At 32.8% G+C, this 72089-nt stretch overlaps 3 protein-coding genes and 3 pseudogenes across 5 annotated transcripts; 3 read left to right on the top strand and 3 right to left on the bottom strand.

Annotated features, from left to right (window-relative positions):
- Positions 1 to 2946: 2946 nt before the first annotated feature.
- Positions 2947 to 4819, bottom strand: LOC112999336 (ATP-dependent DNA helicase PIF1-like; annotated as a pseudogene).
- Positions 4820 to 35084: 30265 nt separating this feature from the next.
- Positions 35085 to 42949, top strand: LOC100810446 (carbon catabolite repressor protein 4 homolog 6). Its single transcript, XM_003545452.4, has 15 exons — positions 35085 to 35235; positions 35328 to 35709; positions 36300 to 36466; positions 37080 to 37145; positions 37339 to 37391; positions 38021 to 38102; positions 38235 to 38266; positions 39701 to 39782; positions 39911 to 40003; positions 40092 to 40124; positions 40213 to 40304; positions 40387 to 41521; positions 41710 to 41795; positions 42057 to 42141; positions 42527 to 42949. Exons 1-15 carry the CDS (start codon positions 35149 to 35151, stop codon positions 42608 to 42610), a joined length of 2559 nt encoding a protein of 852 aa, XP_003545500.1. The 5' UTR covers positions 35085 to 35148; the 3' UTR covers positions 42611 to 42949.
- A 1246-nt stretch (positions 42950 to 44195) lies between these two features.
- On the bottom strand, positions 44196 to 46653 carry LOC100500629 (uncharacterized). Of its 3 annotated transcripts, XM_006595458.4 has the most exons (3): positions 46580 to 46653; positions 46335 to 46493; positions 44320 to 44831 (listed from the first exon to the last, which is right to left on the bottom strand). In XM_006595458.4, exons 2-3 carry the CDS (start codon positions 46422 to 46424, stop codon positions 44535 to 44537), a joined length of 387 nt encoding a protein of 128 aa, XP_006595521.1. In that variant the 5' UTR covers positions 46425 to 46493; positions 46580 to 46653; the 3' UTR covers positions 44320 to 44534. The 3 variants fall into 3 exon arrangements, with proteins under 3 accessions (NP_001237054.1, XP_006595521.1, XP_006595522.1); NM_001250125.2 differs by lacking the exon at positions 46580 to 46653 and having other exon boundaries at positions 44196 to 44831; positions 46335 to 46520; XM_006595459.4 differs by lacking the exons at positions 46335 to 46493; positions 46580 to 46653 and adding an exon at positions 45888 to 46310.
- A 2899-nt stretch (positions 46654 to 49552) lies between these two features.
- On the bottom strand, positions 49553 to 53687 carry LOC102668754 (uncharacterized). Its single transcript, XM_006596644.1, has 3 exons — positions 52533 to 53687; positions 51936 to 52015; positions 49553 to 49877 (listed from the first exon to the last, which is right to left on the bottom strand). Exons 1-3 carry the CDS (start codon positions 53685 to 53687, stop codon positions 49553 to 49555), a joined length of 1560 nt encoding a protein of 519 aa, XP_006596707.1.
- Positions 53688 to 59539: 5852 nt separating this feature from the next.
- Positions 59540 to 60774, top strand: LOC100809913 (peroxidase 20-like; annotated as a pseudogene).
- A 283-nt stretch (positions 60775 to 61057) lies between these two features.
- LOC100809380 (probable boron transporter 6) overlaps positions 61058 to 72089 on the top strand; it is a 16443-nt pseudogene continuing 5411 nt past the window's right edge.

Here is a 72089-nt window from a genome sequence, read left to right as displayed (position 1 = left end):
TAATAGAAACAGCAGTGTGTATGAGAACGAAATCAGACAAAGCTGACACATGTTTTTAGTATTTCAGTGCAAAGGAAACCGAAAAAGGTAAAGACACAATGAATGGCAATAGCATACAAATAGAAGGTTTAATCCTGCGGCTACACTTTTGATCAAAACAGTTTTACTAATTGCAACCATTTATTTGAAACAAAAATTCGAACCATTATATTATTATGGAATAATATAATCTAACTTAAATGTTCATTTGATTTCATCATTTAATCTAATTTAGAAGCCAATATTGACCTATCTCTGTTTTCGTTTAAATACTAACAATATTGACCTATCGCTTCAACGTAGTTCGCAAAATCAATATAAAAATCAAATGACAAACAAAGCGCTGAGAAAAATTAACGGAACATAAATATTTGTAATATTGAAGCGAGCAAATTGTCTAGTGGTGGTAGCAGGAAACATAAAATATTAAACTTTTTATAAAAAAAAAGATGAATATAAAAAAACTTAATCATCAAAGTCGTGGTCGGTGTTGCTGTTGTTCCATTCGATGGCTTTCCTTATGAGCAGCTCCCATGCATGGTCATGAAAACGGTAGTAAAATACTACCTCATCTCCGGGTCTTAAATATTTTTCATGAATCAAGTTGAACCATGGTTGTGTAATGACAGGGATGTCATGGTGGATGGTGAGTGGCCATTTGGTGGATTTTGAAAGTCCGTGGTGGATGGTAATACTTTTTTTGGAGCCATACACAAATTTGGAAGCCGCTGTAGGAAGTGTTTGTATCATCAAAAGAAAGAATGGTTAAACAAATTGATGAGGAAACCACAAAGTATGATAGACTGAAAAAAGTGTAGTATAACGCACTAAAGGTAGGTTCTGCTGTAGCATATCATCTGTGATATCAATAGTAAAGATGTATCTCCTTCTATAAATGATGGGTTTTAGGCTAGAGTGGTGGTGTGCAGGTCCGTCAATATGAACGGTGAAAGTGGTGTTTTTGTCATCGGTGACCAAACGTAGAATCACGCTTTCGTGGAGGTTGTGTGCCCTTCTAAAATCATTCAAGCCATCAGCAAAAAAGCATTTAGTACCGAGTGTTCTTACCCTAATGAAATGTATCTCGCCATCGTAGTGGAATAAAACGTATTTGGGGTAGTTGCGCAGCCATTGCCTGTGATAGGCGAAAGGAACTTGGAGAAGGTTCTGCAGGCAAAGAAAGTAAGGCGAGGCAGTTGAAAAAAATGGAAATGCAGTTAAGTAGAAAACGTTTTTTTATGTGAAATGTTACCTTTTGAACTCTGAAAGGTACGGTGAATCTTATGTTGTCCATTGGATCGCGTGGGAACTATACGAATAATGTGAAAATATTAAGTAACCAAAGGAATAGAGGAAACAGATATAAGAAAGATGAAAATGAGAAGAAGAAGAAATAAATTACAATAGTGGAGCGTGATGCGGAAGTGGCCATAAGAATGCAAAGAAGATGAATAGGGAGTCTAGTTTGGTTTGGCAAGATGCGAAGAGGATGAATACGAAGTGCAGTATAGGTATATATATATGTATAGAAGTGTTGTAAGTGTTGGTGGTGTTATATCGATATAATGACTGATTTAATTAACAAATTAAATGGTGACTCTTGGATGCAAAGAAGATGAATAGGGAGTTTAGTTTGGTTTGGCAGAATGCGAAGAAGATGAAGAGGATGTGTACTATACGTAGATATATGTGTATAGAAGTGTTGTAAGTGGCGGTGGTGTTATATCGATATAATGATTGATTTAATTAAGAAATTAAATTAAATGGTGACTCTTTGTTGTTGAACGATGCAAAAAAGAGTTGTGAAGAGTCACAACCCTATACAGCGCTGACATCTCTCGATAATGATTACATCTGATGTAGTATAGGGAGATACAACTGCAGTAATTGTCTTAGTGCATTTATTACGATAGTGCCTTAGTGGTGTAAGTCTTATGTGGGATGGGAAAGCGGATTTTTTTTTGTAAACAAAGTGGAAGTTTAGAAGGCAATCTGATAGCAGAGTAAGCGGGGATATGAAGCGTGTAGGAAGCGTGTACGTATCGAGAAAAGTAAGGGTTGAGCAGCAGTTGTGCAGTGTATTTATTAGGAATACGGATTCGTTGGTGTAATTTTAATTTGACAGTGAATATAAGTTGAATTTATTTGTAGAGTAAGTGGATGTTCAAAAGGTTATGGAATAGGACTGAAAGCATGAATACAAACTGTGGATGGATGGTCCAGCACCCCAGGGACTTCAAAAACATTTTCATTAAATTAAATCATATGATATCATTCATATTCATCATATCATATCATATCATATTAAATATTAAAGGATTGAAGTTGGATTTATTTGTAGACTAAGTGGAAGTGTAAAAATCAATCGTATAGGAGTGTAAGCACGAATACAAAATGTGCAGGGGTGGTCCAGGTAGTTGGAAAACATTTTCGTTAAATCACATTAAATAGAAAAGGATTTCAATTTAATTAACCATAATATGGATTTATACGTGTATTTCATAAATTATTGTATGATTTGTAGTTATATAAATAAATTACCATGAAATAAGCAATTTGATATTGACCATGTAATATAAATTTTTCAGATAACATTTGCAGCATTAAATAAATTTGTTGAAGTTGGATTGAATTCCCCGAAGTCAGTATAGGAATTTTGGAATGCAACAACATACATGGTATATGTGTTATATGTCAAACTGAACAAAAGGAGTAAAATAGAATATAATGTAGAATTAAATAAATTAGTTGAAGTTTCATTGAATTCCCCGAAGTGACTATAACAATTTTGGAATGCAACAACATACATAGTGCATGTGTTATATGTCAGACTGAATAAAACAAACAAACAGAAAGGTGTAATTAATGCGACAGCATAATTGTATTGTATGATGGAAGGATACCTTTTTATAAATTGGCAAAGACTTCGTTGTAAACAACATTAGTGGTAATATTTTTTGGATTACCATCATTGTCATGTATGAGAATATGAAGTCCATCTTTTCTTTTGACCCTTGAGAGTGCAACATATAGTTGGCCATGACTAAAAACTGGGTGTGGCAAATACAGTCCTATGTGGTGTAATGATTGTCCCTGAAATTTGTTTATAGTCATAGCATAAGAAACTATGAATGGAAACTACCTCCTTATAAGTTTGAATGGCCATGGAGATTCAGAAGGAGACATATTTATTCTGGGTATGTATGTCCTATTTCCTGAATTAGACCCAGTAATTACTTCAGCCTCAATCACATTAGATCCGAGTTTGGTGATAATGAGCCTAGTTCCATTGCACAGGCCATCAGTCTGGTCGAGATTTCGTAATAGCATGATTGGAGTTCCAACCTTAAGTTTTAATTTATGATTAGGTATACCTGATGTTTGCAATGAATATAGGAATTTAGGTGGCAATAATGCAAAAGCAGGGTTGAGCAATTCATCTTATTTATCAATACTATCTGCGCTGCAATACTCTTTTTCATGATTGGGTATAAGTGATAGGACATAATCATTTATTTTGTCAACAATTTCTTTTTTAGAGGCAAGAACAGCTCTTTTTTGCAAGTAATATGTGTCACTGTAGTTATCTATCAAGCTGGGATAGGTGGCTTCAACAATAGCATGGATAGGATCATCATAATTTTTTTATGAGAAAGTCATCTGGAATAGTGATTTCTGAAAATCCGTCATTATATTGTCCAATTTTTCCATCTCCTATGTCAAGTAGCCAATGTGAAAATTGTTTGATTTCTTCATTGTTGGGTTGTTGGGGAGCATTTGATAGCAATCTCATGTTTTTTATAAGTTTAAGAATTTGGCAATGGTCCCAAATGTATGATGCATTTATAGTTGCATGGACGATGTCTGAGCGATTACCTTTTGGAACAATTGGCAAGATCTGTTTGAAATCTCCCCCAAAAACCATAATTTTCCCTCCAAAAGGCAGATTGTTTTGCATGATGTCTTTAAGACTTTTATCTAGTGCCTCAAATGCAAATTTGTGACACATTGGAGCTTTATCCCAGACTATTAGTTTTGTAACCTTTAATAATTCAGCTAACTCACTGCCTTGATGAATATTGCATGTTGAATTTTCTGTTGCAGGGACTGGTATAGCAAATTTGGAATGTGCAATCCGACCACCAGGCAATAGTAATGAAGCAATTGTACAAACAATTCCACCATTGGAGCGTATACCAGATGATAAGGTTGTCCAAACAAATGTTTTGCCAGTTCCACCATATCCATAGAGAAAGTAAACTGCAGCTGATTGAGTGTTAACCACAGACATAATGGTATTGACAATAGTTTTTTGCTCATCTGTAATTATATATTCACACATTAACAAATAGTAATATATACTATTGTGATTAAGGAGTTCCTATATCAAATGTGTCATAATTTGTGAGTACCTGTCAGCAATTGGTATGCCGTGTAGTATTGTTCTGCTAACATTTCTTTGTCATATGCCATTTCATTATGGATCAGATTATTATGATGTTGGTTTGGTGCATATCCTATTGGGTATGGCATGGATGGAAAATCTCGCAAGCTTCTTATGTTCACTTGTAGCATATTCTCAATCTCAGTTAAGCATAAATGAATTGTTTCCTTTTCAGCAAGGCGAATACCTGTGATTAGCAAAATAATAAACATAATGATTATGAGTAAACAATATTTATTTAGAATATATAAAATCACCTTGTTTTCTATGATTGAATATGATATCATCTGCCATCCATTGCCATGTCTGTTGCCAAACATATTCTGATTTGTCCATGGTGTTCATAAATAAAAGCTTGACAAATAATTTTCTTAGGTAGTGTGCAGTACCCCAATTATTAGCTTCCTGTAAAGCACTAATAAATTCTTGACCACTACCTAGGAAGCCTTTTGCAAAACATGCTTCCCTAAATGTAGGATATACCAGACCGTTGACTGTTCTAATGTCACTGTAAGACTGTGCACCTTTGGCAGTGGATAGCATCATTCTAAGGTAAAACAGTTCACCAGCTGAAGGTGGGACCCATATGAGTCTGCCTATTGCATTCCCTTGTTTTCTTGGTTGCCAGCATCTTTTGCGGGTGACATAAACAAATCTTGAGATATATTGATGATATGTAAGATCCCATCCATAAGAATATATTTTGTTAGAATGCATCCAAGCTGTGAACATGGATTCTTTTATTGTGTTTTTTGATTGGACTTCACCTATTTGTTGATCATCTGTCCAGTAAACATGTTGTTGATTTTCAAGGTGGAAATATAGCCGCTCCACTGCCGGGGAACGCGCATGCATTGGGAATGCAAAAATTTTCCAACATGCTTCTGGGGGAGATACATATCTATTGATTCAAGCAGCACACATATATTGTTGAAGATAGAATCAGATGTTGCTAAGTTTAAGTTAAACATATAACATCAAATAAATTAATTTATGTTAAATGATTTCGTTAATCAAATCAGGTGAGAATAAAAGGATACCTGCAATCAAGATATTGCTTAATTTCATCTTGATTTCCAAGAGAAGCTGTGATACGGTCAGAACCTTTGTTGATGTATTTGAACAGATATTTAATGGATGTACTTTGATTACACCATTCCATGTTTAAGTGTGTTTTATACTTTAATAAGAGTTGTGGATTGTATGGTACAACAAATATGTTATCTAGTTCAATTCCATTTTTCATGACTGTACGACCATCATTTCTTCTCCTATAAACTGGGAATCCATCCTGGTCAACAATTGTTGCTCCATGGAATTTTTTTGGAAACATCTAATGCACTTTCCATTGACCTTACATGGTGATTTTTTATTTGCAAACCCACATGGTCCATGCATCATATGGTTGGACACAATTTCAAATAATTGTGCCTAGCTCTGTTTGTCAGGTATTTCTGCTGAAATCATTTGATCAATATCATGTGGGTTTGGTAACTTGTTTGAAGGGTGCAGAAAAATTAAAATGTGGGCATGTGGCAATCCTCTTTTTTGCCACTCAATTGTATAAATATTTGTAATAAACTTACATCAATGATATTATAAACATTAACTTAGAAAGTAGGGAAAAAGTCAGAATTTTTTTACTTACATCCAATAATGTTGCCAAAGATATTGCCATGTTTTAAGTCATTCATTAATTGATTGAGTTTTATTTTGAAAACTCGTGTGATAATATCAGGGCAATTATTGGGGGTCAGATTGGATTGTGTGATCTTGCGTTGTATTTTTGGCCATGTTGGATTACATGTCATTGTTAAGAATAAGTCTGGAAATCCAAGATGTCCACAAATTGCCATACCATCAAAATACAGTTGCTCCATATATCTTTGATCACCAACAAAACTACTTGGCAGTATGATTCTCTTTCCTCTTTCCCTACCAAGTGTTTTAGGATGATCATTAGAGCCAGTTAAATTGATGTATTTGTCAACCCTGAGTTGTTGTTGATATTGTCTGACATAGTTTATTTTTTGAGACTCAATCATACAATATCCATCAACAATCCATTGCTGAAATAATCTTCTGGAATGAAGTATAGTCTGTGCTTCATCAGTTCTTGACTGTAGGCGGTAAGCAAAATATTCGCGCAATGTGACTTGTTTCCTCTTTGCAGCATGTATATTGGCATGATCTTTGTGAGGTATATTTAGTCTGTAACCATCTTCTCCTTTTGGGTATAAAAGTGGATATTGCAAAGGCAAATATGCAGGATGAAGTTCATGTATTCTCTTCAGAAGTCCAGACTATTTTTCTATTATAATATCTCTTTTATCAGCTGAGTGTTCACCACCAACAATCAAGGCAGCAACTTCAGTGGTAGTTGGTAAGTTATACAACCTTCCGTCTGTTTGTCTTTGACTAATGAGTTTCATCTTCAGGTCTGGAACTGCAGCAGAATGCAATTTGTCCCTTGCCATTCGAAACTTTTGAGCATAGTGATTGTGATGATCAAGCATGTCTTTGATTGCAATGATAATCTGTTCATCAAGCATATCATGCATCCTGTAAATAAAAAATTAGCCAGAACAGCATACACAACTATTTGAATATGTAATTTTTTACATGTGTGACATAAGTATGAATACTAACGGGTTTTGCGAAAGTCTGTTGATGACCTCATTGTCTGTATCATAAATATATAGCTATGCAAACTTAGGTGGGTTATTAGGCATAGGGAGGAGGCTTCCAATAAGATGATGTGTTTGTCCATGTATACGGAAAGTTGGAGGTCCTTTTCCAGTGTTATAGGATTTGTCAAATTTGATACCGGGAGATGTAAAGGCAAACATTAGATTATATATTCGTATGTACTACTGGAAATTCTTAGCTTTAGGATCCTGGTTATTGAAAAGTAAGTGATTTAATGGATGGGGTGGTTCATGCAACAGAGGTAATTGTATTTTTCCATCAGAACAACATAATGAAAACCTTGGTTTGTTTGTTTGTTTGTCTTTATTTATCCTCTCATCATACCACATCATAGCCTTACAATGTGGGCATTCCCATACAGGATCTCCGATATCAATGTAAGTACCACCTATAAATAAGGTATGAATGATAATTAAATATATCAAACACATTTGAATAAATTTTATAGTTGGAAGATCAAACCTGTATTTTGGTATGCAGATGAGGCAAATAGAAAGGTTTGTTCATCATAATCATCAAGATCATCTATTGTTGGGTCATTCAATGAGTATTTTATGCATATTGATATGGTATAACACACATCAGCCGAAAATATTTGATTTATTTATTTGATCATCAAAGAAACAGAATATAAAAAAATATAAATGATGGATAAATACCTATATCAATGTTTTCCTGTGTCATATTGACATCATCATCACTGGAATCTGAGCTTTCATAGCCGACAAATTGATCATGCTGTGTAGTGTCAGTTGGTCTCTGATATTCATCTGGATAATAAACAGCCAATTTGGCATTCTATATATAAGTTGACTATAGAACAAAATCTGAAAAGAATGTAATAATAAATAAAATGTGTGCATGTAGATATTTGATAATAGCTTAAGAATAAAAATTACCTCTGTGAATGTCTAACTGTGTTATATTGGAATAAGCATTACTGGCTTGGAATGTGGATGTAGAAGCAGTTGTTATATTTTTTTGATTGTCATAAGATGACATCAAATTTCTCTGGATGGAAGAAACATTGACTGCATGTCTTTTTGAGCATCGTTCAGAATCATCCATAGATAAAGTCCCGTGCAATGGTGGTGTAGATTGGAAGCTTATAGCAAGGTTATTATTATGGTTAATAGTTGGACTACATTGTGAGATACACTACAAGTTGTCTATAACAATAGTTTTTGTAAGTATAATATAATATTAATGTGATGATATGAAGAATAATAATAATCTATAAATGAATTGCAAATTACAAATTACAAATCTGTATTAAGTATCACCATTAGTAACTGAACGTTGTCTTTTTCGTTCTTGCAAAATAGTTTTCCTACGCTTCCTTCGTTCAGCATATATGTCCATGAGTAATTGATTTCTGCAACAACTACCTTATAATTGCCAAACAACAGGAAAATCAAATGTTGAAACTGAGTTAAATAAGTTGTTGTAGTAGGTTGACTTTAAAATGATACCAACATTATAGTTATTTGCATTTGCTTCACCGAGTAAAGGGATATGTATTTGCAATAGAAAAAGCAGAATAGAATAAAACAATAGAAAAATTTGTATTCAGACGCATTAAATTTCATATTCAATGGTTTAGTGCAGCACGAATGATTTGCTGCTCTAAAATGTTAGGTTTGCAAATTATCTGTCATGTGAATATTTATGATCATCGTTTTTCTTATTGAAGTTGTAAACATGTAATTTTTGATGAGGGAGGAAACAAAATGTTGGAAAATAAATGGGGCATTGCCAGATGAATCAGAAGTAAGAAAAGTTTTTTAACAATTGTTTGCATAGCATTAATATTGATATTGATATTGATATTGATTGATGGACATCAATGGGGAATTGACAAAGGCCGTCGAATGAGGGAAATAAGTTGGTGGAGTTGGTGAATCCAGCTAACCCATGAAGCTTAGTCAGTGTTGTCGGTAAACGTGTATCTATGTGTGTTCCGTTAAATGCATCGAGGCATTGAGTGTGGCATTCCAAAAAATAGCCGCCTATAAAACATAGAACAATGATACTATATATTTTCATAGCTGCACACATTAAATGCATTTGCAGATAATGAGGTCAGTAACAAAATAATAATAATTGTAAAGTATTAAAAAAATCAGTGCATTGAATATTGTATATATGAATAATAGTATATAAATAATAATAAATTATGGATGTCTGGCATACGCTAAGCATGGGTTAAATTTTTTTAAAATTATTATTATCATTATTATTATTATTATTATTATTATTATTATTATTATTATTATTATTATTATTATTATTATTATTATTATAATATAATTAGTATAATTTATTATTTATTATAATTATTAAAATAGTAATAATAATAATAATAATAGTAATACTAATTGAATTAAAATTTAAAACCATATTCCAGTGTAATATGGCAACATATTTGAAAGCAAAAAACAAACCCTGCCATATGCTTGAAAAAGGAACGAAACACTCTTATAAGTGTTATTCCTGGCCTGTTATATATAATTTTATATAAAAACATAAATAAATATGAATATAAGAATAAATAAATTAAACCATTAAATGACATAAGTTAAATTTTTTTGTTTCATGTTTAAAATCTTAAAATTAATTGATTGATTGTAAGAATTTAAAGTTGATTGTTCCTCATAGATGTTTAAAAACTAATTGATAAAATACAATAGCAGTTTATTGCATGAAACCAAGTATTTTGTTTGTCATACAATCAAACTTGACTTAGTAATATGCAAATAAAGCAAACCCAATCGATTTATATGCTACGGTATCGCAATTTGAATAGTTAATTGATATAGCTATATGTTATTCATTTAATTAATAATTGTGAAATTGTCATGGTATTCACGATGGTAAAGAGTATAACACGGATGAATACCAATGAAAAGTTAAAGTTTAATAAAAAAATTATCATATATCATATATATTCGATATTTGATTGTTTATACATCATTTGCTATGAAATGATGGTGGACTGCACAAAATATATAGTCATATCTACTTAGTGAGCAGATTCAATATGATCAAATTGATGTTAAACAAAACATAGAAGCTGAAGCCACAAGATTGTCAAAGTCCCAATTACTCAGCCTTGATATGTTTGTTAGTTGATAACTGATACTGTGCATGCTCATCAGAATCAAAATCAGAACTGGTTTGCTGACAACTAATCCTTTTGGTTGGAGTTAAACAGGTAGAATTTCCAGGATCGTAATCAGAAGACTGTGACAACGATGGCTGTGAACACATTTACCAATATATATATTAAGAACAATATCATAAGTAAATATTTGACATGATGCAATATTGAAACAAAAGACCCACCGTGGGAACAAAAATTGGTGGTGAACTTTCTGGCTCAACAGTTATTCCTTTTCCCTTACTTAATTGTTCCTGCATGAAAAATATTAACACAGGAGAAACACCATTTATTGTTGTTAACCTTATAATGTGATAAACTTATTTAGTTATTACCTTCAACCCAAGGGTGACTATCAATGATTGAATATGATGGAGTTCTTCACTCACATCCAACACAGATGATTGGCGTAATTGTGAACGAAACTTAAATCTGACAGCCCAAGTTTTCAATAGGATTTCATCAACACACGTTGGAAATACCTTAATATCATCCCCAGCCTAGACAGGTGAAATAAATGGTATCAATGACAAATCACAGAATCATTATTTAACCTATGGTTCAATTGTGTAAAAGATACCGCTATCAACTCATCTCGACATTCTCCAGCAGTTTTACCAAACAGCTTGATACATGTTGCATCCCAGAGAAGGAAGTTTCCTTTGTCCCCATTATGCTCCATCCTAACATTTAATTTATACCTTGACATCCATAGAAATTTCAAGGAAATTTGCTAAAACAGCAAAGCGTGTAAATAAATAATTAGTACAAAAAATTATCATGGCTAATCGTGGAACTGTATCGACCACACTGGTATGGCAAGAACGGCAAGCTGAGCCACCTTTTGATGGATCAAATGTCGTTGTACAATTAGGACAATTGTCATAACTCCATGGAGCATCAATAATGATTTCGTCAATTGTTCCAACAGTTAAGCAGTAACAATCCTATAACACGGTGAATAATAGATGAGGAAACAAACATGTGGTAGAGGCCATATTAACAAAAGCATTGTTCAACTATTAACCTGTCTGAGATTGTTGATTTGACCTATACTGACCACTTGAGCATTCTGCAGAAATTTTTCCACCACATTACTCTGGCTAGATTGGGACTGAGAACCATCTTTATCATTGATCATCCCACCAGAATAAAATGGCACAGATAAACTGAATGGATAACAATATAAAAAATTAGAGTTCAACCATTAAAGCGTATAAAAAATGTAAAGGAACTAAAAAGCATAAACGCTGTAGTATACCAATACTGTTAAAATGCAAATTTAATGACAAACCTTTGACAAAATTCATGTATCTCTGTAATATCAGTGTTGACATACAATTTAGATCCAAATTTGATATTTTGCACGCTTAAGGGATACTTGTCTGGAATGATATCCATCAATATCATCAACAACATACATATTTATTACCCAGAGTAAATCAATCTATATAATAAAGACTAACCAACACCAGACACACCTGTAGCATCCTTGATTTTACCTAAGGTCAACATAACAACCAATGGTTCCTGAAGCAGAAGGTTTTTGTCAATAGCATCATGTAGCTGAATAGCATAGTCCTCCCAAACAATTATTAGAATGTCACAGTTACTATGACCAAACAATCATAATCACTATGTTAGTTGTTGCTAACCCATTCATCATATCATATATCATCATATATCATATATCATCATATAAAATAATAAGGACATGTATATGTAAAATTAGTAGATTTGAATACCTGTTATCCCTGAGTCTGATTGTCATCTTGTGAGGGGGATTAACTGTCTTAACATCGATCAGATTAACAATGACACCAACAATATCTTGTCATACATGGTCAGGCAAGACAAGTGTTAGTCTGACACAAAGATGCATATAAAATTGTTGGCTAAACAAAAAACTAAACAAACAGACCCACTAAAGTATGGCGTGGTGCGAGGCCAGAGATTATATCAGTAAAAGGAGTTATGAGATAAACATTAGAAGGAATTTCTGGACGGTGAATTTCCTTGACAGATGTAGTTTTTAGGAAATAAACCAAATATGGAGTTGGGCTGACTCTGTATTCAGATTGGTTGTCAACAATCCTCAGGTTCTGAATCAAATACAAAGAACCACATTATAACTTGTCCCGCAATTCAGTGAAGAGTTCTTGCCATAGAGTAGCTCCAATTTTTGAACCCTGAAACACTTAAATCATAAAATGAAGTGACATGACATACAATACAAATTAGTAATAACAACAATCAGAAAGAACAAAACAATAATTGTTTGGTCCATCAACACCATCTCAATTGTTTGTTTACTATTTTGCTTTCGAGCTTGCCAAAGATCAGTGATACGCACAGCTATTTTCCATGTTCCTTTTCTGGTGTGTAACTCAGATATCAGATTTTCTTTGCGAGACATCACTACAACACAGATAATCAAGACCATTGCGAATCACAAAAAGAGAGACTAATACAAAGAAAATAGGAATCACATTCAATAGGAACAAATAGTTGGGACAATACCAACATTAAAAACCTTTTTGTAATTGCAAAAAACCCCGCCAAACAGAAATGCATAACTCAAAATGTGGTAAGAACAAAACAACAGCAGACATTAGCAAACCTTTTTGGTTTTGCAAACATCAGCAAACAGGAGCAATCCGGCAAAAAAAGTTGGACGAAAATAAAAACCTGCATATAACAGAAGAAAATAGCAACACACGTCAGTAAAGCCCAACAAAAAAGTAAAGGGTAACAGGGAAAAAAATGGACAAAAACAGAGGAAATAAAAAAAACAAATACAAAAGTAATAAAAGATTTTAACACAGCAATGAAAACGGACAGAAACACAATAACCATACACAAACCTGGAAAAAGAAGAATCAAATGACAGCTTCACTGCTGGATATAGAAGAAGTCAAACAGTACTAATCAAAATGAGAATGACAATGAGACAAAGGTTACATTTATTTTTAGTCCAAAGAAAAAACCAAAATGAGACAACATTTGTTTTCAGTCCAAAACAATATACAACCAAATACAACGAAACTAAATGACAATAAAAATGAGACAAAGCTCAAGTATATATTTTTTTTCAGTACAAAGCAAATATACACAAAAAAAACCCAACTACAAAGGCAAAGCTTTAAACATGAAGGAAAATGAAGAGTCCAAAACAATACACATAAAAAACAAACACAAAGGTAAATGTTTTTTAAGACATGCATGCAAACGAACATAAAGGCCAAAACGAACATATGCATGCAAACCTGTTTAAAAAAAACAAAATAGAAACAGTTGTAGGCATCAAAACGAACAGAAAGGCATAAACAGTAGCAATGTAAATCAGAATCAGGCAAAGCTCATGCATGTTCTCAACACTTTAGTCCAAAGGAAACTAAAAAAGCTAAACTGACAATGAACACATAACCGAAAAAAAAAAAGAAGCAAATGCAACACAAACCAAAAGTTCAGAAAGCAAACACAAAGAAGAGAAATAGTGAACGGAGTGAGCACAGAAAATGCGAAAAGAAGAAATGGGAAAAAAATGGAAAGCAAAAAAGGGAAGAAGCAAAAAGGGACAGGACGGACGAACATAAACAAAGAGACAGTACACGTGCACTGAAGTGAGCAATCAACAGGACAGATGGCAACACACAGGAATGAGGAAAGAAGAAGCATTAAACACGGCAATGAGCAAAAGATGAGCAAAAGAAGGCCTACAATTGGACAGGTGTCAACAGGACATAGAATGAGACAGTAGACAGTGTCAACAGGACAGAGAAAAAGTAGTCAGAACCTGTTTGTATAATTATATAGATATATGAGAATTTTCGTGATACCTTCACAAATTAAATAAAGGCCTGTGATTGCCATGCTGCATTTTTTAATTTTCAAATAACACATGATATCTTTTTTTTCTTTAGGCACACATGATATCTAATAAGTGGAAATCTCGTGTCACGAAAATGGTGTAAAACAAGCAAATTTTCCAACATTTCAGGAAATCCTGAAGTTTAGATTCAAAATACAACGGTATGGTTCTTGGTGTGCTTTAGAAAACTACTACATAGGACCCGTACGATTGACGGATAAATTTGAAAGATTTTTTTAAAACAATTATATAAAAAAAATTATATTAACAGTTTTATTGATTTTTTAAATTATTGAAAAAATCTATATATAACTTAAGATATTTGAATGTAAATAATTTGAAATACAACAATAAAATTAATTTTGATAATATTGTTCTCTTAAAATCAAAGAAGTTTGCATAAACAAATGAACTACAAAACAAAACCCAAACTATTTTTTTTTATCAAAATATCTCAGATTATTCCATTATAATCACTTTTATAAAGATCAATTATTTGCATCCTATATAAAAAAAAACTTATTGAAAATAAAATTAAGTAAATGAATGAAAGAAATATAAATTTAATAATACATACTTAAATGAATAAAAGTCGGTAAAATATTATGTTCACAATATTTGTGTTAAATTTGACCAGATATCACATTCAATAAAACAATTTTTATACAATGAAAGTTAGTAATTATGAATTTAATTATTTAATTATAATTATTTTTAATTTCAATTAAACATTTATAAAATCTTTTAAAAGTTCATAACAATTTTTAAATAATTAAAGTCATTTAATTTGAAATTACTAATTTACACACAAATATTCTTAGTTATAAAAATGTATTTATAGCATTTTAAAAATTTTAAGAAAGCATTTATAATAATTTTTAGATGATTGGAATTATTACTTTAAATTCTAATCATTCTCAATTTCAAGTAACATGTCATAACATTTTATAAAATTTTGAATTTAAACAAAGATTTTTATGATCATTATCAATAATTAAAGTATGTAAATTTAAAATTAATAATCTAACCAGTAATATTTTAAATTTAAAGAAACTATTTATAAAAAATTAAATGATTAAAAATATTAAATTTAATTATTTAATCTTAATTATTTTTAGTTTCAAGAGGGATTTATTCAAAAATTAAATTTTAGAAAAAAAATTTATTAAGTTTCAAATAATTAAAGTTAATAAATATAAAATTACCAATTTAATCACTACTATTTTCAGTTTCTATATGTAAAAAATTAAATCTTACTTTAGATTATATCTTAGAATGCATATAAGAACTTTCTTTTTTATACTAAAATAAATAATGAAAAAAATAATTTTATTATTTAAAAAATAAATAATGTAACTACACAATAAATTAAAAACTTATAAAAAAATTAGCAAAATATATTTTTAAATTCTCTCCTTTCTTTATCTTATATTTAACTATCCTTATTATTAGCACAATCACAACTCACAAGCAAGTTAATGTGTGTTTCATTCCTTTCCGATGCACGGGTAAATTATATGTAGGATTATATTTAACTATTACCTTTAATTAATATTTATTGTGCAACTAATTAATACTTTTAATTTATTTTACATCATTTTCCTAATTTACTTAATTTATATCTATTTTTACATCATAAAATGTTATACTTGATTTGAAATTTATTCCCCCTTTATATATAATTTATTTTACATCATCATAGAAATTAATTAAATATATTTACATGATTTTATATATATTATGTTGGATTACTCTTTTTTCTGTCAATTATGAAATTCAAATAATAATAGTAATTAAATTATTTTCATGTTTATTAAATTACTTTATGATAATATTTGGTCAAATATCTTGCACCAAATATTTTTTAAAATTTATTTGTTTCCATTTAATATCATTATTTTAGGTGTGATTGCAACAATCTTTAAAATTTGAATTACTTTTAATTTATATGTTAAATCAAATATAAAGATTAAAAAAACTATAATCAAAACTAAAAATTATAATCATAAGCATTTATATAATATTATAATAATAATAAATTAAATTATAGAAGAATTTATATAATTTAAAATTTTGTGTTTGGTTTCTTTATACATAGTTATCATAATGCACATTTAGTTTTTGTTACTATTTTTACTTACATAAATGATATATATCAATACAACTGACATGAATGAAAATATTATCCTTCCTTTTAACACCTGTGCTAACAAACACACTTAGTAACTTTTTTTATATATATAATATACTAATACTAATAGTACATATGAATTTGATTATTTAATTTCAAATATTCTTAATTTCAATTAAACATTTATAACATATTTTAAAATTTTATAAAAAAATTTAAATAATTAAAGTCATTTAATTTGAAATTACTAATTTATACACAACTATTCTTAGTTTTGAAAATGTATTTATAGTATTTTAAAAATTTTCAGAAAGGCTTTATAATTTTTTTAGATGATTGGAATTATTAATTTAAATTCTAACTATTCTCAATTTCAAGTAACCTGTCATAAAATTTTATAAAATTTCAAATTTAAACAAATTATTTTTATGATCATTATAAATAATTAAAGTAATTAAATTTAAAATTATTAATTTAACCCATAATATTTTAAATTTAAAGAAAATATTTATAAAAAAATTTAAATTTAAATAATTAAAAAATACTAAATTCCATTTAGTTATATAATCTAATTATTTTTAGTTTCAAGAGGGATTTATTAAAAATTTAATATTTTAGAAAAGCATTTCTAAAGTTTCCAATAATTAAAGTTAATAAATATAAAATTACTAATTTAATGGCAACTATTGTCAGTTTTTATATATAATAAATTAAATCTTACTGTTGATTGTACAAATATATTTTCAAATTTTCTCCTTTTTTTAATCTTATAATTAACTATCATTATTATTAGCACAATCACAATCAAGTAAATTTGTGTGTATCCGGTACGATGATGCACTGGTAAATTATGTATAGGATTATATTTAACTATTACCTTTAATTAATATTTATTTTTCAACTAGTTAATACTTTTAATTTATTTTACATCATTTTCCTAATTTGCCTAATCTATATCTGTTATGGTGTAAGACAAGACGATTTAGTTTGAGCAACATAAGAGAGAAGTGAGAGACAGAGAGAGGTGAAAGAGGGAAAAAAGTGAGTGAGAGAGAGAGACAGAGAGAATGAATTTCAGAGTATTTGTGGTGTCGAATTATGTTTAGAAGCCCCAATCTGAAGGGTTATGTAGTATACATATAAGATCGGCTTGCCACTAAGGCATTTATTGCTGAAGTCGATTTTGTGGCCGGTTTATGATCTTTGAGTCGTCATTGTCATGATTATGTTTTTATGACATGTGTCCGTGGCACATGTAGTTGATATTTAATCAACAGTAGTTGTCCCTGAGTCCATATTGTCTCGAATAGACAATATTGGCTTGCTACATGGTACTTTTGTGCATGTGTGACTATTGGATGTCTTCTCATTAAATATCTATCAGAAACCTACCATTTAGGCGAGACTTGTTAAGTAATGGTCCTTTGACTGTTTTGAATTTTGAAATATTGTAATCGTTGTTTCGTGCTAGTGCCCCTTCATTTATTTTGTTCACTTCATTCTGTCATAACAGACTCTTTGTTGCGTGTTTGTTTGGGACTTTAATCTTCATAAGAAACTATTGCAACTTCTATACTCATTAAGTTCCTTCTCATTTTGACACTTCGAGGTGTGTATTACTTTTTCCTTTTTGATTTTCCCCTTTTTTTCTTCCTTTACTTTGTTGTTGTTGTTCTCCTTATTTCGGGGGTGTCCGGGGTTTAGTTTTATTTTGAAGATGTCTTCTTGAAAGTCTAATTCAAGGGGATTGTTTGGGCGTGGCTCTCATGGTAGTTCCACTAACCCTAGGAATATATCCACTGGCGGTAAAGGTAGTGATGCTTAGATTATTAGAGATGACAAGTACGTGGTGGGAAAAAGGGACTGAGTTGTGCCCTCGAAGATGGTTGAATCCTCGTGAGGCAACAATCACTCCTTTATCCAATACAGATTCTCGGTCTCAAGCCCAAGTTGGTGGTGTCAGGAAATATATTTCCTGTAAAGAGTACCCTTTGACAGAGGAACCCAACGACGAAGTTATTCTGCTTTCTTGAGTAAAACTTTGTTGTTCTTACCTAAAATCTTTAGGGCAACCTTATTCATATGAGGATGTTTTAGAGTTTGCTAAGGCTTCCTTATTGTATCCCTAGTATATGAAAAACGATGAGGGTTCATCTTTTATAATCCCTCCCAAGCCCTTGAATAAATTGTCTACTTTAGACAAATTTTGTCGAGTCTCTCATGCTGCCATAGAGAGGACCAGTCAATTTCTCAAATCCATTGGTTTTAAGGGAAGCAAGATAAATCGTATTGAAGTTGTTAGGGTGGGGAGACAAATTATTGGTTTGGATGGCTATGGGATTGGTTCTAACAACGAATCTGGTCCCTCTTTTATTTGTGACAGGGATATGGCCTCCAAACTAGAACTCCATGAGGCACCCAATTTAGAAGATGTTTAGTATGTTGACAAACAGGTCTGTGGTATCTGTTCTAATTTGACTCCCCCGGTCCTTGCTATGTTTACTCCTCAATTTCCACTCATGTGGGATAATAATGTTGGTGGGTGCCATATAGAATGGCCTGACATTGATGGTCAAATATGCTCTCAAGGTAGAATAAAGGATGTAGGTATGCCTTCTACCTCTGAGGAAAAAAGAGAAATGGGTTAAGCATACAAGGATTTCTTACCATTTATGCTAACTATTTTGATAGAGCCAGTTTGTGGCTCCCCCTTAGCGATTTTCTAATTGAAGTCCTAAAGCACCTTAGAATTTTTCATTTCCAACTTCATCCAAATGGTTGGGGTTTTATTCTTGCTTTTGAGAGATTGTGCGCCCATCATAACTTTTCCCATTGACCAACATATTCCTTTACTTCTTCTCTCCTTAGCATGGCAAGAGGTCTATTAGCAATAGTTATCCCTGCCTTTTGGTTAAGGGTCGTAAGGACATGTCAATCCTCAAAGCCTTTGAAGAAACATTCAGAGATTTAAAAGAGAAGTATTTCTAGCTACAACCTTTAAAAGATTGTTGGGACGACTTATTTGTCCCTAACAAAAGTGGGAATGGTGACCAATTTAAACCTTGTTTCAAACTTTATTGGTCATCCACCCATTAAAATAGACTAGCCAGTTCTAATGGGAAGGAATAAAAAGTGTTATCTCTAGAAGAACTTTCTTTTGCAAATTCTATTGTTGAATTAGTTAACAAAATTGGAGATTCCATCCCTTCCAAATCTATTTTGCAAACTGTTGATGAAGATCCAAGTCATGTTTAGGTGTCTTTATTGTTTGTTTTATTTTCTTTTCTTTGATCAAAGTCAAATTAATACTGGCAATCTTTTTCCTTACTTGTAGAATCGATCATGGGTAAATCATCGGAGAAGCCCATCTCCTCTGTCGCTCTTCTTGCTGCCAACAATAGTGACAAGAAAAAGATGCTTTCGAGGAACAATTTTGAGCCGACCAACAAAGGTAAAAGTTCCACCACTGAAGCTCTCTCTAAGTCTTCACACAATCATCTTTAGCTTCCCTCAAAGAAGTTGAAAGTTGTCGACCTTAAAGATGATTCAAGACCAACCAGGACTTGCTTGGTCCCAACTAACAAGCTTAGTGGTCCTCCTATGTGGATGTCTTCTGGCTTAGAGATTGACTGTATCATTATGTCGGAAGATTGGGAAGCTTTCTAAAAGAAGGGTCTTGCTGAGTTAGATTTTGTTATGTCGACTCTGGTTGAAGTGAAGGGGTATTTGACTCATGTTGCGCTGGGTTATAAAGATTTTATGAGATTAAAGCATTCCTTTGGCGATGCTAACCCTTTGGTGCTGCTTGAGGAGAAAAATGCCACTTTGAAGTGTTAGATTTCATCTTAAAACCAATTGGCATTAAGTGAAGTTACCCAACAGATATATAAGCCGCACTCCAAGGATTGAGGCAGCCGATGTGGGACTTGGGTATTTCCCAATACACCCCCTTCACGTCCAGCACTTATTGGGTTTGGTGCGTGAACCACAAATGGTGGGTACTCGTCGCAGCGGAAGTGAAGACGAGGTCCCAAGGTCAGAACCTGCTCTGATACCATGTTAGATTTCATCTTAAAACCAATTGACATTAAGTGAAGTTGCCCAACAGATATATAAGCTGCACTCCAAGGATTGAGGCAGCCGATGTGGGACTTGGGTATTTCCCAATACACCCCCTTCACGCCCAGCACTTATTGGGCTTGGTGCGTGAACCACAAATGGTGGGTGCTTGTCGCAGCGGAAGCGAATGAGAGGTCCCAGGGTTAGAGTCCGCTTTGATACCATGTTAGATTTCATCTTAAAATCAATTGGCATTAAGTGAAGTTGTCCAACAGGTATATAAGCTGCACTCCAAGGATTGAGGCAGCCGATGTGGGACTTAGGTATTTTCCCAATATGAAGAAGGCATATGAGGATGTTGCCAAGTTATCTGAAGAGTATAACTAGCTGAAAATTGGTGCCGATGAGTTGGAAGCTTATGCACAGGGAGTGTTAGATTTCATCTTAAAACCAATTGGCATTAAGTGAAGTTGCCCAACAGGTATATAAGCTGCACTCCAAGGATTGAGGCAGCCGATGTGGGACTTAGGTATTTTCCCAATACACCCCCTTCACGCCCAGCACTTATTGGGCTTGGTGCGTGAACCACAAATGGTGGGTGCTTGTCGCAGCGGAAGCGAATGAGAGGTCCCAGGGTTAGAGCCTGCTCTGATACCATGTTAGATTTCATCTTAAAACCAATTGGCATTAAGTGAAGTTGCCCAACAGGTATATAAGCTGCACTCCAAGGATTGAGGCAGCCGATGTGGGACTTGGGTATTTTCCCAATAGGGAGAATGGGAAGAAAATATTTTTCTTAAGGATGAAAACACCCATCTTAAACAAGAGACTGATTAGTTGGCTTAAAAACTTGTTGAAGTTGAGTCGACCACAGATGAATGGGAAGAAAATTTCAAAAAGGTTGCCAGGGACTCTTTTAACATTGCTCTAAGGCAAGTTGAATATTTCCATCCCAAGGTTGGTATTAATAAATCTCTTTGTAATCTTATTTGTGAAATTTCTAACGGAGATTTCTGCATATGGATCGATGGTGCGCTTGTTCCTACTCGTCCTGGGCTCCTGGCATTATGAATCAAGATTTTGTGTTTTAGGAGACTGAATACTCAAGGACTCCTGATGACGTAATGGTTGATGATTTTAGCCAGACTCCAAAAACTAACGCCGATCGTGAAACATCTTGAAGGATCAATATGTCGGTTTTGCTTGTATTGAGATAGTACTATCTTATCCCTTTTTGAACACTTTCTCGCTTTTGGATACTTTGGTTTTATTTCATGTCCTTTGAGCATCTACATCTTTAACTATTTCCATGGAAACTAATTTCCATGCACCGCTTTTTTTTCACTATACCTTTATTTGATAACGTTTACTACCATTCTCTGGGCCTTTTGACCAAAAGAGGGCAATTTTATTTGGAAGTTACCAAATGGGGGTGGTTTTTTTAATTAATTCCCAAATGGAGGTAAGTCGTAGGATCCCCACGACTTTGACGTAAGAAATCATAAAAAATTTCAGGACTTCTACTTTTTTTTATTTATTTTTATTGAAGTCGTAAAATTTTTTTACTTTTGCAATGTTATTTTTTTCAATTGAACAATGTAAGTTGGAAATTTCCAACGACTCTAAAGTCATGCAATGTTATTTTTTTAAAAAAAATTAACTGAATAATGTCTGCTTCAAATATTTTTATTATTATTTTTTATATTTATCAATTAAGTAAACTAATAATTTCGTTTGATTTGATGATATTATTCATTAATTTCATTTAATAAAATTATTTTAATATTAAGAATAAAAAATAATTTACAAATAAAAATAGTTGTTAAAATGAAAACAACATAATACATTAATATAAATTGAACAATACAAATTAATCACAAACATAAAATAAAAAAAGTAGACACAATATTAAGTGTCAACTTGCTTATATGGATAATTATTGCGATCATGTTATTCAATTTTACACAATGAACATTTCTTAGGCTTAATTAGAATTGGTTTGTCCATTTCATTATGTATACGATTAGTGACTGACCTTCCTGACGTATCGTCTCATCGTTCGAAGGATCAGACATAAAATATGGACCTGAATATTGAGGTTCTTTTTTCGCTTCTAAGGAAATGAAACTAATACTGATAAACTTTGTAGATGTCGTGAAATTAAAAAGAAATTATATATAACATTGCACGACTTTAGAGTCTTGGAAATTTTTGACTTTATATTATTTAGTTAATGTTTTTTTTTAAATAATATTGCAAAAGTCATGAAGTTTTCTACAACTTCACTAAAAAAAAAAATTAAAAAGTAGAAGTTGTGAAATTTTTTACGACTTCTTATGTCAAAGTTGTGGGGATCTCTAAGACTTTTAACTCTATTTTCTTCTAATTGGTTTTTCATTATTCTTAGTATCAAAGTTGGTTGCATCTTTTGCCTGTAAAAGGTTGTTGCTCACTTTGTTATTTATTTTAATTTCTATTGGCCTTTTTCTTCATTTGCTATCCAAAATATCTTAAACTTTGTTTTGAACTTTTCTTTGTTCTAAATGGTTGAAGGTATTTTGATAACTGATGGAGTTTATGAGTCTCTTTGAAGGAATGTTGCTTTTAATCTTTGACTGATCTCTTATGTTGTTCTCGATTCTTAGTCATTTAGGAACATTAAGGTCGACATCTTTGAACTCCACTTTCATGATCTCGTTCAATATTCTTCCTCATGAAGCGTTTAGGGGCGTAAAATAGTCATAACTTTTAATTTTGACTTTATAAGTTGCCTTTTCGTCTAACTTAGGTGGCTTATCCTTTTTTCTATGCTATCACTTTTTGCGCATTTTGATTTCTGGCCAACTTTAGCTTCTTTGCTTCCAAGTCATTTTCATAATTGATGTATTTTTTTTCTCATGTGTTAGGAACTCATACAAAGTACCTGGTTAAGTTTTTGAGAGAGATATAAAAAAAGATCATTCCCTCACACCATCCTTTGCCAGCATCAACACTACACCGAGTTTGTATGTTACCCACAGATCTTGCTTCCTTGTTGAACCGTGAAATGTATTCTTTCAACGACTCATCAGGTCCTTGCCGTATTAATCTCACATCGACCACTGTTTTTGGCCTCTCTTTGTTGGTTGCAAAGCTAGATCTAAATTTCTCCCTCAAATTAAGCCATAGGTTGATGGATCTCAGTGGCAAAGACTGAAACCACTTCAATGTGATAGACTTTAGTGATAGTGGAAACATGTGACACATTATCACAACAGAAGCTCCCTTGTACGACAGCACATACTCAACGTCAATAAATGATCATTTGGATCAGTAGATCCATTATACAAATCCATCATCAATAGTTATCATAGCTATATCGGAACCTGAATTTCTATTACGCGTTTGGAGAATGACATATTGAAGGGAATGATTTCGTTAGAATCCACTTCTTCCTCTGTCTCCATGATGACAGTGATCAGAGACTCTTCATTCCTGGACTTCAGTGGAATTTGCGATTTCTGCTTGCTCATTTTATTCTCACTACACTTTTTCTTTGCCTTCGAATCTCATTCGTCTTCCATTGGTTTCAAATGTTCATTTTGTGCATCTTCTTTTCATGTTTGCAAATCTGTGATCAATTTTTGTTGCTCCTAGAGCACTGTCTTTTGTTGTTTGAGCATTTCCGTCAACTCAGTCTATTGCACGTTTATAAACATTGTGTTCTCTTCCATTGTTGGAGAGGCCATGGCTTTAGTCACTAGAGAAGAGTGTGTCGCTGTTGTTGAAGCTTTTTTTTTCTTTGCATGCTCACCATAACAAAGATCCACTAACGATGGATCCTTTTATCCTAGAGAATCAATGTTTCCCATAGATGGGGGCATTGTTACGGTGTGGGACACAAAATGCAATTTGGTTCGAGCAGCATAAGAGAGATTGAGGTAAATAGAAAGAAATGAGAGAAAGAAGTGAGAAAGGGAGAGAAGTGAGAGAGAATGAGTTTCAGAGTATTCGTGGTGTCGAATTATGTTCAAAAGCCTCCTTAAATATGCTTACAGAATACATATTTATAGTGTTTGTCTCCATGACATTATTGTACGCGTGGCTTGTTATAGAAATTTTGCATTAAGCACCCTATCTGAAGGGTTATGTCAAATACATATAAAGTTGGCTTGCCACTAAGACATTTATTGTTTAAGTCGGTCCTTTGATCTTGTGGTCGGCTTATGATCTTTGAGTCATCCTTCTCGTGATTATATTTTTTTGTCACATGTATGTGACATGTGAAGTTGATTTTTACCATGGAACAATATCCGTTTTTACATCATAAAATGAGACTTGATTTGCAATTTTACTCCCCCTTTGTATATAATTTATTTTACATCATTATAGAAATAAATTAAAGATATTTACATGGTTTTTTATATATATTACGTTGGATTACTCTTTTTTCTGCCAATTATGAAATTCAAACAATAATAGTTATTAATTTATTTTCATATTTATTAAATTACTTTATGATAATATTTGGAGAAATATCTTGCACCAGATATTTTTTAAAATTTATTTTCTTCCATTTAATTAAATAATTAATTTACTTGAGATTCCAGCAATCTTTTAAATTTGAATTATTTTTAAATTATAATTTAAATCAAATATAAAGATTAAAAAATATATAATCAAAACTATAAATTCTAATCATAAGATTTTATATAATATAATAATAAATTAAATGATTAAATCTAATTTAAATTTTTGTGTTTGGTTTCTTTATATAATTATCATAAATGCACATTTAATTTTTGTTACTATTTTTATTTACATAAATGATATATATCAATATAATTTACATGAATTGAAAATATTTTCCTTCTTTTTTTCGTAATTTTAAACTTTGAAAAAAAATTGGTTCATCCTTTTACCATAATGTGACAACTTTGTTTGATACAATATATTTGATTGGTTTAGGCAAAAACATCTACTTCAAAGTTTTAAAAATAAGTAGCATTTGCATGACAAAAACTTTTCTCCAAATGGTTTATAATTTGACAAAGAGATCATATATATTAGGTATTTATGGTAAATAATATCTTTAAAATTTAGTTTTTAGTTTAATCAAACTCAATAACATCATGCAATTCTTTTAGCAAACTTCACCTAGTAAGATAAGATTTTTAATATTGTTGTATTCAATTATGTTTCACATTTTTTTTGTTTTGGTTCATTATGTTTTAAAAGTTTCATTCTAGTCTTTTATGTTTTTGAAACGTATCATTTTAGTCCTTTTTCAATTTTTCGTTTGAAACATTCTTCTGTTAACATTTAAATTTTAAAACTACCAATGTATCATAATGGTAGTTAAAAATTGCCATAATATTTAGAATTAACTATCTTATTATAAATATAATTATTTAAACATTATTGCAATTTTTAACCCCATAAATTTTTTATTAAATGTTTAAAAATGATTGTTCATCCTTAAGATTCAATCTTCATTCCACAAATCAAGAGATGTAGTTTACAAATAGCCAAGCTAAAACACAGTGGATTTTATCTGCATATGAACCCCATACTCCATGTTAATAGAAGTTTACTTTTCCCATCGAAGTTTGAAAAGCTTGAAACTTATACCAAGATTTAATTATATATTTGACGAGCACAAAATTGGTTTGAATCATGACTCACCTGACAAATTAAACAAGCAATCTCAGAACAATAACAATATATTCATCACAAAAACAAGCAACAATAAAACCCCAAATCCCATATCCAAATAAAAAACCCAAATAAACACTGCGTCCACCAAATTGACATAGAAGACCTTCACCATTGTGTCCATCAATGGCACCAGGCCCACTGCAAGCTCTCGCTTTGGCATCAACGATGACAACATTCTTGGGAACCTGAGTTGTTGGGTTCGACAACTTATGTGATGGTGGTGGGGAGTGAAACAACGTCATTTTTGGAGGCAGCGGTGTAGCATTGGGATGGTGAGGGTGCACGATGAGTACCATAGAAAAAGAGATTGTCTCTATGGTGGCTCAACAACTTTGACACCATAAATGGAGAAAGAGGAAGATGTTAGTGTGAAGGAGGCTGTGAGGTGGAAGGTATTAGGGTAGGGTGGAGGGTGTTAGAAGGAGAGGGGGGGGGGGGGAGGAGAGGGTTTTGGAAGATTAGGATTAGCATGTAGGTTGAGGATAAAGGTTTGTGTTATATAAAATAAAATTAAAATTAAGATTGTGGTGATTTTTAGCTACCATTAAATTAAACTAACTATTTTAAAATACAAAAGAACAAAAACACTAATGTTTCTAATGGAAAATGAAAGAAAGAACCAAAATGATACCTTTCAAAAATATAAAGGAGCAAAATAAAACTTTTAAAACTTAATATACTAAAATGAAACAAGTGCAAAACATAATGGATGAAACTCAATAATATCCTTAAAATTTAGTCTTTAGTTTAATCAAACTCAATAACATTTTGCAATTCTTTTAGCAAACTTCACCTAGTAAGATAAGATTTTTAATATTGTTGTATTCAATTATTGAACTTAGATATTTTGGCTGTTATGAGTTTCATACTCCCAATCCTACATTGATAACTGGGAAAAGTACGCAAATGTTCCCTTGGAGTTATCTTCTCAAATTTATGATGAGGGGAAGATTTTCAAAATTTACATTCCAATCCCATTCAATAAACCGATATTTATCTTTGTTCTTAGACTAGTGGTAGCCAAACATAAAAGATGCCATACATTTCATCAAATTACATCTATGTTGTATCTTTGTTGACTAGCTGTTAACCGTGAAATTTGTGTTTGTTTTCATTAACAAACATAATCCCATAGGTATATTCGAGGAAAGGGATAATTCTTCCTTTGGAAGCCTTTTATCCTCCTAGTAGGTCCTTCATCATGGGGTCTATGTGTTAAACTTCTATCAATATCAAAGACCAATTATTGGAACAAATTATAAATACAAGAGTGATGAGTTTTAATAATATTGACTCCAATGATAATCTTAACAGTATTTTGATAATTGTTATAATAGAAATTTCGATAATAATAAGAATTAGTGTTTGGAATAGTAAAAGTTTTGAGAAGAAATGGAGATTGGAAAAAGTAAAGGGTTTAGAGGAAAATAAAAACTCGAATTGAAATGTTGGTTGAAAACATTGTTCTAACCCGTCAATCCGTAAACGTCATGTGAACTTGTGAGCGTCACATGGACTTAAGAGGATATGAGGGTGTTACATGTTCCAACCTTATTACAACATAAATTCTATATTTATAGGGTACAAATTATAACTACCCCTAAACGCTATAGACTCCACTTAATTTTCACCGTCGATGACTTTGGTCTTTGATCTCTATTATTGATGGCTTTGTCTTCAATTTTCACCATCGATGACTTTGATCTTCAATCTCTACCATTGATAGTTTTGTCTTCAATCCTCACTGTTGATGGTTTTGATCTTTGTCTTTTGATAATCATTCAAATACCAATCTTTGATAAAATCCAAAAATGATAGTGTTAACAAAATCCCCCCAATATTTTTATTTTGAGTGAAGTAGAAAAAGATAAATACTAATCGAGTAGACTAAATTCAACATTAGTATTAAATTTTGAATCTCTATAGTTGTTTTTTTATTAGAATTAATCAAACTTTTCGAGATATGCATCTTTGATTCTTTCCACTATAATTAATTGGAATTGCATACCGAAAACCACCTATCAAAGAATTTGATCATTTTATATTTTTCTATTCAACTTTGATATACTGATAGAAATTAAAAGCCATGTTGGTTGTTCTTGATCTTTCGATTAGAAACACTTTGGCCAATATTCGATAATCATTTCCTTTTCAATCCAAAATTCAAACTTCCATAGCCTTTATCACTTAATGGCATATTATTGATTTTTATTTATCTTTTTTTTTCTTCGGTTATACCCCCCTATTATCATCACTAACAAGTGTAAACTAACTTGCTACAGGGGCATAACCTTTGGTCTTCAAATCAAACATATTGGATTGGCATATTTTATCAAACAATATTGACACACAAATTTAGATTTCATTCCATGCCAATTATGGTTTCACCGAAAGTATAAATGGCATTTCATTCTTTTTCTTCTTTTTAGTGCCATTAATAAATTTTGAATAGACAATTATAACTTCTACAATTCAAAAACTGCCATTTTGTTTTTTTAGATGTCTCTTATGGAAAAGTGCAAGAAAATGCTAACTGATTTTAGAGTATAACAACAATAATTGTTAATAAACCGTTGCACTTTAATTTTTTTATTTTGAAACATCTTTTTTTTCCAGATTTCTTTATAAGTCTTGATTTTAAAATAACCATTTTTATTAAACCATTCAAACTCAAGTCATGTCCAATTATATTTCAATGACTTGTAATCCATTGATCACCGGTGTTTTCAATATTTTTTTGTGAATGGTGATTGATAAATAATCATCGGTCATTAAAAGAAAAGTAAAGTATTGTATATGGCCTCTATTAATATCAAAAGCATGAATAGATCTACCCTTCGTAGGCCTTCAATTTAATCATATTGACCATTAAGAATGTAGATAGATGGGATTTCAAATGTAACAATGTTGGCCAATAACTAATGGCCATAACAAAAAATTTAACACATACTATCCATTTTCTGGACCCCTCTACCTAGTGCGCCATTTTGTTAACCGTGATATCTGCACTTGTTTTCTTTAACAAACATAATCCCATGGGTATATTTGAGAAAGTGGAAAATTCTTCCTTTGGAGACCTTTTATCCTCCTGGTAAGCCCTTCGTCATGGGTCTATGTGTTAAACTTCTATCAATATCAAAGATAAATCATTGGAACAAATTATAAATGAAAGAGTGATGAGTTTCAATAATATTGACTCCAATGATAATCCTAATAGTATTTTGATGATAGTTCTAATAGAAATTTTGATAATAACTTCGATAATAATAAGAAGTAAGGATTGGAATAGTAAATTTTTTTAGAAGAAATAGAGATTGGAAAAAGTAAAGGATTTAGAGGAAAATAAAAATTGGAATTGAAATGTTGGTTGAAAACATTGTCCTAATCCATCAATCTGTAAACGTCGCATGGACTTATGAGTGTCGCATGGACTTATGAGTGTCGCATGAACTTAAGAGGATATGAGGATGTTACATGTTCCAACCCTTATTACAATATACAAGTTTTAAATTTACAGAGACAAATTATAACTACCCCTAACCACTACAAATTTCCACTAAATCTTCACCGTTAATGACTTTAGTCTTTGATCTCTACTATTGATGGCTTTGTCTTCAATTTTACTGTCGATGACTTTGGTCTTCGTTATCTACCATTGATAGTTTTGTCTTCAATCTTCACCATCGAGATGGCTTTGATCTTCGTCTTTCGATAATCATCCAAATACCAATTTTTGATATAATTGAAAAAGGGCAATGTTAACACCAACCATATTTACTTTTTTCTTTTTTTAAAAAAAAAATTCAATTTCTAGCTATTCCTTACCCACGCATGACATGTTTGTTGAGTTGCATGGTTCTTTCTTAGAAACACTTAAACAACAAATAATAGTTGTATCTCTAGCTCTTCATGCTATTGGACCCTTTGTCTTACCAAGTTCAATGGTGCTTGACTTCATTTTTGTCGACAGAAGGAAAGATTTGAAATTCAATTCTTGAATCATGGTTGAAGGGATAAAGTTTAGTTACTTTGAAAAGGGAGAATAATAGACATTTGTAGGCATAATCTTCATATTCATCAGAAAACAGAAACAAATCCAATAATTTGAATTTTGCCTTTGCTTAACATTACAAATTTTCCACAAAACAGACCTCCACTAAGACTTGTTGCATTTCGATGGATGAGGAAAATCACAATTGGTTGCCACTAAAAACCTCAACCAAATGTTCACTCACACTATATTGGAATCTCAATACCTTGCTTAATCATCTAGAAATCTTTGGTTTAAGGAGTTCAATGTTGTTGTCTTCCCATAGTGAAGTCCTTTTCAAAACAAATGACATTAACATAATAGAGTATATTTTGGGTCAAAATACATAGAGATTAATCTTCCAAAAAATTTGGTCACCAAATTACTCCCTAGTAGTTTGGATGAAGTGTTTTATAATGTCAAAGATTTTGAAATGCACAACAATTGAATTTTTATTCAAGCAATCATATGTGTAAGTTATTAAACTTTACAGGGATTTCCATTGGGATTCAGTGTTGTATCAACATCCCAGATTTTAATTATGACAAACTATTAGCAATGCAAATTGACAGGATTGTGGGTTTAAGTGCTGACTAACATTTTGCTTAAATGTTTTAGTGTTAAATGTCTTAAGCAACAAATATGTTCATTCATGCTGAAGTGCTTAGAATGATGCTCAGAAAGGTTGTTTTCAAACAATTGGAAAGAGTTGAGAACCTAAAAGATTTCTTGAAGCCCATCTGCTTGATGAAGAATGTTGCCATCTGAGTATTTGATTTTTTCGCAAAGCAATGAACAAATAGAGTGAAGTTACAAGTATTTGACTCTGAAGAGCATCCAAAATTAGAATGAAGATGTACCAGAGTCTACATCAGAATGATGAAGTATTTGACTCTGAAGAATTGAACTTCAAAATGAAGTTTAGAATGATTCAAATTGCAACTCAAGGAAAAATTCATGACTTCCATATGATGCCTGTAATATCACAAGAATGGGGATTGAATTGTGATTTTTACTAAATTTAAAACCTTTTTCTAAAACAACAAAGTTATCATCTGATGAGACTTAAGAAAAACTAACAATAAATTTTCGCATGAAAGATCAAAAAATAGTTTCAAATCTATGTAAAAAAAATAGAGTTTTTCAAAAAGCAAAGACCAAATCTAAACCCTAGGTTAGTTCAAATAATGGAAGAGAAAATAAACATAATAAGATGCAAAGTATTTATATTGATTTGTCTCAACCACCAAGACTATGTCTAGTTCTTTACAAATCATCAAGTTTCACTAACTTCAGCAAGTTAAAAGTATTTATCAATGTCACTTTTGGCTCTTTAACTCAACCTTTACACCAAGCTTGTTATGACTAGTATTCTTTGTCCTTCCAAGCCATTGTTGGCTCTAACACAAATCAGAAGATTTGTTAGTTTGATTGCATAATGACTAACACTCTATCGTTTTATAGACGGATAAACAAATTCAACACTTAATCTTTTCTCTAAAGATGAACAAAGTTTTTTTAGAGCTTTTTTAAACTTTACAAGAATTTACATAGAGAGATTTTTGCGTAAAGAATGAAATAATGAGTGTAACACCTCAAATTTTAGACCGAAAATATAGCTTAAAGACACTTTGATTTAATTTATTTAGAATATGCGTCTTTTTTTTTTCAACTGTTACTTATAAATAATAAAAACATCTTCCTATATTTTTTAAAAACAAAACGCGTTAGATGAAAAATGCTATATATTTACATTTAATTAAAATAAATGCAAATGTATAGTAATTCAGTTTCCATACATAAATAAAATAAAACCTGTAGTGTCATGGGGAAATACAGATATTACCCATAATAGTGTGATAATAAATAAAATATATTTTTACATCCCTGTTACAACATATCTGTGGAGAAAATATCTCTCAAAATACATCAAAGCAGTAAAGAAAACCAGGACCAAAGTAGACCACTTATCACACTAAAAGTACATAACTAACTAAGACACATTCTCGGAAGAATTGTCACTCTCCTCCTTAGATGTTTGCTCCAACTGCCTTAGTAATTTCTAGTACTCCTCGATCTCCTTGGACAACATGCCTTAATGGTCCACTAGGTATACTTATTGCATGTTGTATAAGAGAATATTGCCCCGCTCATCGTACTTCTCTAGAGTCAATAGGAATTCCAAAGCAGAACGTGACTCTTCCAATCCGAGATAAAATCAAGTATCTTCATAGAGAATGTCTATGCAACAAAGCTCTTCTTCTAATGGAAATTGAGGAATTTCAGAGCTTGGCTTCATTTATTCTTTATAACATTCGATAGATCCTAGGAGAATGTCTCTACAAAATAGATCTTAGACACAAAGTGTTAAATGAAGTCTTAAATGTAAACTTTAATGTCGTATCAGATCATGATTCCATCTTGCTACCATCTGAAACATCAATTGTAGACTTTGCAGAACATGTTTTGATAACGCATAAGACATAACTTTTAACCTTTGTATTTGTTTACATTTAATCAAAATAATTAAGGGTCTTGATTTGTCTTAAGACATAAATATATTTTGACCTAACAATGCCACAAATATAATAAAGGGCACAACAAAAGATTGAAGTTGACAACACTTCACTTTCCACATATTGTCACACACACTAAGGGTATATTAGAAAATGAATGGTAATTGCATTTGAAGATGCAAACCTATTGAAAGTTGAAGTTGTCCATGCGAAGTACTGATGAAAAGCATCATAATAGAAGACTGAAGAAATTGCACAATCTGACCTTGGGCAGTACACTAACACACCAATAATTGTACCTTTACTCAATATCTATGAAGCAAACTTCTTCAGAATGCTTTGGTGCTATGAAGATGCGTTAAGATTAATGAAGTTGTGTTGCTTCAAAAAGGCATATAAGTTGAACTTCATCAAAAGAATCTATACAATTATGAATTTTTTTCTCAACAAACATCAAAATGACTATTTTGATGATACTTTGGAATGCTCATTAGAAAAGTTCCTTAAAATTACTACATTAGAATGGTTCTGCAAGCTATCATTTCATGACAACTATCATGACTATTTACTTGCTCCAGAAGCCTATCAGTTGAGTGGGCTTCACTTCAATGGTCATCTTTGGAGCTATAAATGGATTTTCAAGGGGCATCTTGAGGACAAGTTGAAGCATTCCAACAAGAGAAACTCATGCTTAATCTTTGTGTGAGAAATTTATATTTTCTGCTTCAACCCTCTATATTGAGAGTGACTCACTTTTGTATTAAGCTTGTAATTTGTAATAGATGCTAGATAGAAGTGAGAGACTATATTTCTTGCGTGGAAACCCTCTGTGAGGTGAAAATCTATGTCCGTGCACTTTAAAACACAAAAACCCCTTTGTTGTTGTAAGTCAAACAATGGTTGTCAAGGTTAAAATCCAGTAGTGTTGTTGGTCTAATTGAGGCTAGGTTGAAAGTCTAATAGAAGTATTAGCAGGTTGTTGAAATTCAGTGGTTGGTTGTGTTTGTGAAATCTCATCTTAAAGGGCGAGGACTAGGCGTAGCTCAAGCTTGGGCTGAACCAGTATAAAAATCAATGTGCACTCTTTTTTCTTTCTCCTATTTGCACTATTTTTGAACAAATTTGTTTACTAGTTTTGTTAATCTTTAAAACAGAAAAAACTTTCACAATACACAAAAAACTGAACTAAGTTTATCAAAATCTTTTCAAATAAACAACCTTTTTGAAACAAGAGCTCTGAGTAGAGAATTTTTTTTCTCCAAAATTGCTTGCATCTTTGTTCTAAACTCAGAATAGTTCTTCATTTTCTAGGATTTTAAAATTTTGTAAAACTCCAATTCAACCCCCCTTCTTGAGGTGTTTTTGTCACTTCATTCAAAACGTAGGTATTGGGTTCGACCAAATAGAACAAAAAGCTAAGGAATTAGTAGCTAGCCTATTTAGGAAAATTGTTTTCTTTTTTTATCGGCCTATTTAGGAGATCCGTGACTTGGAAATGGAAGTACACTTGTTTGGAGGATAATGACTATATGGGGTGCTAGACATGGTGGTTCTAGCAGTGCTAATGAGGCAATGCGGAAATGGAGATAAAGGGACTCAACTTGGGTTAATGCTGTGACAGGCTAACAACAACAAAGAAAAAGGGATGGAGAGATTTTATTGAATAACAATCAGAATCCCGTTGAAAATTACATTGTTCTCTTCAAATGCATTATCTAAATACAATGTTAAAGATTTTTTTATCATCATTTTAGTCCTATATAAGGACCTATGTGGTAATATAATGCCCTAGATCTCTAAGGGACTAATTTGGTGACATTAAATCTTTGAAGGAATAGTTTTAGTGACAATCTTTGGAAGACTAATATGATGATCTAAATGTGTTTGGACAGAGCAATTTAGACTCATAATTCATTTTTTTTATAAAGAAAATCATTTATGATAAGAAATCTTATTAGATTTTTGTGAATTGAATATTATTAGATTGATTTGATTTTAGTTTAATGAATCCATTTAAAATTGAATTGGGTGACCAGTTTGAAGTTGTGGACCCGATCAAATCCCAATTCGACCTGCTTATAATTAAAATTACTAATATAAAAATCTTAAACTAAGTAAACCTTATTCTTAAGGTAATATATTACTTATCTTTAGATACATTATTTGAGTTTATCTTTTTCTACTTATTTTAAGATAATAATATTATTTTATAAATGATATTGTGAATACGTACTAATATTTTTTTTATGTTTATCATATGAATAATACAATGTTTTATAAATATTGATTTTTAAAATATCATTGTTATTCTTTCAAAAATATTCTTAGTATTTTTGAGTTTGAGATTTTTTTTTAATTTTTTCTTAACACTTAAAAGATGTATTATCTTAAGATAAATAAGCCATGCCCACGCGTCACCTTCGGGCGTGCATGAACGCGCCAGCTCATTTACTCGCGCACACTTTCACTCTCCCTTCTCTGTTTCTCCTACAATGCGACGCACTCCTCCCACCATCCATTTCATCGCCGCCACCGACACCGCCGCAGCCACCGCCACCTCAATGTCTTCACGCCCACTTGTACTCTCTCTCCTCACACATGTGCTTATCACAGTATCCACACATCCATGCACTCACCAACATAAACGCTCACTTTTTATTATTTTTCGCAGCACCGAGGACGCGGCAGAGGCTTCTCCGGCCGCCCCTACTCCGGCGACGCGCACTTACGCTCCGTCCGCGACGCCAATTTAGGACTCCGCCGTGGCGAGGGCGGAAGCTTCCTGAACCAAACGCCGCACCATCAGAATCCGCCTTACAATCCGAGGCCTCATCCGCCGCCGCCGCCTCACCATCATCGGCCTCAGTTCCGTCCATATCCGCCTCAGTTCCGTCCGCCTCCGCCGCAGTTTCGTCCGCATCCGATGCAATTTCGTCCGCCTCCGCCGTCTGATCACCGGCCGGCGTTTCGTCCGCCGCAGCATCTTCGGCCACGACCGCCAGATTATCGAGACTGGGAGCTTGCTTGGACTCCGCCGCCGCCTCCTCATTGTGGTAACCTCACTCTTGTGCTGCGTGATTGTGGCTTCCGTTTCAATCCTAGGGTTTAGGAAGAAGTTGTTTTAGGCGTATTGTGAAGGCTAATGTTTGTTTCCCAAAAGTTGCTGTATTGCATTGTTCAGCCAGTTAGATTATGATATGAAAACGTAATGTTGAGTGGTTTACTATGAATTCTGGTGGAGCAAGCACTAGCTTTAGGTTCTGACTTTTGATTTTTAATTATTATTTATTCTATAAATCAAACGCCAATAAGGAACAATTTTTGGGATAGATTGTTTGATAAATCGCTCTCGCTTCACTTGTGAATTTGGTCAGTTTGATTCAAAGATGAGGGCGTGTTGTTGGTAGGAAGAATTGTAATGTTCAAAATTTCAATCTTCTGCTTAAAGTGAATCTGAAGTAGGAACTGAATGTACATAAATAAAAATGTTGAGATTGATTATTTATTAGTGTTCCCTCTTGTGGTTTGATTATTTATCAATACTCCTCCTCCGTCCCACTCTCTGTTGCTCATAATTGATTGCTTTGGAAGTATATGTCATCAGACTAATTTAGCTTGTAATTTTTTTTTCTATGCTCAACAGAGCGGTTTAAAGTTCTTTCCTATAATATATTGGCTGACTACCTGGCTTTGGACCACCGGACCAAACTCTATTTTCACATACCTCGACACATTTTGGACTGGCAGTGGAGAAAGAGAAGCATAATTTTTGAGCTGGGGTTGTGGTCTGCTGATATCTTGTGTTTACAGGTTGATCAATTGTATTTATGTCACATATTTATTCCACAGTTCCTAATGCTTACACCTTGGCCAAATATGCTCATTTAACAAGTTTATGATCATGCTCTGTTGTAAAATTTAGTTTTGCTGGCTGATAATTGTGATATGATTCACAGATGTTGTACTTGGCAATCACATTTTAAGATAATGACATATTGTAAGAGAAAATCTTCACTTATAATAATTAATGCCAGAGTTGGAAATTTACATCTTGTCATTTATTATACCTCTTTTTAGGAAAAGAACTTTGCATTGGTTTCTAAACAAAATTTTTCAGTTACATTAACATCTCGGTAAGATTTATGTCTTAGGAATTTTAACATTTTCCTGTGGCCTTCTTTGCTGATCATGGGATCTTTATTTTTTAATTGTGGCGTGTGGGTACCAAAAACATAATGTACCCCAGGGCCCAGAGGCTTTCGCCATGCGAAGGTATGGGGAAGGGTCATTGTACGCAGCCTTACCCTAGCATATGCAAAGAGGCTGTTTCCGGATTTGTATGTGTGGGTACTGCACTCGGAAAATCTTATTGACCATAGAATTGTAAAAATATTTCCTTTTCATTTTATATTATCACTTCCAGGAGGTTGATAGATTTCATGAGTTGGAAGAGGAGTTGAAGCCTAAGGGATATAGCGGCATCTGGAAGGTGGGTTAGAACTTAGAATTGCTATTTGTCTTAAGGTTACATGACATCAGCATCCATATTCTAAACTTTTCTGTTAAGTGCTGCTTGTTCATTTTGATTGATTATTTGAATTAAATTTTGAAAGAAAAATAAACACTTCTGTTGCATTATAATAGTTCTTATAGATGTCTAATAGCATTCTGTCTACTTATAGATGCGTACAGGTAATCCAGTTGATGGCTGTGCAATCTTTTGGCGTAACTCAAGGTTCTCTACTGCTCTACTTTCCTCTGGATGCTACTTCATAATTATCATAGTAGAATTTGTTTTCTTCACTAGTGATTGTTTCACTGAATTCATGCACATGTAATTTTGTGAAGGTTTTTTTTGCCATGCAAAATTATGTGTATCCTTTGCAAAAAAAATTTATATGTGGCTGTGTGCTTTTTTATCCTTATTTATTTGGCTTATACAATTTTACAGCTTAGAATGATATTATCAAATTGTAGTATTCTACAATGAAATGATGTGTGGAAATATGATGTTTAAGCCAGAGTTTTGTCATATTAAAGATGTAATGTCATAATACCAAAAAAAAAAAGATGTAATTTCATTCAGTAATTTATTGACAAAATACAAATTGGAACCATTACTCCTCTGGTATACCTTGAGCGAAGGTGGGTCTTTTCTTTTTATGTATTTTTTTTCTTCATATGATCTTGTTGATACTTGATAGCTCTGTTTCATTTTGCGATTATTTGTATGTTATATATTAGCTTTCCCATATACTTTTTGGGGGTCGAGGGGCCTGACCTGTCTCGATGCTTCCATGATACTTTTGTTTGGAATTTTCTTTATTTTATACTTAATAATCTCATTACCATGATTTATCATAGGTTCAAACTGTTATACGAAGAATGCATTGAGTTTAATAAGCTGGGACTCAGGGATAATGTTGCTCAACTATGTGTACTAGAAGTACGTAATACTTTCATTCCATCCTCTGCTCTGTTCAATTTCTGTTGGCATAAACTGAGAATCTTTAATTGTCTTACTTTTCACCCCTTAATTGACGTGCTTGGATTTCCTTCCAATGTTTTCATCCTACAGTTCATTAATCAAAATGGATCTCTCCCATCCAGGTAATTACTCTTGTTGTTTAGGCTAATTTGATTTGTATATATCTCCTTTTGTATTCCTAAATTTTGAAAAGTGTAAGAATACCTATGTATCATATGCATAGTTATCAAATCTGAATAGAGGCGTGGAATTGTCAACCCCATAAATGATATAGTGGGATGGCTGCTGTACTAGACACAAAGATTACAGATGCAAGACAAATAGTTTATACTACATGCATATAAATACGTATAAATACTCAAAACAATGAATTATCCTGAACTAAAGATATATCCCTGTAATCAAAAGTCATAGTCTAAGCACAGTAAAACATAATTACCATAAAAAAGGAAGAGAGTGGAATTTTAAAAAAAATAACAGGGAGGTTGTGAATGCAAGGAACACAACACAGTGAAGAACACAAACAAAAATGAGCAGATACATGCATGGAAAGAGACTTGTGCTTGTGTAGGAACAGGAACAGAAACCTGTGGGTGTCAGAAAATGCCAGGCTTGGCCACAATATTGGTGAGCTGTGGGTCACAGGTTGGCTCGAAGCAGAGGTTAACTTCTTTGTTTTTTTTTAATTATGCATAATGCATGAATGTACAAGTAAGAAGGATTTCAAACTATCATGTTTCTATTGCCAAAAGTGGAGGAGAAATCCTAGAAATACGTAAAAAAGATTGGAAAACACAAAATGGGGGGGGCAAAGAGGAAACCTGTTTCAGTATTATGGCCGCAACAGCTATGACTATGAGTTGCTGCCATATATAAAAGCCTCAATCCACTTTGCTCAGCTCTGGATAGTGCCATTATAGAATTATTTGACTAATTTGATCATATAATGAAAATATAATGAAAGTAATGCCCTACAAGCTCCTGTACCGGCCAGTTACTGCAACCATTTATAGTATCCATACGATGAAATTATCGCCTTCTGCTTGTTTCAACAGTAAGAAAACCACAATCTCCACTCCATCCTCTTTTAAAAAAGATCTGTCTCATCTAGCATCTCACCTATCCCACAAATAGAGAAGAAACAGTTTTACTTTTTCAGAAACTTATTTTACTTTTCAAAAATTAAAGGCAACAAGTTAAAATTAATAAATGGAATTTAGTTTTAATTGAGGTCAATATTACAGTAATCGTGCTTAAAAAGCTTGGATGGTCCTTTTTTTTTGAGAAATAAGACATTTTGTTATGAAATAGGCTCACTAGAGTATTTTATTCTGTTGGCATATTATATTAGGATGGTTTACTGGGGTTGGGATTATTTGAGCTGACCTTTGATTGTATTAGGAATTTAGGATGCTTGCAGCTTTTCTTGTAATAACTGAGAAGTTTCATTGCCTTCAGTTCTTCCTTCTCATTTTTAATTATTATTAATTTTTTTACCATGGGAATTTTTGCCTTCTCAGTATATCATAACATAACTTAAATGTAACATTCTGCAGCTTGACAGGGTCTAGTAAAGTTGTGGTTTGCAACATTCATGTGCTTTACAATCCTAACAGGGGAGAAATTAAGCTTGGCCAGGTATGCACTGCCTGCTTGACATAACATTTTCTCATTTTGATGAAGCCATCTAAGATTCTGATACTGTAGTGTCTAAATATGATTTCAAATTCTTGTAATTTCTTTTTCCTTATATTTATTTCGAGCAGGTTCGAGTGCTGCTTGATAAGGCTAAAGCCGTTTCTAAACTCTGGAATGATGCCCCTGTAGCTATCTGTGGGGATTTTAATTGTACTCCCAAGGTTAGTTTTTCTATCATGCTTTTTCATTGTCATTATGTATAATGTTATCACAGCCTTTATGATATCAGCCATTTTTATCTTGTCTCAGAGTCCATTATATAACTTTATATCAGAACAGAAGGTATACTCTTTACTCTTTACTCTTTAGTTCTTTTCTTCCTCTGACCTTGATGTTAAACACAAAAAATGATATCTTTATATTATCACAGTTAGATCTGTCCGGAATAGATAGGAATAAGGTATCAGGACAAGCTTCTGCTACAATTCATGCATCAAAGCTCTATTATGGTCCTAATTCTAGGTAGACTTTTGCATTTGAGACATTTATTGGATTTCTTGCTTTATTCAAGAAATATCTGTTAAAATATTTTAAAATTTTGCAGTGAAATATCTGCTAATGGTTCAGTTCAGGCAACATCCACTGAAGGTGACAAAGAAGACATTGAACAAAATAATTCTCGGTTGGACACGAGGGACCTGGACACTAAATGTCACAGTTTGGATAATCAACATACTCAGACTGTTTCAGATATGTCTGTTAACTCTTGTACAAATGTTGATTGTGGAAAGGAAAGTGATGCATATGCAGGAAAAGATACTCAGGAAACTTCTGTTGACCATTCTAAGGTCTCTTGTGAAGTTGGTAGCATAAAAGAACCTAATCCTTCTTATAGTGAAGGTAGGATCCATATTGATCATGTAAATGGTGACATTCATGACATTACACCCGTGACCTTCTCAGCTCCTGAAGAAGTTCACAGTGATGCAACTTGGCTTGGCAGCAATGAACATATACCAAATGCTGTCCCAACTTCAAATAAAGAATTATTAATTGAAGAATCCAACTTGCATGTGCCTGAAGGGAATAAACATGTGGAGTTTGACTGTGCCCCAACCTCTCTCCAGGAAGATGATCAATCTTCCAAGATGAGGATTGATCTTGAGTCGATAGATCTAGACAATATAGAAATTTCTTCAACTAAACCATCCAGCCAGACTTCAGTTTCATGTGTATTTGAAGATGAAGATAGTCCATCTCATGAAGAAATTGATAATGACCAAAATAACAGCTCATCAACTTCATATCTAGTTGACAAATTACATCACTTGTCCAACATTACCTTTCCACCAGACATGAAAGAGAAATCATTCTTTGATGAGATGGATAAAACCATTATAGGTGGTGAAAGTGAAGATGGCAGCCGTTTTGTATCTTCCTTGCATAATGCTGGAGAAGTGGCTTTTGATCTTGGCTCATCAATGAAATCAGATCTTGAAAAGCCATATCAATCTGAGGAATTAGATTCTGCTTCCAACAACTTGTTGCTGCCCGTAGAAAGCATTGAAATGGAGGATTACTTATCTCCAAGGCAGATTTCTGAATCCATTAATTCAGAGCAAGCTACTTATACTCCAGCATTGTGGACTCCTATGGAGATAGAAACTGCAACAGGAAATGCAGACTGCACCTTCTTGGAGCACCCTTTACAGCTTAGGAGCACATATACTGAAGCTATGGTAGATCTAAAAGGATCTTCTGCACATTTTCTTTGAATTTCACTTTTATATACAAGCTATCACATCTTACATCTCATATTTAAAAGCTACAGTTAAAGACTTAAAAGTTGTATTTCCTTAAAACTTGTAAACTAGGTGCTCTTTCATATTATCTTATTGTGTACTAATCTCCCTTTGTATAAATGCAGGATTGTTCAGGGACTAGAGACCCCCATGGAGAGCCTCTGGTAACCAGTTATAATAGACGCTTCTTGGGAACTGTTGACTACATTTGGTTGGTGCTAAATTCTTCAAGTTTATCTGCTACTGTTTTGCTCTGCTGTGCTCTTTTTTTAATTGTAAAATCACAATAATTGCTCTGCTGCCATTGCTAAAGTTCTTATAGTTGCATGATATTCTTTTCATTAACATGGCTGATATGTGCATTTGAGTTTCAGTATGCATTCAAAATAATTGGCTGTATACTTAGCATGCTTAATTCAATGAAAGGAGTTAATAGGAATGCATTTTTTCTTTCCGTTGATTTGTCACTTAGGCGGTCTGAAGGTCTTCAAACAACCAGAGTTCTTGCTCCGATATCTAAACATGCCATGCAATGGACTCCGGGTTTCCCAACTAAGGTAAGAACTTCATAGTTTTGTGTGAATGATTGCAGATGGATGGGGTTCATAAGTGGGTTTTTTGGGACTTTTCTTTCACTCGTTATCATTATGTGTTACCCCCAACTCAGATAAGAGGCTATTGTTGTGAGGTTGCGACTTCAGAGGTGGATTCTTTCAGTAATAGAAGTTTAATGTACAGGGGGCGGGCATGCGCTCTCATCCTTGCTTGACTAGACCATTTTTTTCATACAATTTAGGTTTCCACGATAACCATAAGTGTTCATAACTGAACTGGATTCCTTTCATGTATAATTTCCCTTGCTGCATCCCTTGATTTTGCACACTGCTGCTTGAATGTGTAACTTCTGATTTTCAACTTTTTCTTTTCTTATCTGTTGTACAGAAATGGGGTAGTGATCATATTGCATTGGTTACCGAGTTGGCTTTCTTGAAAGACAGTACCGACACTAGCAACGATGTTAAATAGCAGTTTATTCGATCACCTGTGGGCTTATGCCATTGTTAGATCATCTGATGTGGTGCCAAGGCTTGGCCAGATTTTGACACCCTCAAGTGAAAATGTCAAGTCACATCCACAATTTTCATCGACACTCTTTCATTTGGATCCAAATCCCGTTCCTTAAGTTGCCCCCCTTAAAGTTTTATGTTTTAGGGAAGTTTAAAGGTTCTTTTGCAAAGGCTGAGACGTGTTTCTTTGTAAATTAAATATTTATTTTGATCCTCGTGTCACTTGTGCCTCGTGTCACTCGTGTACATTTAATAAAAACTAGCTCATGATATACAAATCTATATGCTGTTTTTTTTAGCTGTTAGTTAACTGGTTAAAAGATGGAATGGTTGGTGTCTTGGTGATATGATATTTGCTCAAATTTAGAGTTGTCGTTTTGTCCAGAATAATGTTACCCGATGAAACCGTTTGATGATTCAACAATGGGGATTTAAAACACTGTTTTATGATTCCTTATCTACGGTTTCCTTAATCGTTGGGACATCAACTAATGCGACATTGAGGAAAAAAAAATTATGAAGCTACGAATTATGATTCGGCTTAAATATATTGGTCGATGTAAATTTGTATTTTTTTATTTATTTTGGTTACATAAACTTTTTTTTTTTGTTTATTTTTAGTTTTTGTATGTTTGTGTTTTTTTTTTTTTAATTTTGATCCCGCTAAGATAGTTTTTATTTTTAGTCTTCGTGAGTTTTTATTTTTTTTAATTATGATATAGGTAAGTGCAAACTTATAGAAATTATAAATATAAGAATTGAAATCTTAAAAAGATTAAAATTGAATAAACACAAATTTATATGGACTAAAAATGAAAAAAATTATAAAACTAAAAGTAAAAAAACAAAAACTTATAGTAACTAAAATTAAGAAAATGAACTTATTGCTATCAAAAAAAAAAAAAAAATACTAACTTACAAGCCTTATCATTCTTCTAACATTTTTTTCACTCTGTTATATGCGCATGTTTGGCCATTGATTTTGAACAATAATATTTTTTTTCTTAGCCTCTTAAAAAGCTTACAAAAAATATTTTAATTAAATTAAGAAACTGAGAAAGTTACTTTAAAAAATTTGAATTTTCAATTCGGATCAAAGTTAACAAATTTATTCAGTTTCCTTAAAAAAATTATTCAGTTTATTTCTTTTTTTGTATTGAAAATTATTCATTTTAATTCAAACTAAATTTGTGTAATAATTTTATGAAATTAATTTTTTTTCATGGAATTGTAACACTGTACATTTTCTAAAAAAATTATATCTTATCAATTTTTTAGGGATATGATGTATTTATATATTTATTAGGTTTTAATTTTTAATTATATACTTTAAGCTATAATAAAATACTGTAAAAGATAGTATTAAAATGTTTATTTGATGCCTTCTAATTAAATTAAAAATAATGACACAAAAATTGAATAATCCAACTAATTCAAACCACTCTTGTATACAAAAATAATGATACTTCCAGGTTTCAAACTAACACATTTATCAGTTGCATCTTTGAATCTAGTAAAGCTAAAATATAATAGCACCAAGAAACTGGCAGCAAAAGCCTTTCCTTCACACATTCACAATTTTAAGGCAATTAAAAAGGCAAAAAGACAATAGCTTTAACGAGACACAAGAACCATCTTCCACAATAAAGACTAGACAGACAGGCAGTATCATCTAACATGCAGTACCATAGCACAAAAGTCAGCACATCAGTTCACAAAATTCAAATGAAGAAATCAGAAATTTTCAGATTTCTTTTGAAGGATGGTTCTAGTTCAACCAAACTAATAATGCAAGGGGCAAATTATCCACAGGTAAAAGATATAATTAAATTTACAGTGATTTTCATCTTTGATTCAAATAACTTATAAGTTATAAACCTTCCTCATTCCTTCGAAGATTTGTTGATAAGGGACTTGTGGATATGAGGAATAACACCTCCACCAGCTATTGTTCCTTTGATGAGGGTATCAAGTTCTTCATCTCCACGGATGGCAAGCTGTAGATGTCTTGGGGTAATACGCTTCACCTTCAGATCCTTGCTCGCATTGCCAGCCAACTCCAACACCTCTGCAGTTAAATACTCCAGGATGGCAGCAGAATAAACTGCAGCTGTTGCCCCAACTCTTCCATGTGCTGTCACCCTTGACTTCAGAAGACGATGAATGCGTCCAACAGGAAACTGCATCAAAAGATATTCAAGATGATAGACACAAGGGATGAAGTTAAGCAGATTATGATTATGCTTAGAAACAAGGGAGTATTAAACACAAACAGAAGTTCATAGTGATTTGTATCAATACTATGCAATCCAAGAATCAAAGAAATACGTTAATTAACCACTTGCAAGTTGCAACATTAGCTATGTTAAGCGATAACTCACTTGCCCTTCATTCAACCCCCGAAACATTTTTTTTAAAACAAAAATCTTGAGCTAAAAAGAAAATTGTCATTACTCAGTTATAGATCCAGACATTCAGTTACATAATTCAAAGATAATGGCCAATCCCAAAACAAAATCATTTTTATAGAAGAACCTACTGTAGCCATGGTACCTTGGAGTATGGATGAAGTGAATTAAACACATTACTGACTTACTAGTAGCACGTGGATTGCTCATTGACATAAATTTTTTGACTCTATAGTTCTTCCAAAATCATTTAATCCAGTAAACAAAAATTGGTCCAAGGAAGACAAGGGCACACCTAACATTAACCAGAAAAGGTCCAAAAAACCTCCTCAAAGACACTAACACTACACTCCAACCAAATGCACCAAAGGAGGATAGCATGGATTGCACATAGACACAAACTCCTACCTCTACCAAAATCGGCAATACTACAAGCAAGCAAACATTAGTCCAAGGACCTAGAGAACAACAAGCAATAGCCAAAAATGCCAAACAACGTATTCCACAAAAAAACAGTAGAACATAGTAAAAACAAACAAGGGACACCAATGCCAAAAAAGTGCCAACTTTATGTCACAAACCTTCTTTTACCATTACACAAAACAATTACCTTCCATGTTCACTAGGGAAATCTGGACATGACCCGTCATTTCAATTCAACAAACAGATGCAAGATAAGCATAACTCAGGCCAGGGCCTAGTCTTAATTGAAACTCCAAGAAAATCAGACAAACAGAACGAAATGGACTCATCAGTTTACAAACAAACAACCACAAATCAAGGTAACATGAACTAAAAGGAAGAAAAACAAACAAATGGAGATCGAACCCCTTCCCAACAAAACATGCACACCATCAACACCACACAGCAATTGTCAGATGAAGACATCATCTAATTCTCAAACTTAGGGCGTCTTGGTTGGGTAGACAGAAAATGGGTCATCGAAAAACTGAAAAATTGAGAATGAAAACCTCTTCATAGGTGTAAAATTAAAAAAAAAAAAGTACCTCATTTTCACTCATGGTTAATTTTCTTTTTACCAGAACTCAAAAACCATAAACTAATAAAACTACCAAAAAATTCTAGTTGTCCTTTCCCTATCAAGAAAAGAAAAGAAAAAACCTATTCCTCAGACAAAGAGAAACAAGATAAATGTAGTAAACATGTGGATCCAAAAGAAAAAGACTGAGAAAGATGAAATTTTGTGACAGCGTGATAAGTGGGAAACACAAAATGATCAAACTTTGAAGAAGAGAGAGAATGTGAGAGAGGAACCTGAAGACCGGCTCTTGAGGAGCGAGAAATTGGTTTTTTCTTATCTTTGTCCTTAGCAGTTATCAAACCCTTTGCGCCTTTCCCTGACATGTCGAGCTTTCAATCTTTCAACCGCGCCTTTCCCCTTCTCAGCCACAGCACAGCGTTTTCTATTCTAGGCTTTATCAAGGAACATGTCATGAATTACCCCTGCCTCTTTTCATGTTCCAACACTTAAAAAAAAAAAAAAAAAACTAGTCATGTACCTTGCGTACTTCGATTTCCCGTTAGTTTCGAGAGCAATTTACATAATTTTATAAGTCATTGTTATGTTTATCATAAATATATATTTTAGTGTAATGCGTTTTTTATAGCAAAATGAAAAATATATAAAAATATACATATTTTTGAATGAAAGTTTTTATTATTTGTTTTTAATAAGATCTTTTTGATAAAAGAATAGAATTTTCTCAAATATAGTTGCATATAAGTTAAAGTTAATATTTTTTTAAAGAATATAGAGTATTAGAGATAGAGGAAATAAAATTTTAATAAAAGAAAGTGACTAGTTTTAACCCGTAAGATACTTCGGTTGCTTGTGGTCTAAAAAGGAGCATTGATGACATTTCCATAGTCCTTGTTTAGTGTTTAGACCATGACATGTGTGGTCTATCTGTCTTGCAACACGTGGCTTAATATTTATTTTGTGTTTGACCCTCCTCCGTCTTTCTCTTTATCTTCTATCTTCTATCCTCTTTTTTCTTTTTGGTTTAATTACTTATTTAGTTTTTATAGTTTTCAAACTTATCTCTTTTAGTCATTGTAATTAATAAGTGGATTTTTTAGTTCTTATAGTTTATCTTTTAATTCTCAATAGGTTCCTTACTGTTAAAATTGTTTAACATCGTTAAATAATGTTGGCCAAGGACCTTTTGTATAGCATGAGTTTTTAATTGGGAGGGAACTCAATAGTTCTTAAGCGTGCAAAGGAAGGAAGTCCCACTCAGAACTCTCACTCAAAACTCTCACTTGCACATCAGTAGAACGCTCACCGACGACAGGTGTGTTTTCGTTGCTCTTCTTGCATCGCACCGACTTTTGATTGCATTTTCAATTCATCTCACTCTCAGCCACTCAAAACTCATTGCGATTTGCTTCATTAGTTAGTAGAAGGAGTCCATCAAGGTTGATTTATTGTGAGTGTGGAAGGAGGTTAAGGTTGTTTATTTCATGAACTGAAAGGAATTTGGGGCAGATTCTTCACATGCCCAAATTACAGGATATTTCCTCTTCAATTTTAACTTTTATTTAATGTATAGGGTTCTATTTTGGGTTTTTGTAATTTGTATGGGTTGTGTTTTACAAGAGAGTTAGAGTTGTGGCTATTTCTGGTGGATGGATGAGGCAAGGTGATGTAGCTCCATGTGGAGCTTGTAGGCCTTGGATCTTCTTCATTAATGGAGTCCTTTGCTTCTTGAAGATCATGGCAGTGGAATGGAGAAGGGAGAAAGATGATTTGAGACGCCACTTCAAGGAGAAGATGAGTTAAGAAGAAGCTCACCACCATAAGAAGCCATGGATAAGAGCTTGAAGGAAGAAGATGAGTGGAGGGAGAGGAAGAGAAAGAGCACGAAATTTTGTGCCTCAATTGAGGTTTGAACTTTGAAGTGTAATTCTCAAATCATCAAAGATGAAAAAATGCACACACATGACCTCTATTTATAGCCTAAGTGTCACACAAAATTGAAGGGAAATTTGAATTTCTATTCAAATTTTACTTGAATTTTGAAATTAAATTTGTGGAGCCAAATTTTGGAGCTAAAATTTCACTAATTATGATTACTGAATTTTAGCTATGGTTCAGCCCACTAATTCAAGATCAAGTCAAAGATTCTCCACTAAGTGTGCTTAGGTGTCATGAGACATGTAAAGCATGAAGGACATGTACAAAGTGTGACTATATGATGTGACAATGAGGTGTAGTAAGCAAATGCTCACCTCCCCCTCTAAAATTTAATTGGATTGGGCTTCTCCCAACTCAATTAAATTTATTTTCTAACACACACATCAAATATTCACTTAATGCATATGAAATTACAAAACTACCCCTAATACAAAACTAGTATAGATGCCCTAAAATATAAGGGCTGAAAAATCCTACATTTTCAGGGTATCCTACCTACATTATGGAGCCCTAAATACAAGATCCAAAAATAATGAAATCTTAATCTAATATGTACAAAGATAAGTGGGCTCATACTTAGCCCATGAACCCGAAATCTACTCTAAGGCTCATGAGAACCCTAGGGCCTTTTGTTGCATCTCTGACCCAATCTTCTTGTAGTCTTCTATCCAATGCCCTTGGGGGGTAGGATTGCATCACAAGGTCTGAACATGTGCAACAATTGATTGAAGAACATGAACAAGTTATTGTGTACTTGAAGAAAAAGATTGTTGTTTTGAAGATGTTATCATGTTATCCTTAGGGCCTTTTTTTGTTTGTAATGTTCGGTGTTGTTCTTGTTTCTCAATTTATGGGTAAACAAGTGTATCAAAATAGCTAGTAAAATTAGGTATTTTAGATTTGAAAGAAAGTCATTGTATTGTAATGTAGTGCAACCAATTTATCGAAGTTAATGAAATGTTTATTTTATGTTGAATCCAATACTGAAGAATTCGCTAATGTTGAACATAATTGAAAGAGAAAATGTGAACAATTGATAGAATATTAAAGTCATTCATTGGCCCCTAAACAAGATTGGAGTGTGATAATAATAAAAGACAAAAAAAATAGTATGCAAGCCAATTACATAGTGGTCCCTAAACACTATGCAAGCCATGTGGGGGCAGCAAACCACACTTAAAGACAAAAAAGTAACACCCCACAATACAAGTATACATTTTTCCCAAAAAATAAAACACAGTGACCATCTAAAATTTCAATCAGTTTTCTTCCAAGATGCATTCTTCACAACATCTTGCAATTGTTGTAGGGTGATGGCTTGCTTTCCCTTCATTGGAGGCCTTTACTCTTGATCTATAGTTTGGGCCTAAAGTCGCTTTTTGCAGTTGTTGATGCTTGGGTTTGAGATTGTTGAGTGTGCATATTGCTTGTTTTGAGTGGTTGAGTATGAGATTGTTGAGTGCTGGAGGGTTGGGTTTGCTGACTTGTTGAAGTGGTTTTGTTTTTCTTATTTATTGATGTCGCAACTTTAGGTTTCTTTGGAGGAGCATTTGATTTAGGGATTGTCATGTTTTGACACCCTTTTGTTGTGCCCAAATGTGCCACACCTACTGCACCTCAAAGATGTGTTTGTCCTCTTTAGCTTATGAGGTTTTGGTGCTTCATCATTTTCTCTTCTCCTAGCCTTCTTTGGTATGCCAATTGGGACTCTAACTTGAGGGGGTAAGACAGTTGGGAGTCCAGTTTGCTGCCACATATCTTCTCCATTAATTGGTTCCAGAATGGGTGCATAACAATTTATATAAGTATTCACATGATAATATGGATGAACAGAGTCAGATGGTAGCAATCTACGGTCAAACATTGCTGCCATTGCATTCCTACAAAATACATTACATACTTAGATATAATTGTCTTATAGTCAAACATTTCATGAAATTAAGAAGCTTGAATAACTACCTACATGGTATTCCAGTCAACTACCAAAACCTGCAAGAGCAACTTTTCTCATCTAGATCGACCTTGAATGCAAGTGGGTATTTTTGAACCTCAAATTTTGGACCACCACCCCAAACCACACTCCACTTTGAATATGCCAACACCTCTTGATCTAATCTCTTCATGGGCCTTGGACACACTTTTTGACCCTTTGCCTTTTGTTTCTCTCCTAATTTTCTATTTTTTGCAAATCTAGTCATTGTATACACTCTTATCCATTCTAGCATAGCTACGATGGGTTGCTCCCTAGCTTCCAAAATCCTACCAATAAAAGCCTCTGATATGTTTGTTGGATCAAGTGGCCTCAGAATAATTAAGAAGGGGGGGGGGGTGAATTAATTATTAATGTACCTTGACTAATTAAAACTTATCCTTCTTAATGTTACTAGATTCAATTAGGCTTTTACTACCAAGTTAAAAAAGTAAAGAACAATAATTGAAACTTAACCAAAAGTAAAAGCGATAATTAAAAGTGCACAGTGGAAATTAAAGAGTATAGGGAAGAAGAAGACAAACACAAGAATTTTATACTGGTTCGGCAACAACCCGTGCCTACATCCAGTCCCCAAGCAACCTGCGGTTCTTGAGATTTCTTTCAACCTTGTAAAAACCTTTACAAGCAAAGATCCACAAGGGATGTACCCTCCCTTATTCTCTTTGAACAACCAAGTGGATGTACCCTCCACTTGAACTGATCCACAAGAGATGTATCCTCTCTGGTTCTCAGTTACAACAACCCAAGTAGATGTACCCTCTACTTGTACCACAAAGGATGTACCCTGCAATGTGTTAAGACAAAGAATTCTCAGGCGGTTAGTCCTTTGAATCTTTGTAAGGGGAAACAAAAGATATCTTAGGCGGTTAGTCCTTTGAAATCTTTTGTTTAAGGGAAAGGGAAGAATCAAAAGAATTCTCAGACTGAGTCCTTTTGAATTCTCTTGGAAAGGGAGAAGGGAGACACAAAAGAATTCAGGCGGTTAGTCCTTCGTTCTTTTGGAAAAGGGAGAAGAGAGACACAAAAGGAATTCAGGCGATTAGTCCTTGTTGAATTCTTTTTGGCAAAGAGAGAAGAGAATGAAAAGATATAGCACACTTTTGTTTTCTGCAGAATTTTCACTTGTAGAAGAACAAGGTTTGAAAAACAAAAAACTTAAAAAGCTTTTTGGCAAAGGAAGAAGAAGAAAGATGAGTAGCAAAGGTTTCAAGATTTCTCAAAAGTTGTTCAAGAAGTTCTAGTTGTTATTTAAAATAAAAGTCAAGGTCTTACTTTTATTTGACTTTTATTGACTCTTCATGTCTGGTCAATAAAACCATTGGAAGAGTTATAACCTTGAGAAAATCTTGAGAAAACCATTGGAAGAGTTACATCGCTTGACTTTTTATTCAAAACTTGTCACTGGTAATCGATTACCATAACCATGTAATCGATTACACAAAACATTTTATGAAAAGATGTGACTCTTCACAATTGAATTTGAATTTCAACGTTCAGATACACTGATAATCGATTACCAATATATTGTAATTGATTACACTATTTAGAAATCATTTGGAACGTTGAAAATTTAGTTAAAACTTTTTGAAATCAAATTCTATCACTGGTAATCGATTATAGGAAAATGGTAGTCGATTACCAGAGAGTAAATACTCTGGTAACTTAGAAAAAATTGAGAAAACTTTTCTTGTAAAACAAAACTGTGCTATGTTTGGTTTTTGAAAAATCCTTTTCAATACCTCCCTTGTGAATTCATCTTCTCTTGAATCTTGTTTTTTCTTGATGTCTTTTCTTGAATCTTGAAATCAATCTTGATTTTGAACTTGTTGACTCAATCTTGACATCGTTCTTTTGGGCTTTTTGTCATCATCAAAACTACTTGAATCATACTTGATTCATCATGATGAAGCTTGCTTCTACAATGTTGTTCATGATCATATCACACCTGGAGTACTCTGACATGTGAGCCTTTGACCAAAATCTTAGGTCAAGCTGCATCAACCAATCATGTGCCTCCTTAGAGACCTAAAATTACAAGTCGTATCAATTTTTTCAAGTCATATGCATATCGGTTTTTAGAAATTAAAATTATAATATGCATATCAGTTTTTAGAAGTTAAAATTAAGATAAGAAATTTGAACCTATATTCAGATAAGTTTTTAGAACGTAAAATTATAAGTCATATTCAGAACAAAAATTAGAAGGCATGCTTTAATCAATTTTTAGAAGTCATATTGAGAATAAAAATTAGAAGGCATGCTTTAATCAGTTTTTAGAAGTCATACCTATTTTAGCATAATCATTTTTTGCTCCTAATCTCCTATATATGTAGCTTTACAAGCTGCCAACATCTTGTCCCTAAGAATAACACCACCTCCAAAATATTTCTTCATGTTTGCATACATGCCTCACACACACCCTATGTTCAAAAACTAGTAGCAGTTCCTGCAAAGCTGGGACCAATCCCTGTGCAATAACTTGTTATCAGACATGTATTAACCAAATAAAATAAAATTTGAATGAAAGCATACAAGATCATACCTTCTGTTGGTCTAAAATGAAGACCCACTTCTTCTCATGACCAATATCATTTAACAAGTTTTGTAGAAACCACTTCCAAGAGTCTTTGTTCTCGCTTTCAACAACAACCACGTTAAGAGGATAATACTGGTCATTGGGATCTTGACCCATTGCCACCAACAATATACCACCAAAAGGTGTTTTTAAGAAACAATCATCAAGACCAATAATAGGCCTACATGCTTGCAGAAATCCTTGCTTTACAACATGACACATATAAAATCGCATAAATAATTCTCCACTACCATATGCAGATGGCTCAGTCAATAATAACAACATTGAATCGGGCTGAGACCTTCTAACTTCATTAGCATAATCCCACAATTTATTGTATTGCTTCGCATAATTTCCTTGCACCTTTTCCTTTGCAATCCTTCTTGCCCAATATGCCTTCTTACTAGATATTTTTACATAGTATCTTTCACTGACTTTTTGAATCACTGCATTAATTGACATGTTAGGGGTATACTTCAAAGGTTCTATCAATTTTTCTGCAATCCATTTGCTTGATGCCAATTTACCACCACTAGACCTGGCACATGTGTGCTTTTCATTGTAAGTCTTCATGCTATATGTTGTTGATCCACCAACCTTACTCACATATGCCACCCATTGACAACCATCTTGACAAATCACCCTACATCTAACATTGTCATTTTTCTTGAATTTCACCCCAAAACCATGCAGGTTTGCATATTCTTTGATGACTGCCTTAAACTGACTAATTGAATCAAACTCCATACCAACCTCAAAATTAAAATCTCTTCCCATTTCATGAGGTTGAAATCTCTTGGAAACTGGTTTTATTGATATATCTTTACCATTAATTGGTGCTATAGTAAGTGCATAATAATCATCATCTTCTTCACTTGCTATATTAGATTCTAATTTATCAGTATCATATTTAGCATCCAAGTCATCCTCATCATCGCTATCATTTTCATCATAATTATCATCATCTCCCTTATCTTCATCAGTTTCCTTATCCCTATCATCCAAGTCAACCTTGTCAACCTTTCCATCACTGTCTTTTCCATCAATGACATCGTTCCCTAAATCTCCTTCAACTATGGGTTTTCCCCCCTCATCAATAGTCAACAAAACTCCCTCTGTCATGTGTGAAGTATGATCAATATATACTTCAACATGTTTTTGAATCAAATCCATAACAATCTTAACAATTTTCCTTGCTCCATCATCATTCCAAACTTTAACAAGATCTTTATCCAACCTTATTCCAAGTTGGCGATAGAAAATCTAAACAGAACCTTTATAACCCCATTTTAAAGCTCAAGGTTATCTCTTGCAATGAACAGTCATCTGGATCACATTTACTCATCAGAAAGGTTTTACCCCCAACATAATTCAACTCAAGACCATGTGACTTTGTTGGTATATTCACAAAGTGACCACCATGATATATAGTAACAGAAAAAGTGTTTGGATACAAGCCTATACCATGAGCACAACAATCAACGATTAGATGATGCAGTCACATGCTATAATACCCTAAACAAGCTTCAAAATGATTCAACAACAAAAAAATATAATAAACAAAAAATAGAGATGAAGAAAATTAAACAAAAATCTAATTGATAACAAAATCCAAACTTACTTGTTGTTCGGTAGTCGACATTATCCTCAACAATCGACATTATAACAACAAACAAGTGGCGTTGGTAATCTCAATCGAGTTGGCAGGAAACTACCTGCAACCAAAAATAATACTCAACAACAAAAATCGCAATGAGTTTTGAGTGGCCGAGAGTGAGATGAATTGAAAATGCAATCAAAAGTCAGTGCAGTGCGAGAAGAGCAACGAAAACATACCTGTCGCCAGTGAGCGTTCTACTGATGTGCAAGTGAGAGTTTGGAGTGAGAATTCTTAGTGGGATTTCCTTCCTTTGCACGCTTAAAAACTATTGAGTTCCCTCCCAATTAAAAACTCATGCTATACAAAAGGTCCTGACAAACATTATTTAATGGAGTTAAACAATTTTAATGGTAGGGACCTATTGGGAATTAAAAGGTAAACTACAGGACTTAAAAATCCACTTATTAACTATAGGGACTAAAAGGGAAAAGTTTGAAAGCTATAGGGACTAAATGGGTAATTAAACCTTTCTTTTTTCTTTTATCTTTCTCTTTCTTCCTCACCGCAACACTACTGTTGTCTTCCTCAACCTTTGGTTTTTCTTTTTTAAGCAAAGTGCAATGAATCGAATTTGAAACGCTTCATCATCGAATTCTCGCTCTCAACTCAGATACCAACTCGGAGTTTCAGGCTCACCACCTCCGATTCAAAACCCTAATTTTATAAGTTATTGTTTCTTCAAAAAGTGTAGAGTATTAGACATAGATGTGATAAAATTTTAGTAAAAAGAAGTGATTAGTTAGAATCAATATTTTGGTTTGTAAACTCTATAACTGAAATGTGCCTAAAATTGTTATCGTATGTATGACGAATTTATAGGAATGATTTAACCTTACTGACAGTTGAAAATTATATACGTACAATTAAGCAAAATAGTCAATCTCATTCGAAGTTCATAATTTATTATTGATTAATTGTTTTTTTTGTTTTGTTAAAAAATTTATATTAACAAAATATAGTAATGGATCAGTAAAATGATTTGTTTTCACTTTAGTTTTGTAAATAAATTTATGTTAATTTCAAAATTGGTCTGAGCCAGAAGGCTAAGAACTTATTTTAATCGTGAAAGATTAAAGTTGTTTTTTGGGGAATATTCATTAGTTAAATTGAAGAGTAATTCTCGATTATTTTATTTACAATTATTGCTTCTTTAAACATAATAGTTAAATAGTTTCAAGATGTTACATTTTCTTAAGCTTAAGTTATCAGGGTACTGAACCTTTTTTTTTTCTGGTCTCTTCTCTTCTGTGATTGTCACTAGATGTCATTGTTAGAATATTTGAATGCCAATGATGTTAGTTCCATAATGATTTTTCTTTCACTTATTTTGCAGTCATGGATGTGTAAACTCATTATATGTTGTATCCCATTCATTATGAGTTCTAATGATTTGATTTCCTTGAATAAGCCATTGCCCAATAATATCACACTACTTATCAATATGTATGCTGATTGTTCCTGTCATTTTGCATCAATGTTAAAATCATTAACTAATGCGAAAAGAAGTTTGGGTTGTGAGGACAAAAGCTTGCATCTTTTGGTTATTGGTTCCCTGTTTTATATTTTGAAAAGCTTACTTTGGGCCATATGATAATTGTTATGTTATGTACAAATTCTAATTAATGCATTTGCAAATTGTTGTATACCATGTGTTACTAAGCCGAATTGTTCCCTTGACTTTTAGGTTGAAAAGCTAGGAAAAGACTCACTAATTAACTGTGCCAAGACCAGTATGTCCTTAAAGTTGATAGCTGGTGATAATGACTTCTTTGCCATTTTGTTATGTTTGTAATTGCATTGGCTATATATTGAATGTTGAGAGTTTATATCACATGATTGATTCACACCATGCTCTGCTGCTTCTGCAAATTCTAGTGCATATCCAATCGAATGAAGCTTATATGCATCATGTATCAATATTTCATTAGTTTCTACTGTGTGTTGAATGTGTAAAATTGTTTATTGTTGACCATATTTGGTTTGGTAGTATGAGTGAAACTGAAATAAAAACTTTGTTGTTGATACTAGGAGAGTTTTTAAAATCAATCAATTGAATTTGGGGATATGGTCTGTGATTTTTGAAAGTTCTGTTTCTCATTATGAGGGGTTGTTTTTTGAAGTTATTGATTAGTTGTGAAAATGATGCTAACTGCTATCTTGGGAAAGTTCTTTTTTTCCTGTAGACTGTAGGTATAGGTAGGCCCTATTTTTTTAGTAATGAAATTGACTTATGTATGCAATTTACATAGGTTGTAGATGCAGTGCAAGCTGTAAAGATGACCAATGCTCGAGGTTAAGTTAAATACCTAATCAAGGTTGGTAGTAGTATTCCTTTGATTTTAGTTCTTTTCCTGGATAAAAGATGGCAATTTTAAGCAATATGGTAGGATTTGAATGGATTTAATTTCTTGTTTCTTTTATGCCTCAAGTTCCAGGGAATCAATATCTTGAAAGCTCATGGAAAAAAGAGCTAGAGACAACTTTTTGATGAATGGTTATGCTCTAAATACTGGCTGTGTTGATTAGGGAATGCCTCTTAGGGTTGCCCTTGCAAGAATTGCTTGTCTTGATTTCAATCTTCAAAAGACAAAAATGTAGTTGGGTGTTTAAGTTTTAGTTATTGATCCTAGGGAGCTAGAGAAAATTCATCAAATGAATTTTCGTATATATCCAAAAATTTCAATATTGGAATCGATAATTCACATAGTAGGACTTATTTGATCTTTTAAATTGTTAAAATGTTCAAATTTTAGTTTTGTGATAAATTCTTAATTTTTTAAGACATTACTTAAATTATAGATCTCATCGAAAACTTATAGCAGCTTGCCAAACAAAAGCTAAAAGATAAAAGGGTAAAGGTATTACTGGCATAATATCCACAATTGGATTCAAGAAAACGTAGGCTTCGGGCAATTTCGTCGAGAATGTCAGTATGATCATATGGCTTCTATATTACTATGATACCCAACCTTCATAAATTCATTTTCCTTAAATATAATGAAAATAAATCTATTATCTTATTGAAAATAAGTTGTATAAAATACACATAAATAGAAAACTTTTGAATGATAGGCATGAAATCAATCAAAAGTCCCATTAAGCTAAATACTCAAAATATTAAGGTCATTAGGGATTTCTATATGAATTTATAGGTACGTACATGCATGTATTATTTTATTAGAATTGATATAAATTTTTTGCTATTAACCTTTTCTATTATTTTATTAGAATTTTCATTTTTTATTATTTCATTAGAATTTTTAATTTTTTTAAAAAAGAATTCTAAGACGGTTCTTAGAAAAATTGTCTTAGAAAGTGTACATTCTAAGACGGTTATTTGAAAAACCATCTTAGAACTCTCAATTTTTTTTTTTATTTTTCTTTTAAAAAAATAAGGATTCTAAGACAATTTTTCAAAGAACCATCTTAGAAAGATCCTCATTTTTTTAAAAGCACATTCTAAGACAGTTTTCAACATAAAACCTGTTTAGAAGGGTATCATTCTAGAACGGTTATTTGCCAGAAAATCATCTTAGAATGGTAGCTTTTCTAAGACGATTTTTTAGGAACCGTTGTGGAAAGTATGGACTTTCCACGATGTTGGCTTCAAAGACAGTTCAAAATCATCTTTAAATATGTCAAAAAACCGTCATTGAATGCGCTTTTCCGATAGTGGTTTTTTAAAAAATTGGAATGTTAAGAGTTTAATGTGAAGTGTAGTAGATGCACTGAGATCTGATCACATTTCAAAGGAAATAATTATCCTTAGGAATTTGTGAAGAATAATGACAAAGAGCTAGCAAGGTTGGTAGGAACACATGACATCATAAAAATATCTGAAATAGTAGGAAGTTGCAAATGAATTTGCTCTATTAGCACCCCACAAAACTCATTTTGCCTTTTCAGCCCTTTCTAATATTTGCATGCATGCATGCAACCCCTCAACTCCAACCCCTTTCCCTCCCTCGATGAGTTATGTCTCTTTCTCTCTCTCTCTCTCTCTCTCTCTCTCTTTTGAGTGTAAGAGAGAGAAAATCACCCAGAAAGAGCCACACTCTCATTAATTTGGATCCTCTAGTGACCTTTTCTTCCTTTTGTTTTTCTTTATTACCTCAACCCTTATGCCCTTTTGCTCTTCCTTGTCCCTTTACAACTTAAGGCCCTGAGGGTCCGAAGGCTTGCACATGCATTTTCTTTTCTTTCTTTTCCCTTGTGCAAATTTAAATGTTGTATATATGTGCCTACATACGTGCATGGTTTATATATGAAACTCATGGTTACATTACATGCAAGGTTATAAATTGTAATCACAGTCATGGTATCATCGTATTCCTTGATATTATGGTAAAATATGATTGAAACAAATTGTAGTTGCAGAAAGTCAAAAAACCTTCACCACAATCGGAATTGTGGTTATGAACCCTTTTTTAAACCATGGTTGCATGATTTTGTTGTTTTTTTATTACTTTGCCATCTCCTAATGCGTTTTGTACATGCATTTTGCTGGATGCAGGTTCTTCATCATGTTTTTTCTCATTGAGCACCCATTTTATGTGTCCTTCTTTGGTGTTGAAAGGTTTTAAAGAAGGGTCAATTATACCTATCATTGCATTGTTAAGGTTTTTTGGGTTTCCACAACTTCATGGAAATTTTAATTGGGGTTGCATTAGATGTATTTGTTTACAATTTTCTGCAATAGGAATGATTGTGATGAAACCACAACCCTGATTTTGAATTAAAAATATTTGCAAAGAATTTTATTAATAAAATATGAGATTTGTGCTAATGAATGGCTAGATTCAACAATGATGCTTTGTAATTTACCCTCATTCTCTTTTATTTTATTCTACTACCAAGTTCAATGGTGTTAAAATCTTGGCTATCATTGAAGTCATGTTGCGAATGAGAGACAACTAAACTGGTGTACTCTCTTCTAAATTGAGCCTCAAGATATCAAATTCAAGGAGCACTCTTCTCAAGTTAGCTAAGAGCGAAGAATCCATTGTGAGGTGATTAACCGAGATATGAAGCATTTTGCCAATCTATTTTGGCATAGGAAGCCATTGAGATAGTTATAATAGTAAACTGTATATAGTCATACAAAAGGATGGCTTTTTTTTTTTCTTCTTTTGATACCTAGTAAACAATCATTATTTGATTTTAGCCTCATCAGTCGCATGTGTCCCATTTATTTTATATTTTTGGACAATAAACAATTGGGGTGGGGTGATTTTTCTGTAACAGTGCACAGGTTCTGTGTAAAATAATATTGATTTGAGCATTGATTTTCATGTATTAATGACCTTGGCTGATTTTGGACAATGTGGAGGGCATCACAAGTGAAAAGCTGGCTGGACCAAATCTAAACTCTTTACGTGGATTTGAGGTCAAACACAAGATAAAGTATTTGCTTGAAGAAGAATGTCATATTACTGTTTCATGTGCTGACATCCTTGCCATGTCGACACATGATGCTGTTGAATTGGTAAACACTGCTTTGTCACAGGGGTCAAATGAATGTAGTTATATTTTTATTTTTATTTTTCTTTACAACAATTTCTATCATTTGTTTTTGAAGAGAGGAGGACCAAGATGGGAAGTCTTGCTTGGAAGGATGGATGCTCTCGAGTTAAGTTTCAGTGGAGCTAACATATTAATTCCTGCTCCAAATTCATCTTTGGGGGTTCTCATAGATAATTTTAAGCATCAAGGCCTCGACATAGAAGAATTGGTAACTCTATCTGGTATATTTATTATTTTGACAACATATATATACAACTTTCTAAATTGTTGTTAGCACAATTTTCTAATCAAAATTAGTGTCCCACATCTTCATAAAAAAAATAGTGACCCACCTTAATGAATTATTGAAATGAAACTAATTTTTAATTGAAAAATAGCACAAACAAAACCCCAATTGTAATTGATGAATAACACAAACAATACCTATAAATACTCTAATTTTGTCCTTATAATTTGTTCAAATTAGTTTAATCAAATGTTAATATTTTGGGGCTCTGACAAAGGAAGAAGAGATTAAGCACGTAGAGTTCTTGCTTGACAAAATACATGTAGCCATACTATAGGAAGAGCAAGATGTGTAAGCTTCAAGCAGAGCATATATGATGCAAAAGACGAATATCACTATGGCTATGATAACTACAAATGATACATAAGTTTCAGGAAAATCCTGCGGTCCATATGCCCTGTTGAGGGAAGGGACAATAAATTTGCACCCTTGGATTTTCAAACCCCAAAAAAGATTTGACAATCACTACTTCATAAACATTCTGGAAGGGAAAGGCTTGTTAGGTTCTGACAATGTTCTTAGCAGCCATGACTTAGATGGAAAGATTACAGAGCAGGTGTGGGCTTACGCCTCTAATGAAAAACTTTTGTTTGCTTCTTTTGCTAAATCTATGATTAAAATGGGAAACATGAATGTTCTTACAGGAAATGAGGGGGAAATTAGGAGGAATTGTAGGTTTGTCAACGCTTAGTTGTTATGTAGTGCATATGGTTTGTAATAATTAACTGATTGAGACCTAATCTTACTACTTGCAATTGAGAATATATTTTGGCAACTATATTAAATTGTCATCAATATTAGGGTCCTCACATGGTTGCTAGAAAGAATGAAGTTCCATTAAATAGTTGTAATCATAATGTCATTCTAGACAATTCCCTTATTGCATACCTTTTGGTGTTTCACACAATGCAATTTGCGGCTCGAATTAATATTCCATTTATGCTTAATCTGCTGCTAAACTTGCTATTATAGTGGATGCTTGGCTTAATTGTTGAGTTCTGCCTATAGGTCTGGTTCCCCAGCATGGAAGATATTGAAGCCTTCTCTACAACAAATAGAACAAAATTAGATGAAGTAGAACTTGCCAAATCTATTCCTGACAATATATGTTTGGAGGTACCATTTCAAGTATGATCAATATTTATAAGCACCAATTATGAAGTACTCTTCTATCCTATTACTTTCATGTGTGGCTTAATCAAATCCATAGATAGCTATGGACAATGTTTTTATGGACATGGACGGATCTAGGTTTTGAGGTTTGGGGGAAGTTGCTCCCCAAGATTTTTATTTTTTAATATGTATAACTACAAGTTGTTCCCATAATGTGAAATGTAGTAAAAAAGTATATTGTCCCCACAAATTTATATATATGAATATTGCTCCTACAATTTAAAATTTTGGGATCCATCACTACTTATAGGGCAAAGGTTATTATGTTTTACCCTCTAGATTTTGAGGGATGATGCTAAGGGATAGAAATTTTGATCATCAATGTTTCATGTTATTGGTTCTATTAGCGTGTTTCTGATATGTGTTCCTTTAGGTGTGTTCTCTTGGTGTTGAAAGAATAGTTTGGATTCCAGATGACCTAGATTGATTCAAGGACCGACCTATGTATATGAGATATGCCATTAATGATGATCTAAATAATCTAGCTGCAGAAGGTGATGGTGTCTTCAGGCTTGAATCCTTTGACATGGAAACAAAATGTTGCACCTAGGGTTTAGTAGATGTAAAAGTCAACAGATAGAAAGCATGGAAAGGAAGACCACTAAATAAAAAGCAAAGAGAATGGCATTTAAGCACCCCCTTTGATTCCTTACGTTTTGTACAGTTGCACTCTGATATTTAAATAATTTATTTTCCCCCAAAGTTTATGATTAAATTTCCATTTTTTGTCTGTGTGTCTGTATATGTACATGCATATAAACTACATGAATAGATAATTAGAACAATTAGCACATATACTGCTCATGTTCTAACTAGTTCGTGTGAAATGTAAAGCAGAAAACAAATTAAGAGATGTGAGTGGATCAAGAGACATTGGATTGTTTCAGCTTAACCAATGGTCTTGAATTTGAGTTCAAGATATGTTGTTCAATGAGAGTTTTGTTGTCCATAATGATGATTCTATCCAACTCAGGTTGCCTCCTATGGAAAATACATTTGGTTCAAGCAATATATTTGTGACATACATTGCAGTTTTCCCCAAGGGTGTGTTTGACAATGAGATTGAGATCATTTTATGATTCCTATCTATAAGCTCGAGTCAAATATCATCTCATAATCCAAATATAGATTAGACAATGAATAAGTCTCTTGAAAAGTATTGGTTCATAAGGTGTTGAAGAAGTTGTTGGCTTGGAAAAGATAGTTAATTCTTACCTATTAGATTTCATTTGTTTATAGTAAATAATTGGGTGAGAATGAAAAGATACTGATTATTTAGGACAAAAAAGAAGTGAATTGAAAGAAAAAGGGAGGGAATTGAAAGGAAGGTATGGGCAGTTGAGGTTATATTATATAGAGAGAAGGCAGTGGCAGGAGAGAGCTTGCAGGGCAGGGTCTGTTTTTCATTTTCTCTTAGTTTAGCCATTTGCTTTTCTTTTTCTTACCTTATGGTTGGGGACCATCCACAACACACTCAATCAATGGCACTAAAAGTAAAAAAAAAATAAGTGTACACTCTCCCCCATATTGGCATTTCTCTGCTACAACTAGCTAGCCTTAGTTAAGCCCTTACCCATATAAAAATTAATTAACCAATATCATTGCCCCATATATTTTTCTGTTTTGGCAATAAAATGAGGGTGCATTGCAGTAGATAGAGCATTTAGTTAACACTGCTTTTATTTGATTCCAAACTCTATGAGTTGTATCATACCAACATTATTTGATTGTAGTTTTATAATAGCAGTCATAAACATGAGTAAAAACCATCACCTAATCCCATTCAAAGGCAAGGCAATGATTACACACAAACTTGGATTCTCTCAAGTGAAAATGTGTATCAAGTCTAGATCTATCTTCCCTTTTGAATTAAAGTATCTCATAAATTTAACTAGTTTTAAATCAAGGGTAGATACAAACCTACAATAACAATAACTAGTTTTAAACCAAGAACTCAGTAACAATATTACAATATATCTGCAAATGAAAAGACTTATAGAAGTTAAGCATAAAACAAACAAATTTGCTCAATTAATCCACATTATAAGGGGGTCACAGAAGAGAAAATTGATGCAAAACAATAGTAAATGCTAACAAATATTGAAACTCAAGGAAATCAAGAGATCCCAGAGCTGCATCACATTGCTGCTAAAATATTATTTCAGGATAAAGAACATACTGTTATGAACCAAGTATCCCAAAAGCTTAAGCTATTATGTGAAGGCACATGAATGGTTTCATACTATATTAAATCTTTAATGTGCCCTCTCATGAATGGTTTCATACTATATTAAAGCTAGCATGGTGCATTTTAACCATAAACCCCCATGCTCCTCTGCCATGGCCTAGACCACAACCCCAAACCCCAATGCTCCTTCTGCCACACCTCAAACCCAATGTCATCAACACCCACACTCACTCTGACCCCAACGGAATTCAACAAAGAAGACATCAAAATGCAAGAGAGGGGTTCATACCTTCTAATGATGAGAGTAATGTGGTGGAGGAGTTTAGTCTTTGATGTCAATAGGGGCACGATGATCTTGAGAAGACGACGTCGATGAAAGGTTCAATATGACAAGGTTTAAAGCAAGGTAAGGCACGAGAGTATTTCAAAGACTTAATTAGGTGAGAACTCATGATGTGTAATCACTAACCATACAAAGACGATTTTTGGGACTAGACTGTCTTTGTATGGTAATAAAAAATTTACAAGTTTGCCATCGAACAATATTCAAAGACGAGTTTGCGCAAACATCATCGTTTTGTTCTTGTTAATTACAAAAATGTCACCGCCGCACTTCCTAAGACGATCCTTTACAACCGTCTTAGAATTGTTGGATCAAGTGGCCTTGAAATAATTAAGAAGGGGGGTTGAATTAATTATTTATGTGCCCTGACTAATTAAAATATTTATCCTTCTTAATGTTACTAGATTCAATTAGGCTTTACTACTAAGTTATATAATTTAAACAAAAGTAAAGTGTAAAAGAAAAGTACACAGTGGAAATTAAAGAGTGTAGGGAAGAAGACAAACACAAGAATTTTATACTGGTTCGGCAACAACCCGTGCCTACATCCAGTCCCCAAGCAACCTGCGGTTCTTGAGATTTCTTTCAACCTTGTAAAATCCTTTACAAGCCAAAGATCCACAAGGGATGTCCCCTCCCTTGTTCTCTTTGAAAACCCAAGTGGATGTACCCTCCACTTGAACTGATCCACAAGAGATGTACTCTCTCTTGTTCTCAGTATAACAATTCCCAAGTAGATGCACCCTCTACTTGTACCACAAAGGATGTACCCTCCAATGTGTTGGGACAAAGAATTCTCAGGCGGTTAGTCCTTTGAATCTTTGTATGGGGAAACAAAAGATATCTCAGGCGGTTATTCCTTTGAAATCTTTTGCTTAAGGGAAGGGAAGAATCAAAAGAATTCTCAGGCGGGGTCCTTTGAATTCTATTGGAAAGGGAGAAGAGAGACACAAAATAATTTAGGCGGTTAGTCCTTCGTTCTTTTGGCAAAGGGAGAAGAGAATGAAAAAGATGAATAGCACAAGTTTTTGATTAAAGAACTTTTCTTGAAAGAGAAAGTTTTGAACAAAAACTTTTAGAAAGATGAAGAGAAGATGAATCAGAAAAAATCTGTTGAAAAGAGTTGAATGATGTTGAGAGAGAAGATCGAAAGATAGATTATTTGATTGTCTTTCAAATTCATGTCATGGTCACATATTTATAATCTTTTGATGACTCAAGTCAAAACTTGTGACTCTTGGCAATTTCTTTAACAAAACCAGTCACTTAAAAAGTTGTGACTTTTGAAGAAATCTTCAAAAACAAGTCACTTGAAGAATTGTGACTTTTGGAAATGTTTTTTTTCGAAAATAGTCACTTGTAATCGATTACCATTAAGGTGTAATCAATTACACATCAACAGATGTGACTCTTCATTTTGAATTTTGAAAATCTTAACGTTTTAAAACACTGGTAATCGATTACTACCTTCTGGTAATCGATTAACAGAGAGTAAAACTCTTTGGTAATGATTTTGTGAAAACTTGTTGTGCTACTCAATGTTTTGAAAAACTTTTTTAATACTTATCTTGATTGATTCTTCTCTTGATTCTTGAATCTTGAGTCTTGAATCTTGATCTTGATTATTCTCGAATCTTGATTCTTGAGTCTTGAATCTTGAAACTTGATTCTTGAATCTTTGCTTGGAAACTTTGCTTAACTCTTGATTCTTTGGCATCATCAAAATAACCTTGGAAGACATTGCTTCCACAAGAATCACTGATGTGAAAGGCTAAATTTTTAGTAGTGTGAATTTTGCACCTCAAGATTCAAGCTAAAAACTATTTGATCCACAGGGAATCATAGGTGAGTTAAGCATTTCCAAGGCTGGAAATCCTTCATTGGAGGAAAATCAATTCCATTGGTGGTATACAAATGGACTACTTGCAATCATTTTCTCTTTTGGAATACTTTTCACTGCCATGATGAACAGGAGCAAGAACATGGATATATGGATCAGGTAAATGACTTGAAATATCTATATGTACCCAATAAGACCAAACATAATGTTTTAAACTTTTCATGTGAGACTTAATTTTCTTCTTCTTTATTTTTATCTTCCGTGTTTCATTCAATGTAGGGTGGCTACAAGGTTTCATTGCAAATTATGGGGTTCCAACGATGTTAGTGATTTGGACTGGACTATCTTATACTCTACAAGGAAAAATTCCATATGCTATTCCTAGAAGACTAGTTTGTCCACTTCCATAGGAATCTACTTAACATTGGACAATAGTAAAGGTAACATTACAAGCATTATATAATTTCTTTTATCTTCTTATTAAATAGAATAAGGCCCTTTGATGGTTAAAATTGGTTTTAGTTCTTGCATTTTAAAAATGGTTCCTGACCCTATACTTTATTTTGATTTGACTAGGGATGAAATCCTACACATTTCAAAAAATAAAAGGATTAAAATAACCATTTTTAAAATGTAGTGACTAAAACTATTGTTGACCATATCTAGAAGGACCTAAAATAACATTTTACTTTTTTTATCTTATGAAACAAAATGAATTCATTTGATGGTGCATGATGCTTAACACAATACTGTTTTCTTATTTTTGTTGATTTCATCTTGCTATCTTGCACCATGTTCTTGGATAAGACATGTATTCAACTTTGTAAACTATAATTGCTAATTTTATGTTAGGTTGTCCTAGAAAACATCTAACATGGTTGATTGCAAAGTGAAGGATATGGGGAAGGTACCCTTGGCATATATCTTTGGGGCATTTATTCCAGTTGTGATGATAGCGGCTTCATACTTTTTTTCTTATCACAGTGTAGCTTCTAAGGTGGCTCAATAGAAGGAATTTAATCTTCAAAAACCATCTTTTTACCATTATGATATTTTCCTGCTTGGAATAATAGTATGTTATTTTCTCTAAAACCTTGCTACCTAAAGTTTTACTGTGTAAACTACATTAGTAGTCTAACATATCTATCCTTTTAATGTTTCGACTCTAATTTGCGGTATCCTTGGCCTTCCTCCATCAAATGGAGTTCTTCCTCAATCCCTCACTCATACAAAGAGTTTGGCAGTTCTTATGAGGCAGTAAGTATTATCTTAATTTTACATCAAGACCATTAAGCCTAAAATGCTAACTAAAATATATTCTTATATTTTTGTATCAATATGCAGTTGATTCGAAAAAAGGTGATAAAAAGTGAAAAGGAATGCATTAAGCAACAAGGAAGCAACTCTGAATTATATGGAAAGATGCAAGCTATGTTTGTAGAAATGGACACAACACCAACAATCAGTACTTATTTATTAACATTTTAAATTTGGTCCAGCCAAAAGAGTTGAAGAATTTGAAGGAGGTTGTAATGAAATCAAATGATAAGAATGGTGGAAAGGAAAAGTTTGATCCTAATAAACACACAGATGCATATCTACCTATCAAAGTTAATGAACAAAGAATAAGTAACTTATTATAGTCTCTTTTGATTGGCCTATCAATTTTTTTCGTTTCTATAATCAAAATGACACCCACTTCACTTTAATAGGGATATTTTGCATACATGGAAATTGATAGTCTCCCAGGGAATCAATTCTGGGAAAGGATGTTGCTTTTGTTCATCCCACCAAGTCAGTGCTACAAGTAAGTATTCTTTCAATTAAGGTTTTTACCAACAAATAATGCTTTTGAAATTGATGTATTGCTTCATGGTGTGACACCTTCTACCCTGACATACATGTAAATAAATAAAACATATAAAAATATTGATAAACAAATTCATGTGGGTAAAAGGTTCACATTCACTTCACTATTACCAAATAAGACTTATTAAAAACATATTCGACTCAAAACAAGGTCGTCAAAATTTACAAAAAATGTTTTGTTAAATCAGTGAGGTAAACTAAAATAAAATAACATCATACAATTAAAGTAAAAACTCATCCCCAATGTCACATCCTATCAGAGCATTGTGTCCCAACGTCCTCTGGCATAAGGTTCTTTAAAGTCATCCACCTAGTCATCTGCTCTCACGAACACAAGGTTTGAGATCATCACAAGATCCAAACACAAATAGCACACAAGGAGTGAGTTATCACACAAAAAAATAACAAAACAAATAAACAAGACGTAATCAAAATAAATTATGAAAATATTTATAACATAACTCAACTTAATACAACCCACGTCACTTCACCACTTTATCTTTAAAATTTATTTTTGAATCACTAATCACATTACACATGAATCACACACTCTATTCAAGATGCAATAACATTCATCAATTTCATAATAAACAATTAGCAAGGAGAAGGGATTGAAGCCTCCAAAAACCCATTCTAATTAAAATCATAAGGTCACTCTCACTAAGTAAAATCATAAGGTGATCAGTCAGGGCCACTCTATTTTGCGAGAATGCTCTAACCATATGGGATCAACATAGGCTTCAAGGAGCACTCAAAACGAGAGTCAAACATATATAATTAATAGTTATAATTATAAAGATAGAATCAAAATTTGCAAAAACACCCCCAAAAACCCATTCTAATTGATACTCTAAAGATCCCTACACATGTTCTCACTACTCCCCAATTGTGAATAACTCATCCCTTACCTCTAAGCGGGCTCATGTGTGTATTGTGACAGTGATAGCAACATCTCTAGCAGTTTGTTGAGATTCCTCAAGTTTTTTCTCTGACTGCTCTGATAGGGTTCCCAAACGTTAGAGAGAAGGAGAAGGGATTGAAGCCTCCATTCCACTATCTACATGCGATGAGTATTTCTCCCTCCACATACGTTATTTTGCAAATACCAATAGTAAAGATGTGTAGAAATGAATCACGAACCAAATATCCAAATTTCACAACAATCCAACGGTTAACGAGTCCGGGATCGTAGTTTTACTGAGACAGTTTTGGGTTTCTGCTGGAAAAGAAAAATCTAGGATGCAAAGGGTTTTTTTTCTCAGCTCCGATATTTTCTCGTAATTCCCAACGGTGAGAATGTTCATAAATGAGTTCCCAACCTGGTTCTCAATTTTCACGATGATCCAACGATGAATGAGTCCAAGATCTTTATTTTTCTGAGACAAGTTTGGTGGTATGCAAGAAAAAGAGAAAGTTTTGGGAGGAGGAGAAGGGAAAATGAAACTGAGAGGAAGAGAAATCGTAGAGAGACTACCTACAAATAGCCTAGCATGTCTCTATTTATAACTAGATACTCTTAGTCTATTATTTACTCTATTTTTTTATTATTTTATAAATAAATATTTTATTTTATTTCCTATCAAATGAATAAATCAAATATCATTTTTATTCTTTCAAACCATTATTTTAATAAAGTTATTTATCCTTATTTATTTAATTACAAAAGCCTCATCATTTTTTAAAACTCTAATTATTTTAAATAAAAACCCTTTTTAATTTAATTCACGAAAAATGGGATGTTACACATGGATTTCAAAGTTTTCTTTCCTTTGTGATGGAAATACTTCTTTGTATATTAGTAGAATTAATAATCAAACATTAGAGTACAAAATAAAACATTAGGGGTGCTTAGTCTAGAAAAAAATTCCAATGAGTAGGTCTTTTATTTTTTCAATTCTAAAAGCTAATTACATGTTTAATTTTTTCCATTGCTCTAATGTATGTCTTTTGGGGCATAATATTGGAAGGTTCTCATTCCTCATTTATGGAGTCAGTACCATTGAAGACCATAGATGTATTCACAATCTTACAGTTTGTGTATTTTCTAATCCGTTTTGGAGTGACATGGATACCTGTAGGAGGAATACTTTTTCCATTACCTTTTTTCCTTCTGATAAATATAAGAGAGCATTTGCTTCCAAAGATATTCAAACCCAATCATCTTCAAGAACTAGATGCTACTGAGTATGAGGAAATTATTGGTGCTCCATATATTAAACATAATCATTACTGGAAAATAGATTTTTAACATCGATTATTAAGAACTTTCAACATCGGTTATTAACCAATGTTGAAACTACTGACGTTGAAAGTCTCAACATTAACATCGGTTTTCCAAAACTGATGTTAAGCAAATTACACAACATCGATTTTATACAAAACTGATGTCATATAATAAAAAACAACAAAAAATATTTAGAAGTGCACATCGGTTTTCATAGTAAAATAACAACATCAGTTTTCAAAAAAAAATTGATGTTGTTTTTGAATAACAACATCAATTTTCATAAAAAAACCAATGTTGTTTTTTGTATTTTTTTAATATCCTATCTGTTTTTGTAATTACCCCCAATTAACTTGTAAATTCAAAAGCAAAACCAGACCACACAGTTTTTATCAACTAGTTTAAATTATGTCCACTATATAATAATTGAATATTTACAATGAATTATAAGAAAAATGAAAGTCAATACATAAAATCATTTGTAACATAATAACTACACTACAATTCTAAAATCACTTCAATTCCTATTGTTTGATTTTTAACTTTAAAAATTATCTTGTCTACTGAATGCGAATTGTCTTCATTCTCTCTGGTTCCAATGATCTTTGATCTGTAAAATACTGCATGATATAATAAAACACATAAGTTAGTAAATAAGTCTAAATAATAACAATTATAATAAGTTGAATTAGTTGTGAAGTAAATAATTACCATTTCTCAGTTATCCTTGAAACCTCCTAGGACCATTGTTGACATTCAATGAATTACGTAGTACCCACACTTAGTGCTTCCTTTTTGCTTATTGCACTAAATTCAATAAGATATTTAGATATTCAAAGTTAACTGAAGTGTAATAAAATTTAATTTTTAAGACATGAAACATTATTTAAATGACTTACTTTAACTACAATCCATCTAATAACAGCCTTGGATTTACTTCCTTGACTGTCATTTGTTGGACCTTGTGGCCTCAGATATCTTAAGAAGGGGGGGGTTGAATTAAGATAACAAGAACTATTCCCCAATTTAAATCTTGCTCTCTCTCTTTAGATTAACAATGCATCCTTAACATGAATTACTCAAAAGATAATTCAGAATAAACTTCTTTAAAGGCAAAAGATAAATAGCAATAAATAAAAGAAGTTTAAGGGAAGAGAGAAATGCAAACTTGATTTATACTGGTTCGGTCACTTCTTGTGCCTACGTCCAGTACTCAAGCAACCCACTTGAGATTTTCCACTCTCTTTGTAAAATCCTTTTACAAAGTCTGAATCACACAGGGACAACCCTTCCCTTGTGTTCAGGAATCCTTTACAACAAGAGACCCTCGGTCTCTTAACCCCTTTTCAGAAGTAAAAGAAAAGAAGAAGAAATCTCTCTTGGAAGAGACAGATTGTACAATGAAGATCAATCATAATTCCTTATTTGAATATGCAAGCGTTTGACCAAGGAATCTTTGAGAGGATAAGATATTTCAATTTAGAAAAACTCTCTTAATCTTTTGAGAGGATAAAACTTTTTGGGCAATCAAAAACTCTCTCTATATTCGTGTTTCCAAGTCACATATAAATAGACCTTTGATGGCCATTCATAAAAACATTTGAATAGATGTGACCCTTGAAAGTTATTTTCTGAAAATCTCCTCTGGTAATCGATTACAATAGTTGTGTAATCGATTACAGGCTTTAATATTTGAATTAAAACGTTTATTAACTGCTGGTAATCGATTACCAATATGGTGTAATCGATTACACAGTCTAAAATTTGAATTCAAATATTTAGTAGCTGTTGTAAAGCATTTTTGGCCACTGGTAATCGATTACATCCTCTGGTAATCGATTACCAGAGAGTAAATCTCTTGAAAAACACTTTTTAACATGCATTACTTGGCCAAACCTTTTGCTATATCAATTAGGAATTTCCTTCCTAATGTACTAGTGATCATCTTGATGTTGTGGCTTGTATTCTTGAATCATTTGCATCATTTGCTTTTCTTCATCATGATCATCATCAAAACACCAAAGACATTTGCATCTACATCATTGAATCCTTTCAAAGCACTTATTAAGAGAAACATTCATGTGTATTATAAGATAAAAATATTGAAGTCAAATTGTAATAATAAAGTAAATGTATTATAAAATATAACTGACTTGTTAATAATTCCTTTCAAGTAGTTGTCAGGCCTATTGTGCAAGGAACAAAACCAGATGACAACATTATCCTTAGGCAAAATGACAACCATTTGCCAATGTGCATTGCATTAGAGAACATTATGTTATTGTAAAGCATACATGATTTAAATTGATTTTTTCAATTCAACTTACCCATTCAAGTAGGCTCCTAGGTACACATCTCTTTGTTAATTCTGCATCCATTTTTTAATATAATCTTCTGATTCAAATTGCGATTGTCCAG

Source organism: Glycine max, chromosome 14 (assembly GCF_000004515.6).
Source record: "Glycine max cultivar Williams 82 chromosome 14, Glycine_max_v4.0, whole genome shotgun sequence".
Classification (NCBI taxonomy): domain Eukaryota; kingdom Viridiplantae; phylum Streptophyta; class Magnoliopsida; order Fabales; family Fabaceae; genus Glycine; species Glycine max.
The sequence above is the reverse complement of the archived record's forward strand: the minus strand, read 5'-3'. Positions and strand labels throughout refer to the sequence as shown.

Bases quoted from the DNA above. Each gene is read 5' to 3' on its own strand.
- LOC100810446 (XM_003545452.4), top strand. From the start codon at position 35,149: ATGCGACGCACTCCTCCCACCATCCATTTCATCGCCGCCACCGACACC. The intron at 40,305-40,386 runs GTAGACTTTTGC...AAAATTTTGCAG, and splicing joins TATTATGGTCCTAATTCTAG to TGAAATATCTGCTAATGGTT. The intron at 42,142-42,526 runs GTAAGAACTTCA...TCTGTTGTACAG, and splicing joins CTCCGGGTTTCCCAACTAAG to AAATGGGGTAGTGATCATAT.
- LOC100500629 (XM_006595458.4), bottom strand. From the start codon at position 46,424: ATGTCAGGGAAAGGCGCAAAGGGTTTGATAACTGCTAAGGACAAAGAT. The intron at 44,832-46,334 runs GTTCCTCTCTCA...CTTTTGATGCAG, and splicing joins CCTCAAGAGCCGGTCTTCAG to TTTCCTGTTGGACGCATTCA.
- LOC102668754 (XM_006596644.1), bottom strand. From the start codon at position 53,687: ATGACAGAGGGAGTTTTGTTGACTATTGATGAGGGGGGAAAACCCATA. The intron at 52,016-52,532 runs GTATGATCTTGT...TTGTAATTTTAG, and splicing joins TCATTTTAGACCAACAGAAG to GTCTCTAAGGAGGCACATGA. The intron at 49,878-51,935 runs GTGTGATATGAT...TGTATTTTGTAG, and splicing joins CACATGTCAGAGTACTCCAG to GAATGCAATGGCAGCAATGT.